At 37.7% G+C, this 72,089-nt stretch overlaps 1 long non-coding RNA gene across 1 annotated transcript, besides 2 other annotated features; it reads left to right on the top strand.

Annotated features, from left to right (window-relative positions):
- Positions 6,667-6,726: an enhancer, noted in NCBI's record as "active region_27599". NCBI's record gives its function as "activates an Ori minimal core promoter by ATAC-STARR-seq in GM12878 lymphoblastoid cells {active_cell/tissue: GM12878}" and the evidence as "EXISTENCE:reporter gene assay evidence [ECO:0000049][PMID:35858748]".
- Positions 32,254-32,805: an enhancer, noted in NCBI's record as "H3K27ac-H3K4me1 hESC enhancer chr8:90547639-90548190 (GRCh37/hg19 assembly coordinates)". NCBI's record gives its function as "activates a minimal SCP1, AML or CMV promoter by ChIP-STARR-seq in naive H9 embryonic stem cells {active_cell/tissue: H9 hESC(naive)}" and the evidence as "EXISTENCE:reporter gene assay evidence [ECO:0000049][PMID:30033119]".
- LOC105375631 (LINE-1 retrotransposable element ORF2 protein-like) lies at positions 32,496-63,400 on the top strand. The gene is made up of 2 exons (XR_002956667.2): positions 32,496-32,996; positions 34,582-63,400. It is a non-coding gene; the product is annotated as an LINE-1 retrotransposable element ORF2 protein-like (long non-coding RNA).
- The last annotated feature ends 8,689 nt before the right edge of the window (positions 63,401-72,089 follow it).

Genomic DNA, 72,089 nt, shown 5'->3' with positions numbered 1-72,089 from the left:
TTGCTGCTTTTTCTTCAACCCTATGATATCATGGGGAGCAAATAATGTACCAAAAGTGATACATTATTCTGTCCTGACTCAGAGATAGCCCTGAAGGATAGTGGGTAAAGAAAAATCCTCCTAGAAGGCAGAAGTGTAAACACAAATCTGGATTTTCACTTTGCCTAGAAGAAGAGATGGTCTGAGGTAATATATATCTCTATATTATGTCATTGGTAGGTAGTAGCTGAAATTTTGGTTAAGTGATTAGGGACTTGGAAGGAATAAAACTGAAAGATTGTTGATTAGAAGATCTCAAGAAGACGTATGTGAAGATGAACCACTCAGAATAGCCACAGAATGGATTATTTTTGTATCTCATGATCATAAGGATCTACTGCATATAAGTCTGTCAGTAATCATATAGACCAGAAGATCCAGTTTATGGGCATAAGTTAGCTTCTCTCTCCAGTCACCCCAGTGCTTACTCAATAATTGTGTGTTAAAACTGACCATTATGTCAGGGATGTAAGCTATGCAAAGACGGAATATGTAGACTTTCCCTTATCAAGCCTGATCTTGCTGCCACCACTGGTGACTAATCAGCTTATTAACAGCAACGGACAATACTGGGCTTCCAATACAACACTGTTCCCTAGTGGCATCTGCTAGTCACCTAGTCTTTCCTGAAATAGACATATATTTTGGATACAGATTTGTCTTTCTTGTGCACATTGCTTTCGTCCTCACCATCATCCAATGTTTTATTCACCACCTTGCTTTTGCACGCAAGATTTCCTCTGACTAAAGAACCGCAAAAGAAATGATGTATAGGTGTATGTCCATGGAATTCACTTGTGTTTCCATATGCTCAATTCCCAGAAACAACTGGCCTGATAGAATGATGAAATTTCCTACTGATGACTGGGATGATGAAATGATCTATTAAAGCCTCAATTACAGTGTTGTATAGGTCATAGCACCTTATGGAACCAGGTTCTGGAACTAAAGAATAGAAATGGAAGTGGCTCCTCTAATCCTTAGTGATCACTTGTAAAATTTTGCTTTCTATCTTGAGCTCTGCTAGTTTGTGGTCTTAATTACCAAGGGAAAAATATTTCTACCAAGGGACTCAATAGCGACTCCATCAAACTGGAGGTTGAGACTATCACTTGGCCACTTTGGGCTTCTTATACCATTGAACCAAGAAACAAATAAAGGGGTTAATAAAGTTGTTAATGTGGCTGATCTTGTCTATCAAGGGGAACGAGGGTGCTACTTCTTAATGGAGACAGAGAGGAGTATGTTGAGAATCCAAAAGATTTATTGGGTTGTCTTTTAATAGTTCCACATTTTGTGATAAAAGTTAATGGGAGACTAGCTATAGCAACCCAAAAACACAAGACCGCACATCGCTTCAGGAATAAAGGGCTCTTCAGGAATAAAAGTTGAGGTCACTAGTATAGAGTCTTGAATGTCAAGAGTTGGAGAAGCTGAGACTTTACTGCAAGTTAACAAGTTAGCCTGTCACAGTTTAATGAATGTTGCCAAATGGCATGAGATTCTTGGGATAGGCAAAAAAAAAAAAAAAAGAGACTTTACTTTTTACCAATAGTAATAGGCAGAGTGTCAGCATCTGTGCTAGTTCTCAAGTACCAATTCCCACATGGTGGTAGAGAATGTATACACACACACTGAGTTGCATTACAGAAGAAGGACTCTGAGCTTAGGAAACCTCAGTCCTTTATAAAGGGCTGTAAGCCTGCCTGGCCATGTGTCAGTGAGAGATACTGTCTTTATTATACTGGACAATAAATAAATCTACCTTTTGCTCTGCAGGGATACCCTATCTCTGTCTTCAAAGGTGATTCGCTATGCAACTATCCTTTAAAAGAATCCTGGAACAACTACTTTCAGTGTCCGTTCTCAAAAGATGTATAGCAAAGTGAGAGATCCATGAACTGCCTTCTGACAATGACAAATTTCAGTACTGGTTAAGGCAAAAGGCAAAATGGAATGTAGTAGAAGAAAATTTAACAATTCTGACTTTGGGAACAGTTTCAGAATCAAGGGCAACTATGTATATTTTTTAAATCCTCACTTTGTTTTATATATATATACACTTCTATATATTAACTGTTTGTCTTTCTCCCCCTTTCTCTACTGTTTTATATGATATGTGTTGGTTGGAATTAACATTATCATTTATTGTTTACATTATAAATTATCTATCAAAGAGGGGTCATGCCTGAGCTACAAAATAAATGAATATTACTCAGACATTGATACAGCAATTTATGGGAATTTTTGTCTTTCTTTTTTGGGAGAGAATTTGCATGTGTCTTTGTTAGTATAAGATATAGTTTTATTATGTTATTTGGAAGTGCATTTTTGATATTATTATTGTTTGGAAGGTTAATGATGGGCCAAAGATTGTGAATGGACACTGAATATCCAAAGAGTAGAAATTACCAGATATTGTTACAGTTCCATCCCTGACATTTTAAACTTTCTCTATACTACAGCAGCACTGAGCCTGGAAACTGCTTTTTCCCTTGCCAGCAGAGTGCCAGCTAGATTCTGTCAATGGAAGTCTCAAGCACACAGTTTAGAAGGCAGCAGAAGCCTGCTTTAGAAGAGCTGCTACTGTTCTTGCTTGCAGCTGTGGGCACTTCCTGAGAATCTCTCACTTTGGCATTGCAGGCAGTTGAGACCATTGGTGGAAGCTTTTCCCTGCATTTGGCCTCTGTTCTTTTGAATTTCCCCAAAGAGTTCTTCCTAACATTTGCCCCTCCCACTTCCTGATGGTTCTGTAATAATTTTTTTTGTGTGTTAAACCTCTTCCTATACAAAATAGCTGGAGTGGCTTTAAAAAAATTAATTTATTTTAATAATTATTATTTTTTAGAGATGGGTCTCGATATGTTGCCCAGGCTGGACTTGAACTGAATTTGAGTAAGCCTCCTACCTTGGCTTCCCAAGAAGCTGGGATTACAGGTGCCTGCCACTGTGCCTGGCTTGGAGTTGACTTTTATTTTCCTGGCTATACTCTGACTTATACAGAGAATGATTCTCTAGAAAATAGACACTGACTTTCTTTGAAGAGCAGTGTTAGAAGGATTAAAATGAATAATCAATCTGTGCAATATTCTTAGAGGTAAACAAATGCTTAAAAATTTCTTTTTCTTGTACCTATGAGACATATACATGGAAGATAACATAATTTTAAGTGATATCTAGTATCCATTTTAGAATTAACCTCAAATCTGCTTTTAGGTGGTTGTTTACTTTTCACAACCTGTGCATCAGTTTCTTGGTAGTATGGTTATGAAGAGTAAGTGTAAATAATTCATATAAAGTACTAGGTGCGTAGTTAAGTACTCAATAAATACTACATACGATAGGAGTTCAGAACAATTATCCTGTAAGGTGTAGTGTGTTATATCCTGAAAGATGTTGCAGAAAATAATATTGATCTTAGATTTCATCTCTCATTTTTCCCCATTCAACCCTCAGAATTTGAGTGAACATTGAGGCGGGGGAAGCCGTCCTTCATCTATTGCAGCAAATCAATTGAACTTTCTTGAGGGCTCATTATGGTCAACGTACTTATTTGACAAAGTGGTGGCAGGGCCTGTATCTATGTTGTCTCGGTCTGTGTCCCAGCATCTAACAAGCAGCCTGATACATAGCCAACTGTCAGCAAAAATTTGATAAGTGAATGGAAAAAGACATTGCATTGAATACTGTATTGGGAAGGAACCATGTAGTTCAATGCACACAAACAGGAGTAAAATATAGTCCTTATATACAAAGAGTTTATAATCTCATATGGGTGACAGATGCAGTCACAGTTTACCATCACTCAGGCAGACTATACACAGAGGAGGATGGCTCATTTTATTTTGGGGGTGATCAGGGAAGATTTCAACAAAAACTAAATAAGTGAGCTGTGAAAGGTGAGTTGAATGTGTCAGGCTGAGAATGGCAAATGGAGAAAAAATTGAGAGGAGCAAAAGTTTGAAGCACGAGGGCCTGTTGGGGTTTAGGGGGTGCAATAAATGATCCCCTCATCCCCTCTCCTGAATTTCAGAGTCAGTTGAGAAGTAGAGCAGGGATCTCTCAGACACCAACATGTTCAGCTTTATTATAGATAAGGCTGAATTGATTTCCTGGAATTGACCTTACTTCCCCACCTCCAAACTGCAGGCCTTCCCCTTGCAGGTTCAGAACATGTTAAGGTAAGTTCACTGCAGAGATAAACAGGGTGAGGACAGGCCAGTCCTAAAGAAAGAAAAGAAAAAAAAGTCCACATACACTCCCTTTCTTTTCAAACTCATTAGTCGCTGAGGAGAAGTAAGCTAGGGAGCCAGAGAAAAAGAGGCTTAGAACTCCTCCCAGATTTTTCCGTCCTGGAGGTAAAAATTCCTGTACTGTATTATGGACACATGAGAGTTGAGAGTTAAGCATTTCCCAAGCATAGTCATATAGCATAGATTTACATAGCTTAATTTTAAATACATTTATCTCTTCCTCCATTTACAGAAATCTGTAATGTGGCTTTGATTCACTGAAATGCAAAGAACAGTAGTATGACTTTGGTAAACAGGATGTGACTGTTAAGCCTTTGCATCAGTCTTCAAATATGAACTTCTGGAAAATGGAAATGGGAGTATTAGTTCATTGAGCAACTCACTTCCTTTAATTTAATTTTTTTTCCTTGGGGTCTGTCAAAGGTATGTCTCAGGGGCCCTCACAAGCTTCTCTACAGAGGAGGTTCCTAATATCTTGCAAGGCAATTGAAACCTCCCAGGTACCCTTTAAGCCATTTTCTCAATCAGCAATTCCAACTTGGTTGTATTCAAGACCTCAGTAAGTGTTGACATAGAAGCAGGTGCATGTGTGTGATGGGGATGAAGGATCTAGGAAGAAAGGGAAGATGGGAAAAGGGAAGAGGTGACAGAATTCAACCTCTGTCACATTCAGTTCTATTCCACTCATTTGTGGATTTTTCAACTACAGGTTAATGCCAAGGCCCCCCAGTAACAATATTTTTGGTCCTAGAATGGCTGCATTTTCACTGCCTTTCAGGGTTTTTAGAACTAGAGTAGTTTCTTTCCTTTCCATATTCTTCCTTCTTGCCTCTATCTTTAGTGGTTTTGTGACCTTGGGGAAATTACTTTACGTGTCTGAACTCCATATTCCTCAACCCCAAAGTGGGTACTTGTTTTTAAAAAAATTATTTGTTGTTGAGTACTTTACAGGTACTTATAGGATTTACTCTTTTGCTGGAAATAATGTGTTTAAATATTTAATTATAATAAAGTGTGATGCATACTTTGCAGTTACAGTTAACCATAATTCAAGGCAAACCATACAGAGGAGGATGATTCATTGTTGGGAATGATCAGGGAAGATTTCAACAGCAGTGAAATAAAAGTGGGCTGTGAAAGGTGAGCTGGATGTGTCAGGCAGAGAACCTAGTGCTTCTCAATGCGTAGGCCTTAGACAATCATTATCAGACTCACCTGTGAGCTTTTTGAACCACAAATTTACTAACTCCATCAGATGGACTCAATCAGAGTCTGGAAATGGAGCTCAGGGAACACGCCTAACAAAGCCTCCAGGTGATTAAAGTTTGAGAAACAATGCATTAGGTGGCCCTAATCTAGGCCAATGAGTCAGAGGCCGCTGAAGGAGGTGGTATTTAATCTGAGGAGTGAGGGATAAATTGGGGTAATGGGTAGAGGCTGGGAGATTCTCAGGCAAAGGAAACAGCTAATATGGAGGCCCAGAGAAGAGCTTGGCATATTCAGGTACTAAAATTTTCTGTATTAGCTGAATTAAAATGTGTTTTCTGGGGACCACATGTGAAGCCCATTTGTAAGAGAGTCAGTCTTGGACTCTGTCTAACAGAAATGCCTCAAGGGCTAGAGGGATGGCTATGCTGGTGAAGAGACCCAGTAGAAAAGTGGGTTTGGGAATGAAGGATAAGCAGCATCATGGAGTTTCAGTCCCAGGCCTGGGACAGATCACCCATGAAAGTGCTCCATGTGAGAAAGCCAGGGACTCTTCACTTATCTGATAAATACTTATGGAAGACTCACATTGTGTTAGATGTTCTAGGTGCTGGGAATAGAACAGTGAAAAAATGGGGAGAACAACAATGAAAATACACATGATGTTGGGTGACGACAAGTGCCCTCAAGAAAACTAAAGCAGGGTAAGGGGGTAGAGGGTAAGGGGTGCTGTTACATATGAAAGTTGTCATAGAAGGCCTAAGTCTGTAAGCAGAAACTTGAACGGAGATCTGAAGAAACTGAGGGGCTGTTTTGTAGATATCATTTCCTTCCAATTTGGTCTCAAGGTCTCATTTGAGAGTGGCTATAAATTCTAGCCCTGAACAGAAAAGAAGTTAGATTTGGGTGTATCAGTCAGGTGAGACACAGAGGAAGCAGCACAACAAAACCCATGAAATGGCAGAAGCATTTTGATCACTTACAGCCCCCAAAGAGAAGAAAGCAGCAGGCTTCACAGGGCCAGAGGGAAGGTGAGGGAGTGAGGAAGTTGTCCCCTACAAGCCTGCTCAACCAGTGAGTTGGGAGCAAGAGAGGATCTGTGGGACCAAAGTCTTTACTGGAGTTCAGGGTGTTACCCAAGCAGGCTTCCTATAGGGACCTTCTAATTGGTGGGTTTAAAGGCAACAGGCATGAATTCCAAGGGGTCACACAGTGACTGAGAGGTGATTATTGCAGCACTTCTATGCAGTGCCTGTAGAGTGTGGGGAATAAGAGGGGCGAATCAAGTAGGAGTATCTAGCTGAGCCATAGGGAGGTTGGAGAGTTGGTCACCAAAAGGCAGTGGTAAAAGGTGATATCTGGCCTGACCACATAGAGGAACTGGGAGGGGGGGGTGTAACTGGAAACTGTGTCAAGGACAAATGAGTCCTGCTTCTGGTATGAGAAAGTGAAACTTATATTCAAAATACATATCAAAGCAACATAAAATTTGTAAACCAAGAATAAAATTCTAGTCCCTACCCAACTGAATGGACCCCTACTCTAAGCCCAGGGCATTTCAAAGTTAACCTGAAAAGCTAGTTCAGGCCATGATGGGAAGAAGGGATTGGACATGCCTCATTATACCCTGCTCCCTTTAGTATTTAGGCACAACTGACCAGCATTAACATTACAACAGGTTATTTGTAGCAATAAGATACCAACACCACAGATTGCAGGCCCTGAAAGAAGTCAAAGAAAGTATTTTACCCCAAAATATATTTCTTTGACATATTTTGAAATGTCTTTGCAAAACTGTCTATTATGGGGAAAATGTACATTCTGTAGAGCATCCCTTTCCTTTCCAGGTCTTTTCCCTGATCCAGGAGACAATTAACTAAGAATCTGGCACCTTTTTAAGTTGATAAGAAACATTTACAGCCTATTCTCTCTGAAGCCTGCTACCTGGAGGCTTCATCTGCATAAGAAGCTTGTTCTCCATAATGCCTTCTTCTAACCCAGACACTCCCTTCTGTTGATTCCAGGTCTTGAAATAATAACTTTCAACCAATTGCCAATCAGAAAATCTTTGCATCCACTTATAACCTGGCAAGGCTCCTCCTCCACCCATTTAGAGTTGTTCCACCTTTCCGGACCAAATTGATATACACCTTACGTGTAGTAATTGATGCCTATGTCTCCCTAAAACGTATAAAACCAAGCTGTAGCCTGACCACCTTGGGCACATGTTCTTAGAACCTCTTGAGACTCTGCCTCAGGTCATGATCACTCATACTTGGCTCAGAATAAATCTCTCCAAATATTTCATAGAGTTTGACTCTTTTTGTCGACAAATTATAGGAATTCACTATAGTGAGAGCCATATGAACAATCTTGCAAGTAGAAACACAAGTTCAAAGGCTGCCAGGTAAGACGTGTTTGTCTAGAATGGAGTGAGGGAGGGCAGAGAGTGATAGGAAATGGAACCACTAAGATCAAAGGGGACCTTGTGTAGCAATGGCCAGGACTTTGGCTTTCATTTCAGAAGAGATTGAAAGGCACTGGAGGGCTTTGAATAGAGCAGTGTCATGATCTTGGTTTGAGTTTAAAAACACAGGGGAATTTTAGACCCTTGGAGGAAACATTAGATGCTGGGAGGCTGGTAAGGAGACCAGTGTGAGTGAAGAGGTGATCATGGTTTGGACAGGGGTAGTAGTGGTGATGGTGGTGAGAAGTGGTCAGATTCTGGATATACTGTACATCCTTATTAGCAGATTCTGTATTTGCAAACCAGCCTCCTTGCTAAAGTTTATTTGTAACCCCAAAATCAATACTCAATGTCTCTTACAGTCATTCACAGACCAGCATATGCACAAAGTAGCGAAAAATCTGCCTGCTGTGCATGTTCCCTGCTGAGTTCTAATAAGATGATGCTCTGCCTTCTCATTTCAGGTCTCATGTTGTAAACAAGTTTCCTTTTCGTGGTATATTTAGTGCCCATTTTTCTTCATTTTTGTCCCTTTTGTTGGTAATAATTGCTATTTAAAATAGCCCCAAATGTAGTCCTGAAGTATTATATAGTGTTCCTAAGAACAAGAAGGCTGTGATGTTCCTTACAGAGAAAATACTAAAGCCAGATCAGCCTTGTTCAGGTGTGAGTTATAGTGCTGCTGCTGGCCGTGAGTTCTTTGCTAATGAATCTACAAAATAGATCACTGTGTCTTTAAACAGAAACACACATTAAACAAGGTATACGTGGATCAGTTGATGAAAATTTTGTGAACAAATACGTGTCAGAACATAACCCTGTATTTCCCCTAGGGGCAATGATTCCATATTAGCTAATTCAGTATTTATAGTGACTTTATAGAACATAAGTACTGTTAACAATGAGAATCACTTAATTTTAAAGACAGTGACAGGATATGTTAATGGCTTGAAAATGGGTTATGAGAGAAAGAGGACTTTAAGGTATTTGGCCCAAACGACAGAATGGAGTTGCCATTTGCTTATGTGGGAGGAGCATTTTTAGTGGGTGAGAGGAAATCATGTTTGATCTAAGTCACACTAAGTAAGAAATGTCTTTAGACATCCGAGTAGAGGTCATAAGTAATCAGCAAGACATATGGGTCTCTACAAGAGGGTATTGATCCCACATTTCAACTCTATCAGCTACTTCAACTGTATGCTCTTTCTTTACTAATCCTCTGGGTTCTCACCAGGAGGAATCAACCACAACAGCCAGTGAGTGGATAGAGAAGGAAGTGGGGTGAGGAAGAGAAAAGAAACCAACTGTATCCCTCTTTATCCTGGCAGGCCAGAGTTGAGGAGTTTGGAGTTTTGGTCATTACAATGGATTTGACTATTTAAGCTTATAAGCAACTTTTTATTACTCATGACTGATAGAAAAGCTGTGGGATCTGCCTGAGTTTTTATCACAAGGTTGGGGAAGAATGGGCCCAAAGTGTGAGTTTCACAGGAAAAGATAATGCATCCTAGTAAGTACAACTATGTCTATAACTTTAATTATCTTTCATATGCTTTAGGCTTTCAGATTTACATCTTCAAACAAGACCTTTTTTACAGTCTTTAGACCCATATATCTATCTGCCTACTTAATATTTCTATTTGGGTGTCTCAGAGGTTACTCAAATTCAACATGTGTGGCATTGAACTCAGAGTCTCCTTACCATACCCACCTTCCCTTTACCTCTCAAAAAAAAAAAAAAAAAAAAGCTGGTCTCTTTTCACTTTCCTATTTTGGTGAAAGACACCATCATCCATCCACCTGGATATGTCAGACCCTTGGACATTATCCTTGATGTCTCCTCACTCTAATTGATATTACTTCCTCATTCTCGATAACCAATTCATCATTACACCCTGGGATTTCAACTTCCAGATTATCTTTTGAATCTGTATACTTCTTCTCAACTCTGCTGCCATCACTTTCTGGGCAGCGTTAGAGAACATGGGATATGAGCTAGACTGCCTGGCTTGGATTTCTTTCCCATTGCTTGTTATTTTTATGACCTTGTCAAGTCACTCAACAGCTCCAAAGTTCATTTTCCACGTTGTAAAGATATTTACAATCTCTAATACATAGTATTATTGTAAGTATTACATGGGATATAGTATATCTGGTGGATGAATTCTAAATGAGCTACTGTTTCAGATCGGCTTAAAAAACGGTGCACCACGAGACTATATCCCACACCTGGCTCAGAGGGTCCTACGCCCACGGAATCTCGCTGATTGCTAGCACAGCAGTCTGAGATCAAACTGCAAGGCGGCAACGAGGCTGTGGGAGGGGCGCCCGCCATTGCCCAGGCTTGCTTAGGTAAACAAAGCAGCCAGGAAGCTCGAACTGGGTGGACCCCACCACAGCTCAAGGAGGCCTGCCTGCCTCTGTAGGCTCCACCTCTGGGGGCAGGGCACAGACAAACAAAAAGACAGCAGTAACCTCTGCAGACTTAAGTGTCCCTGTCTGACAGCTTTGAAGAGAGCAGTGGTTCTCCCAGCATGCAGCTGGAGATCTGAGAACTGGCAGACTGCCTCCTCAAGTGGGTCCCTGACACCTGACCCCCCAGCAGCCTAACTGGGAGGCACCCCCTAGCAGGGGCACACTGACACCTCACACGGCAGGGTATTCCAACAGACCTGCAGCTGAGGGTCCTGTCTGTTAGAAGGAAAACTAACAACCAGAAAGGACATCTACACCGAAAACCCATCTGTACATCACCATCATCAAAGACCAAAAGTAGATAAAACCACAAAGATGGGGAAAAAACAGAACAGAAAAACTGGAAACTCTAAAATGCAGAGCGCCTCTCCTCCTCCAAAGGAACACAGTTCCTCACCAGCAACGGAACAAAGCTGGATGGAGAATGATTTTGACGAGCTGAGAGAAGTCTTCAGACGATGAAATTATTCTGAGCTACGGGAGGACATTCAAACCAAAGGCAAAGAAGTTGAAAACTTTGAAAAAAATTTAGAAGAATGTATAACTAGAATAACCAATACAGAAAAGTGCTTAAAGGAGCTGATGGAGCTGAAAACCAAGGCTCGAGAACTACGTGAAGAATGCAGAAGCCTCAGGAGCCGATGCGATCAACTGGAAGAAAGGGTATCAGCGATGGAAGATGAAATGAATGAAATGAAGCGAGAAGGGAAGTTTAGAGAAAAAAGAATAAAAAGAAATGAGCAAAGCCTCCAAGAAATATGGGACTATGTGAAAAGACCAAATCTACGTCTGATTGGTGTACCTGAAAGTGATGTGGAGAATGGAACCAAGTTGGAAAACACTCTGCAGGATATTATCCAGGAGAACTTCCCCAATCTAGCAAGGCAGGCCAACGTTCAGATTCAGGAAATACAGAGAATGCCACAAAGATACTCCTCGAGAAGACCAACTCCAAGAAACATAATTATCAGATTCACCAAAGTTGAAATGAAGGAAAAAATGTAAAGGGCAGCCAGAGAGAAAGGTTGGGTTACCCTCAAAGGAAAGCCCATCAGACTAAAAGCGGATCTCTCAGCAGAAACCCTACAAGCCAGAAGAGAGTGGGGGCCAATATTCAACATTCTTAAAGAAAAGAATTTTCCACCCAGAATTTCATATCCAGCCAAACTAAGCTTCATAAGTGAAGGAGAAATAAAATACTTTATAGACAAGCAAATGCTGAGAGATTTTGTCACCACCAGGCCTGCCCTAAAAGAGCTCCTGAAGGAAGCACTAAACATGGAAAGGAACAACCGGTACCAGCCCCTGCAAAATCATGCCAAAATGTAAAGACCATTGAGACTAGGAAGAAACTGCATCAACTAACGAGCAAAATCACCAGCTAACATCATAATGACAGGATCAAATTCACACATAACAATATTAACTTTAAATATAAATGGACTAAATTCTGCAATTAAAAGACACAGACTGGCAAGTTGGATAAAGAGTCAAGACCCATCAGTGTGCTGTATTCAGGAAACCCATCTCACGTGCAGAGACACACATAGGCTCAAAATAAAAGGATGGAGGAAGATCTACCAAGCCAATGGAAAACAAAAAAAGGCAGGGGTTGCAATCCTAGTCTCTGATAAAACAGACTTTAAACCAACAAAGATCAAAAGAGACAAAGAAGGCCATTACATAATGGTAAAGGGATCAATTCAACAAGAGGAGCTAACTATCCTAAATATTTATGCACCCAATACAGGAGCACCCAGATTCATAAAGCAAGTCCTGAGTGACCTACAAAGAGACTTAGACTCCCACACATTAATAATGGGAGACTTTAACACCCCACTGTCAACTTTAGACAGATCAACGAGACAGAAAGTCAACAAGGATACCCAGGAATTGAACTCAGCTCTGCACCAAGCAGACCTAATAGACATCTACAGAACTCTCCACCCCAAATCAACAGAATATACATTTTTTTCAGCACCACACCACACCTATTCCAAAATTGACCACATACTTGGAAGTAAAGCTCTCCTCAGCAAATGTAAAAGAACAGAAATTATAACAAACTATCTCTCAGACCACAGTGAAATCAAACTAGAACTCAGGATTAAGAATCTCACTCAAAGCCGCTCAACTACATGGAAACTGAACAACCTGCTCCTGAATGACTACTGGGTACATAACGAAATGAAGGCAGAAATAAAGATGTTCTTTGAAACCAACGAGAACAAAGATACAACATACCAGAATCTCTGGGACTCATTCAAAGCAGTGTGTAGAGGGAAATTTATAGCACTAAATGCCTACAAGAGAAAGCAGGAAAGATCCAAAATTGACACCCTAACATCACAATTAAAAGAACTAGAAAAGCAAGAGCAAACACATTCAAAAGCTAGCAGAAGGCAAGAAATAACTAAAATCAGAGCAGAACTGAAGGAAATGGAAACACGAAAAACCCTTCAAAAAATCAGTGAATCCAGGAGCTGGTTTTTTGAAAGGATCAACAAAATTGATAGACTGCTAGCAAGACTAATAAAGAAAAAAAGAGAGAAGAATCAAATAGCCACAATAAAAAATGATAAAGGGGATATCACCACCGATCCCACAGAAATACAAACTACCATCAGAGAATACTACGAACACCTCTACGCAAATAAACTAGAAAATCTAGAAGAAATGGATAAATTCCTGAACACATACACTCTCCCAAGACTAAACCAGGAAGAAGTTGAATCTCTGAATAGACCAATAACAGGCTCTGAAATTGTGGCAGTAATCAATAGTTTACCAACCAAAAAGAGTCCAGGACCAGATGGATTCACAGCCGAATTCTACCAGAGGTACAAGAAGGAACTGGTACCATTCCTTCTGAAACTATTCCAATCAACAGAAAAAGAGGGAATCCTCCCTAACTCATTTTATGAGGCCAGCATCATTCTGATACCAAAGCCGGGCAGAGACACAACCAAAAAAGAGAATTTTAGACCAATATCCTTGATGAACATTGATGCAAAAATCCTCAATAAAATACTGGCAAACTGAATCCAGCAGCACATCAAAAATCTTATCCACTATGATCAAGTGGGCTTCATCCCTGGGATGCAAGGCTGGTTCAATATATGCAAATCAATAAATGTAATCCAGCATATAAACAGAGCCAAAGACAAAAACCACATGATTATCTCAATCGATGCAGAAAAAGCCTTTGACAAAATTCAACAACCCTTCATGCTAAAAACTCTCAATAAATTAGGTATTGATGGGACATATTTCAAAATAATAAGAGCTATCTATGACAAACCCACAGCCAGTATCATACTGAATGGGCAAAAACTGGAAGCATTCCCTTTGAAATCTGGCACAAGACAGGGATGCCCTCTCTCACCGCTCCTATTCAACATAGTGTTGGAAGTTCTGGCCAGGGCAATGAGGCAGGAGAAGGAAATAAAGGGTATTCAATTAGGAAAAGAGGAAGTCAAATTGTCCCTGTTTGCAGACGACATGATTGTTTATCTAGAAAACCCCATCGTCTCAGCCCAAAATCTCCTTAAGCTGATAAGCAACTTCAGCAAAGTCTCAGGATACAAAATCAATGTACAAAAATCACAAGCATTCTTATACACCAACAACAGACAAACAGAGAGCCAAATCATGAGTGAACTCCCATTCACAATTGCTTCAAAGAGAATAAAATACCTAGGAATCCAACTTACAAGGGATGTGAAGGACCTCTTCAAGGAGAACTACAAACCACTGCTCAAGGAAATAAAAGAGGACACAAACAAATGGAAGAACATTCCATGCTCATGGGTAGGAAGAATCAATAGTGTGAAAATGGCCATACTGCCCAAGGTAATTTACAGATTCAATGCCATCCCCATCAAGCTACCAATGACTTTCTTCACAGAATTGGAAAAAACTACTTTAAAGTTCATATGGAACCAAAAAAGAGCCCGCATCGCCAAGTCAATCCTAAGCCAAAAGAACAAAGCTGGAGGCATCACACTACCTGACTTCAAACTATACTACAAGGCTACAGTAACCAAAACAGCATGGTACTGGTACCAAAACAGAGATATAGATCAATGGAACAGAACAGAGCCCTCAGAAATAATACCGCATATCTACAACTATCTGATCTTTGACAAACCTGAGAAAAACAAGCAATGGGGAAAGGATTCCCTATTGAATAAATGGTGCTGGGAAAACTGGCTAGCCATATGTAGAAAGCTGAAACTGGATCCCTTCCTTACACCTTATACAAAAATCAATTCAAGATGGATTAAAGACTTAAACGTTAGACCTAAAACCATAAAAACCCTAGAAGAAAACCTAGGCATTACCATTCAGGACATAGGCATGGGCAAGGACTTCATGTCTAAAACACCAAAAGCAATGGCAACAAAAGACAAAATTGATAAATGGGATCTAATTAAACTAAAGAGCTTCTGCACAGCAAAAGAAACTACCATCAGAGTGAACAGGCAACCTACAGCATGGGAGAAAATTTTCGCAACCTACTCATCTGACAAAGGGCTAATATCCAGAATCTACAATGAACTCCAACAAATTTACAAGAAAAAAACAACCCCATCAAAAAGTGGGCGAAGGACATGAACAGACACTTCTCAAAGGAAGACATTTATGCAGCCAAAAAACACATGAAAAAATGCTCATCATCACTGGCCATCAGAGAAATGCAAATTAAAACCACTATGAGATATCATCTCACACCAGTTAGAATGGCAATCATTAAAAAGTCAGGAAACAACAGGTGCTGGAGAGGATGTGGAGAAATAGGAACACTTTTACACTGTTGGTGGGACTGTGAACTAGTTCAACCATTGTGGAAGTCAGTGTGGCGATTCCTCAGGGATCTAGAACTAGAAATACCATTTGACCCAGCAATCCCATTACTGGGTATATACCCAAAGGACTATAAATCATGCTGCTATAAAGACACATGCACACGTATGTTTATTGCGGCATTATTCACAATAGCAAAGACTTGGAACCAACCCAAATGTCCAACAATGATAGACTGGATTTAGAGAATGTGGCACATATACACCATGGAATACTATGCAGCCATAAAAAATGATGAGTTCATGTCCTTTGTAGGGACATGGATGAAATTGGAAACCATCATTCTCAGTAAACTATCGCAAGAACAAAAAACCAAACACCGTATATTCTCACTCATAGGTGGGAATTGAACAATGAGATCACATGGACACAGGAAGGGGAATATCACACTCTGGGGACTGTTGTGGGGTGGGGGGAGGGGGGAGGGATAGCATTGGGAGATATACCTAATGCTAGATGACGCGTTAGTGGGTGCAGCGCACCAGCATGGCACACGTATACATATGTAACTAACCTGCACAATGTGCGCATGTACCCTAAAACTTAAAGTATAATAAATAAAATAAAATAAAATAAAATAAAATAAAATAAAATAAAAAAAGATACCATTATCTCTTGCCTGGACTATCACAATATCTTTCTGACTGGTCTCTGGGCATCCATTCTGTCCATTTCCACTGCAGCCCTAGTCTGCAGTCCTAACCTTTTGAGGGTTATCTCTGCAAAGTTCACATATACTTGTATCTTTCTTAAAAACTTTTAAGCATCAAGGGAAATACATAATGTAGATGACGGGTTGATGGATGCAGCAAACCACCATGGCACGTGTATACCTATGTAACAAACCTGCATGTTCTGCACATGTACCCCAGAACTTAAAGTATAATACTAAAAAAATTTCCTAAAAAAAAACTTTTAATGACTTCAGCTGCTCTAAGGAAAAAGACCTAATCTTTAACATGACCTACAAGGCCCTGTCTCAGCTGGTGGTTGCCTCTTTCTGCACTCCTGCCATGCTCACTTCTACAGTTTTTCAGGTGGTCTGTGCAACCCTGTCCTTACCACTTCCCTGCTTCTCTGATGTGATAGTCTCCCTGCATAGACTGTTTTCTCTATCTGGAATGTTTTTCCAGTGTGCCTAATTAATTCTTTTTATCTATTATATCTCAGCTTGAACATCACTTTCTTTGGTAAGCCTTCTCTTACTCCTTTAGCGAGGTGAAATCCTTTGATATACTCTCTTAATAAAAAACAGCTTCTTTTTTCACAGCATCTGTATGTGTTTGTATTCATTTATTCTTACTTTGTTTATATTCATGTCTTATTTCTGGTAGGCTGAATGGGAACAAAGAGTTTTGTCTGGATTGAAGCTTTTTTCTTTTATTTTTTTGTTCTTAGCAAATATAATAGTAAGCTTGGTATGTAGTAAACAAAAAATTTTGTTGGATGAATATGCATGTAGAGCACTTATACTCCACAAATATTAGCCATTATTGCTACTGATGCTTAATGAGAAGTGATACAGGGTAACAAGCAGCCCTCACTCACTCACCAGGAGGCAGACTGGAGCCCTGAAGTAGAAACCCAAGCAAAGAAGTGGTAGACTCGTTATTATCACCTAGAAGGTCAGAATCTAATGGCCAGACAAAAGGACAAGCAGGAAAGCTCAGAAGACAGCCTGGACTTGAGAATGAAGCAAGATAAGGAGAACATCTGCTCAGGGGCCTCTTGATTTCTTTTTTTTTTTTTTGAGACGGAGTCTTGCTCTGTCGCCAGGCTGGAGTGCAATGGTGCGATATTGGCTCACTGCAACCTCTGCCTCCCAGGTTCAAGCGATTCTGCTGCTTCAGCCTCCTGAGTGGCTGGGATTACAGGCGTGCGCCAGCATGCCTGGCTAATTTTTATATTTTCAGTAGAGACGGGGTTTCACCATGTTGATCAGGCTGGATAGTTATTACTCTTCATAAAAACAAAAGGAAAAGAAAAACTTCACCTCCCGGATTCAAGTGATTCTCCTGCCTCAGCCTCCCAAGTAGCTGGGACTACAGGTGCACACTACCACGCCCAGCTAATTTTTGTATTTTTAGTAGACACGGGGTTTCACCATGTTGGCCAGGATGGTCTCGATCTCTTGACCTCGTGATCCACCTGCCTCGGCCTCCCACAGTGCTGGGATTACAGGGGTAAGCCACCACCCAGCCTGTCCCCTTGATTTCTTAGAGGTCTTGTCTTGAACATTTTTAAAGGGACAGTAGGTAAATGGCGGAGCTTATGGAAGTGCTTTGCCTAAGACGACAAGCAATAAGAGAGAGCTCTGCATTCCTAAATTTGGAGCCCCAAGGAAAAAGCCCAAATCCTCAAATGATTATTACAGCAAAGTGGAAATGACAGGGAAGACAAGGAGGCTCTATTGCTTCAGATTACATTCTCCATTCCTTCCCTCATGTCTTCTTTCCAGAAGGCATACTGTGAAGAAGGAAAAAAAAAAACTATACATGTAAGCTATGTGTTTAGTTTCAGCCAACCATTTAGTTTCCACTAATCTATACACTCTTCACTATTTTGTTAATAGTAGCAAAAATTGCAAACCTGCATGACATTTTCCGTTAAAAAGCAAGTATAATATTACTAAAATAGCTGACTCATTCTGTTTGAATTTATTACTTATGCTATTATTTTATCGTTGTAATTAATAAGAATGAAACAAAGCCACAAAATAAAAAAATCTCGTACATTAATAAGGACACTATTCAGTTTACTTTCACATTTATTACTTTTTCCTTAAACAAGCCTTTATTAGGTATAATCACTAGGCTTTTTTATTCAAGAAATAGGAGCTTCTGACTAGTTTTTCCAATTACTTCCCAAAGATAGATTGGTCAGCTTTCTCATTTTGGCATAAGTGATGCAGTTTTTTGTTTATTCATGGAGTTATTCTTTTCTCTAAGTTTTTTTTCCTAATACATGATCAGCTGGTCAAGTGATTTATAACAATGATGTTGGCTTTCTGCACTATTAGTAGAATACATTTTCTAAAGTCTAAAATATTTGGTAAAGAATTAACAGTGAAATTAAGACCAAGTGAAACTGACTTTAAAATTTTCAAGTTCTGCTTAAATGATCTTATCTATAAAGAAAATGAGGTGTTTATGTCCACTTGATGTGGCTTTACAAATAAACATATATTAATTTATTTCAAAAGTAGTAGCTCATTATATATGACTTTGGTGGATGTATAGTGTATTGTTCCGTATATTTTAATTTACCAAATATTTTTATGCTTCATTCTCTCCATACAAAATGAGATTAATATGGAAAATAAAGCTGGTAGAAAAATGAAAGCTACCAATACTGTAACCATGAGCTTAGCATCATATTTTTGTAGTTGTACTTCAGGTTTGACTCTGATGTTCCTGGCTATCAGAGCAAAAAGACAGATTACTCTCATCACTGGAAAAGAAGACACATACCTGTTCTTTAGGGGAGAGTTCCCTAATTGAAAATTCTAAAATAAACTTATCATATGGGGCTTTATGTGTAGTATACTTAATAATTTAATGGACAGTATCTTCTAAATGAGAAATCATATAGAATGCAGAACAAAATTTCATATCTGGATTGGTTATTTTATGTATTAATTTGGATTTGGGATCAGAGGTCTTATATTTTTGCAGGATGAAAGTTCATCTGAACATTTTTACGAAAGCATCGCCAAACAAATCAACAAAGTGAATAGCCTTTAGAAAAAACTACCTAATGAGAGAGAAGGTACTGTTTTTAGAACTTGAGAAACATCTTTTTTATAAAGAACTGGAATAATTGCCAGATGATCTGAGCTGGTGCCTTGATATATTGATGAACATTAATTTCTAAGGCTTATTAGAAGAGAATACTTACTAGAAAATACTTAGACTAATTAAAGATACTATATATTTGAAAGCTTAGAGAAATACATTTTTGTTATTCATTAATTTGCTTATGTCAGAATAACATTTGTACACTGTTCCTCCCAAAGTAATCTTGCCAAGTGAAGGCTTACTGCTTATGGAAAGGCATTATCGTGTTTTGTACCTTTCAATATATTCATTCATATGCTATTACACTGACTGGTTCTTTGACACACTAGTGTATCCTTCACAGCACATAGCAAAGTATTTTGTCATAAAATAGAGTAGTAAACTGATAAATAAATAAATGGCATATCTGCCATAAAGGCACCATCATTCTCCTCTGTCTATGGTGGTAATTGTAAGCGTTCTAAGTGCTGGGGTTCAGGAGTGCTTTTTGTTCTTCTTAAGTTTTTTCTGCCGAATTGTGAATACTCTCTGGGAACTAGTTCATTAAAAGCTTTTCTGTCGATCCTCATGCACAAGGTAGCTAATAATTAAGGCAAAGATGTACATGTATAAAAATTAAACTAACTTATGTAAAGCACATCCAGTAGTACTCATGGTAAACTGGCAATAACTATCAGTCCTTTTCCTGTAAAACACATTTTAATTGTGATAGATTCTCTTGAAAACCTGAAGAGCCTTCCTGATCTTAAGGAATTATATTAAGATGAATGAATCTCAGACACTGGCTTCTATATTTTGGGAAAAGCCTTGTGCCTCCTCTAGGTATGTCACGTTAATTGCTACTTTTTTATCTACTCACAATTGTAACCTTGACAAAGTTACCAAGTCAAACAAGTAGACTTTCCTCTCAATTTACAAAGCCTTACTCCTTTTTGATGGGTAGTACAGATGGTCTTTACTCCGGAAAAGATTATTTTTCTCCTCTTATCATGATGTATGAGCATTAAACAGATAAAAGATAATGTAGTCAGATAGAGCCCATATCTGCTATATAAACCTACACAATGAAAAAGCTCATGTCAAGAAATCAGTTCTTTTTTATAGGTCTAATGTATACAATGTTAGTTAGAATTTGTGCGGGGGCATAAGAAAGCTAGATTCAGAATGGGAAAGGTAATAAAATTAATTTTCCCACATTTGTTTCAAAAATAACGAATTCTAAAGCAATTAGAATTCATTATAAATATTGAATTCATTATAAATATAAATATTCAAATATAAAACAATCTCACAAAAATTTCTAAAATTCTGTTTTCATTGAGTTAACAGATGGTGTGTAATAAAACAAATAATTATTTCTGAAAGCTTTCATGGAATTAAAAATATGGCGAGATGGCTTTATTAGCTTTTTTTTGCAATTTAATAAACTTCATTTTGGAATTAACTTTATCATTTTAAGATTTGAATTGATATTGGAAGGCTGACACAGTTTTTCTTTGATCTTGGGCAATTTCCCTCTGCCATTTTTCAAATCAACAGGCTCTTTTACAAATAGCTCTATTCTGCATATAGGTGTATTTGTGGGCTCCTTTGTGTATGAACGTGTATGAGAATGCCAACTGCAAATCACCCTTTAAGGTTCTATCCTGATATAAAACAAAGCATGAAGTTTGGAAATGATTACAATTTTTTTCAGGAACTGTCATTAAGTATGTAGCAAACATAGAGCAATTTAGTACTAGACAAATGGGCTTTTATTGACCAGATTCCACTATAAGGCAGAAACTTATAATCGAAACCAGCTAAAACCTATATGGATAGTCCCAGGGTTAGCACATTGTGTTAGACTGTTATTACAGACTTTTAAACATCCATTGTTTGCTATGATTTTTTGACAGGAATATGTTGAAGATACAAAATCCTAATAACTGAACTCTCTCCCAAGTTGTATAAACAGTATCTACTATTAGCAAAAAATGATTTGCTGTTAAGATAGATAGGTACCCCATTTGCCTGCCTATGTTTATTGCAATTGCCAAAAGCTATTGTGAAGCAAAATTTTGAGTTTATGTAAAGCAAAGCACCTGGCCTAAATCTTAGAGAAAGACATTACAGTTTATTTTGGTTGCCAGCATGTGCCAAATATCTGCAGCACTTTTAAGAAGCAACTTTTTTACTGAGAAAATTAATTCTATGACCTAAACTTAGCAAAATAAAACCTGAGTAGCTTTAAAAATTTTAATGCTTTGCCACTGCTCCTAGGACAACTAAACCTTTTGCCAACTTTTGCTTTTTAACAGTGCACACTGGATATAAAGTGACCAAATTTTCTGTAAACCTTAGTAACTTTCTTAGAATAATTCTGAATAGCAGGTATTATAAAATGTTAAAGATCACCAAGATTTAAAAGTCGCTTTTGTTAAAAATGACTCTTAATAACCTCTGACTCATAGCATTACTCATCTACCCTTTCTTTTAGACTTTATGAAAAACTACAACCAGTGAGCCAAAAGGAGATTTCAAAAGGGTAGTAAGATTCCAGGGTGAAGCATCTTTTGAAAAGTCATTATTTAACACGCTTGCCATTGTTTTTCATAATAATCCATTTTGATTAGTCTACCTTCCTTCCTGTAACCTTGGATTTTGGGGCCATTTCACTAAATCACCAAAGGCTCCCTACTCTCTCTTTGTAAAAGATTTGCTTCCATACTGCAGTCATATTTTCTATATAACTTCTGAGTTTTGCACTCTGTTCTATAACAGATAAATCTTCATTTCTACATATTTTCTTTTTGTCATTCGACGATTCAGATTTAAATACAATTTTTAATATATTATTTTGGCTTTCTTTAAAAATCTGCCTTTTTCTAGTATGCTTAAATTTTAAAATATGTTGTCTCAATGCTCTTGATTTCTTTTCTTTTTAAATTACAGTTTGGTGGGGCACAGTGGCTGAATGCACGTAATCCCAGCATTTTGGGAGGCTGAGGCAGGTGGATCACTTGAGGTCAGGAGTTCGAGACCAGCCTAGCCAACATGGCAAAACCCCGTCTCTACTAAAAATACAAAAATTAGTCGGGCATGATGTTGCACGCCTGTAGTCCCAACTACTTGGAAGGCTGAGGTGGGAGGATAGCTTGAGCCCAGGAGGCGGAGGTTAGAGTTAGCTGAGATCGCGCCACTGTACTCCAGCCTTGGCAACAGAAAATTACAGTTGACTCTTGAATAACACAGGTTTGAACTGCGTGGCACCACTTCCATCTCAGCTACCCCTGAGACAGCAAGACCCTCCTCTCTTCCTCCTCCTCCTCAGCCTATTCAACATGAAAATGAGGATGAAGACATTTATGATGATCCACTTTCACTGAATAAATGATAAATATATATTATCTTCCTTGTGATTTTTGTAATAAAATTTTCTTTTCTTTATCTTATTTAAGAATACAGTGTGTAATATTAATACATATAAAATACAAAGATGTGTTAATCATTTATGTTTTCTGTAAGGGTTTCATCAACAGTAGGATGTTAAGTTAAGTTTTAGGGAAGTCAAAAGTTATGTGAGAATTTTTGATGCACAGGAGTTCAGTGCTCCTAAACCCTATATTGTTCAAGGGTCAACTGTATACACTAATCATTATTTGAAAGCTTAATTTATATGAATCAAAATAAACTATGTTTATGTTGATGTGTTGTCCTTCCATTACTTTGTGTGTGTGTGTGTGTGTGTGTGTGTGTGTGTGTGTGATGGAGTCTTGCTCTGTTGCCAGACTGGAGTGCAGTGGCGCTATCTCGGCTCACTGCAACCTCCACCTCCTGGGTTCAAGCGATTCTCCTGCCTCAACCTCCTGAGTAGCTGGGACTAACTACAGGTGCGTGCCACCATGCCCAGCTAATTTTTCTATTTTTAGTAGAGACGGTGTTTCACCATGTTGGCCAGGATGGTCTCGATCTCTTGACCTCGTGATCCGCCCGCCTCAGCCTCCCAAAGTGCTGGGATTATAGGCATGAGCCACTGTGCCCAGCCCTCCATTACTTTTGTATAAATCTTAAAGTGATCACATTTTAATTCTTCAGTTTTCAAATAAAAAACATTATGTTGCCTTATAACCTTCTCAATCAGAATTGGATATTTCAAATCCTTTTATCCTACTCTGACCTAGAATCTAAAAGAATGTATAAGAAAAATACTTCTACTTTGGGAGGCCAAGGCAGGCGGATCATGAGGTCAGGAGATGGAGACCATCCTGGCTAACATGGTGAAACCCCATCTCTACTAAAAATACAAAAAAATTAGCCGGGTGTGGTAGTGGGTGCCTGTAGTCCCAGCTACTCGGAGGCTGAGGCAGGAGAATGGTGTGAACCCAGGAGGCAGAGCTTGCAGTGAGCCGAGATCACACCACTGCACTCCAGCCTGGGCGACAGAGCAAGACTCCATCTCCAGAAAAAAAAAGAAAAAAAGAAAAATACTTCTATCTTCTTTTTCCTCCTCCTCCTTTTCCTGACATGCATTGAGAATTTATTATGCATCAAGGTCTTCATGTTCATTATCTAATATTCATACCCAATAAGGTAGCTGCTATTGTTCCTCTCTTGCTTGTGAAGTACTTGAGGATTTGGACTTGAAAGGAGTTTACTGGAGATCACAGACCAAGGAGTGAGGGTGCACTCTGCAGAGAGTTCTACCATCACTCGATGCTTTATCTGTGAGAAAGCATGTGTTTTTTTCCCCCAAAGTTCATATTTTAGGTTGAAAGCAATTAATGATAAAAGGAAATTATAAAAGAAAACAATCTATTTAAAGAATTCCTTCAGTGATCTTACCAAATTGATATTTTTAATAGCAAGATACCCTGATTTCAAAGCTTAGACACAACCAACTTGAAAGACTTGGAGTCTGCCTTGAAACATGCTGACTGCATTCCCTACTTAGAGTCCTTTGGATTCTCTTTAGGTACTGCTTTCTGCATTCTTCCTCACTTCCTTCTCCTTCCTCAAATTGTTCATCTTATTTCAGGATGTTCTGGCCACCGCTCCCTCTGTCCACAAAGCTTTTGGTAAAAGGTACAAGAGGAGGAAGGGCAAAGGATGTGCAAAAACAGAATCGCCAGCTGAAGTCAGCACCCACCTGGGAGAGGCTCTCTACCAGGAGGACCATCCTCCAGGCTGAAGGAGGGCGGTAAACAGCCAGTACTTATAATCTCTTGCATCACAGGGCCCATTAAATTCAGCCCCTAGGTCTGTCTCAGATCTCTGGAATTTGTAAAATGAATGTGTCAACAGAGATATATGAAATGAGAAACAACTTACTTACTGCTATTAGCAATAGGGAAGAAAGGATGCTGGAGAGCAGGGCATTAGAAAGATGTTCTGTGTTTCTCTTGCACATTGGCTTTAAAAACTTAATATTGAAAGAAGTTGCTAAAATTTTAGGTATTGACAGTATTCTTTACTTGTTTTGATGCCCTAATTTTGAAAATTCCTGTAGTGAAAACCACTTATATTTGTATTTCAACATCTTATTATATTTTATTTAAATGTGTTTTAAATCTTTGGTTCCGATACTCTTCTATTTTGTAATTTCAGCCTCTGCAGAAAGTAATCTGTATAAGATCACAATTATGTGACACTGTGTAAAATGATTATTGTGGAAACTACTGAATATAGACCATAAGTTATTTTATTTATTAGGTAGGACTAAGAGAAACTTGGATCAATTCATAAAATTACTGTGAGACAAATTTTCTTTTACTGGAAATGAGTCAAGTAATGGTATTATGCCAGAAATGTACAGATAATGCTTGGAGTGTTTTAGCTTATGGGTACTGAGAAAGGAATACAAGAACCTATAGTTTAGCTACAGATCTGGGAGAATAATTCAACATTATGTCCATGTTTGGTTTGCCGAGTAGTCTGTTTACTTCTGATGTAGGATGGAACAAATGCAAGTAGTTGTGGTTAGGCCAGCTTACAGCAGGACTAATTGTAAAGGATATGACCTCTCTAGTCCAGGGGTCTGTATCTGAAACTTGGTATTGCCTATTACTGGTTATGCGACCTGGGGCAATTTATGTAAGCTCTTTGTTCCTCTTTTCGTTTTTACAGAGCATGGGAATAAGTACACTAGCATATACCTCATATGAGTTTTGTGAGGATTAAAATAATATGAGTAAAGCACTTTGAACAATGACACCCCGTGAGAGCTCAGTGAATGTTAGTGATCAGGTGGTGTGGGTTTAAATTCCAGCACGACCTTTTATTTATTAGCCATGCGATTTTGAGCAAATTGCATAATATCTCTGTGTGTCTGTTATTTTTGTTGTTGTTGAGACAGAGTTTCCCTCTTGTTGCCCAGGCTGGAATGCAATGGTATGATCTCGGCTCACTGCAGCCTCCACTTCCCAGATTCAAGCGATTCTCCTGCCCCAGTTTTCTGAGTAGCTGGGATTACAGGCATGTACCATCATGCCCGGCTAATTCTGTATTTTTAGTAGAGATGGGTTTCACCATGTTGGTCAGGCTGGACTTGAACTCCTGACCTCAGGTGATCCACCTGCCTCGGCCTCCCACTGGGATTACAGGCATGAGTCACTGCGCCCAGCCTGAGTGTCTACTTTTTAAAGTTTGTAATGTCTACTTCTGGGGGTGGTAATGATGATTAATTTAGACGATGTTTGGGAAGTGCCTTGGTAAGTGTAAAAGCAAGTGCAAGTGGGCTACGAGCATGACTGTAAAGGTAGGAGAGTCAGTAGAATTTTGCTATTTTCTTTACTGTCTAGTATACAAGCAGCTAACAGGTAATTAAAACATGGGTAGATGAGTTTTAGTCTGAATGAGGTTTGCATATAAGATTAGAGTTGGAATTAGCTTATGAGAGAAAAGTAAAATTTTATGAGAAGGTCATCACATGAATCTTAAATATTTAATAACTTAATTTGGAAGAATTATGCATAAATATAATTATTGTTAATATTAAGCCCATTTGTGTCAATAGAGTCTAATTTTAATGATGATGTAACGATATTACACTTGAGGAATTTATAGGAACCTAATACTCTTAATAAAACAATTCTTAGAAGTTATTCACTGAACATAATTTAAAACTTTTTCTCTTTGTTTTTTATTCTCACTGCTATTACATTTGCTCAGGCCCTTCTCCCTCTCACCTGATGATTACAATAAGTTTCTTAATTGGCCTTTTAATTTAACTTAATTCTTCTTGACCTATAGTCTGTCATTTCCCAGTCCCGCCTCCACATTGTCGTGACGATACTCTCTAATACATAATTCTGGTCATGTAAGCTCAACTGTTTAAAACTCTTCAATATTTCCCATTTTCCCACAGGAGAAAGTCACAAATCCTTATTGAGGCCCTCTGCATTCTGATCCTTGTCTATCTACTGATTCTGCTTCATCAAAGAGCAGTCCCTCTTTCATCTTTCTCTCCTTGCTCACCCAGTCCTATGCTTCTCCAGACTGGCCTCCCTGTTGCACACAATTCTGCCTTTGTTCATTGAGTTTCATGTGCTTGCAAAAGGCATAATTACATTTTAGGCCCTACCTTATGTGTTATATTCCTTATGATCATTGCTCACTGCCCTCCATCAGAGCACCTAGCATAATTGCTGAGCTTACTGATATATAACGTTGTTCTTTTCCCTTTTTAGGCCGGAAGTGATAGGGAGAAGGAATCATATCTTTTTCATCTTTATATCCCTAGTATATTACACAATACTAGGCACATAGTTGAGGATTACATTACTGCATATATTAGTTACTGTATGATGCTTATGTTTCAAGCCAAGCAAAGCTTGGTGGTATTATCTATAAATTCATTTTTCCTTTTTTTTTTTTATTATACTTTAAGTTTTAGGGTACATGTGCACATTGTGCAGGTTAGTTACATATGTATACATGTGCCATGCTGGTGCGCTGCACCCACTAACTCGTCATCTAGCATTAGGTATAGCTCCCGATGCTATCCCTCCCCCCTCCCCCCACCCCACAACAGTCCCCAGAGTGTGATATTCCCCTTCCTGTGTCCATGTGATCTCATTGTTCAATTCCCACCTATGAGTGAGAATATGCGGTGTTTGGTTTTTTGTTCTTGCGATAGTTTGCTGAGAATGATGATTTCCAATTTCATCCATGTCCCTACAAAGGACATGAACTCATCATTTTTTTTTATGGCCGCATAGTATTCCATGGTGTATATGTGCCACATTTTCTTAATCCAGTCTATCATTGTTGGACATTTGGGTTGGTTCCAAGTCTTTGCTATTGTGAATAGTGCCACAATAAATATACGTGTGCATGTGTCTTTATAGCAGCATGATTTATAGTCCTTTGGGTATATACCCAGTAATGGGATTGCTGGGTCAAATGGTATTTCCAGTTCTAGATCCCTGAGGAATCGCCACACTGACTTCCACAATGGTTGAACTAGTTTACAGTCCTACCAACAGTGTAAAAGTGTTCCTATTTCTCCACATCTTCTCCAGCACCTGTTGTTTCCTGACTTTTTAATGATTGCCATTCTAACTGGTGTGAGATGGTATCTCATTGTGGTTTTGATTTGCATTTCTCTGATGGCCAGTGATGATGAGCATTTTTTCATGTGCTTTTTGGCTGCATAAATGTCTTCCTTTGAGAAGTGTCTGTTCATGTCCTTCACCCACTTTTTGATGGGGTTGTTTGTTTTTTTCTTGTAAATTTGTTGGAGTTCATTGTAGATTCTGGATATTAGCCCTTTGTCAGATGAGTAGGTTGTGAAAATTTTCTCCCATTTTGTAGGTTGCCTGTTCACTCTGATGGCAGTTTCTTTTGCTGTGCAGAAGCTCTTTAGGTTAATTAGATCCGATTTGTCAATTTTGTCTTTTGTTGCCATTGCTTTTGGTGTTTTAGACATGAAGTCCTTGCCCATGCCTATGTCCTGAATGGTAATGCCTAGGTTTTCTTCTAGGGTTTTTATGGTTTTAGGTCTAACGTTTAAGTCTTTAATCCATCTTGAATTGATTTTTGTATAAGGTGTAAGGAAGGGATCCAGTTTCAGCTTTCTACATATGGCTAGCCAGTTTTCCCAGCACCATTTATTAAATAGGGAATCCTTTCCCCATTGCTTGTTTTTCTCAGGTTTGTCAAAGATCAGATAGTTGTAGATATGTGGCATTATTTCTGAGGGCTCTGTTCTGTTCCATTGATCTATCTATATCTCTGTTTTGGTACCAGTACCATGCTGTTTTGGTTACCGTAGCCTTGTAGTATAGTTTGAAGTCAGGTAGTGTGATGCCTCCAGCTTTGTTCTTTTGGCTTAGGATTGACTTGGCGATGCGGGCTCTTTTTTGGTTCCATATGAACTTTAAAGTAGTTTTTTCCAATTCTGTGAAGAAAGTCATTGGTAGCTTGATGGGGATGGCATTGAATCTGTAAATTACCTTGGGCATTATGGCCATTTTCACACTATTGATTCTTCCTACCCATGAGCATGGAATGTTCTTCCATTTGTTTGTGTCCTCTTTTATTTCCTGGAGCAGTGGTTTGTAGTTCTCCTTGAAGAGGTCCTTCACATCCCTTGTAAGTTGAATTCCTAGGTATTTTATTCTCTTTGAAGCAATTGTGAATGGGAGTTCACTCATGATTTGGCTCTCTGTCTGTTGTTGGTGTATAAGAATGCTTGTGATTTTTGTACATAGATTTTGTATCCTGAGACTTTGCTGAAGTTGCTTATCAGCTTAAGGAGATTTTGGGCTGAGACAATGGGGTTTTCTAGATATACAATCATGTTGTCTGCAAACAGGGACAATTTGACTTCCTCTTTTCCTAATTGAATACCCTTTATTTCCTTCTCCTGCCTCATTGCCCTGGCCAGAACTTCCAACACTATGTTGAATAGGAGTGGTGAGAGAAGGCATCCCTGTCTTGTGCCAGTTTTCAAAGGGAATGCTTCCAGTTTTTGCCCATTCAGTATGATACTGGCTGTGGGTTTGTCATAGATAGCTCTTATTATTTTGAAATATGTCCCATCAATACCTAATTTATTGAGAGTTTTTAGCATGAAGGGTTGTTGAATTTTGTCAAAGGCTTTTTCTGCATCTATTGAGATAATCATGTGGTTTTTGTCTTTGGCTCTGTTTATATGCTGGATTACATTTATTGATTTGCGTATATTGAACCAGCCTTGCATCCCAGGGATGAAGCCCACTTGATCATGGTGGATAAGCTTTTTGATATGCTGCTGGATTCGTTTTGCCAGTATTTTATTGAGGATTTTTGCATCAATGTTCATCAAGGATATTGGTCTAAAATTCTCTTTTTTTGTTGTATCCCTGCCTGGCTTTGGTATCAGACTGATGCTGGCCTCATAAAATGAGTTAGGGAGGATTCCCTCTTTCTCTATTGATTGGAATAGTTTCAGAAGGAATGGTACCAGTTCCTTCTTGTACCTCTGGTAGAATTCGGCTGTGAATCCATCTGGTCCTGGACTCTTTTTGGTTGGTAGGCTATTGATCATTGCCACAATTTCAGCTCCTGTTATTGGTCTATTCAGAGATTCAACTTCTTCCTTGTTTAGTCTTGGGAGAGTGTATGTGTCCAGGAATTTATCCATTTCTTCTAGATTTTCTAGTTTATTTGCATAGAGGTGTTTGTAGTATTCTCTGATGGTAGTTTGTATTTCTGTGGGATCGATGGTGGTATCCCCTTTATCATTTTTTATTGCGTCTATTTGATTCTTCTCTCTTTTCTTCTTTATTAGTCTTGCTAGCGGTCTATCAATTTTGTTGATCCTTTCAAAAAACCAGCTCCTGGATTCATTAATTTTTTGAATCCAGGTTTTTTGTGTCTGTATTTCCTTCAGTTCTGCTCTGATTTTAGTTATTTCTTACCTTCTGCTAGCTTTTGAATGTGTTTGCTCTTGCTTTTCTAGTTCTTTTAATTGTGATGTTAGGGTGTCAATTTTGGATCTTTCCTGCTTTCTCTTGTGGGCATTTAGTGCTATAAATTTCCCTCTACACACTGCTTTGAATGAGTCCCAGAGATTCTGGTATGTTGTGTCTTTGTTCTCGCTGGTTTCAAAGAACACCTTTATTTCTGCCTTCATTTTGTTATGTATCCAGTAGTCATTCAGGAGCAGGTTGTTCAGTTTCCATGTAGTTGAGCGGTTTTGAGTGAGATTCTTAATCCTGAGTTCTAATTTGATTGCACTGTGGTCTGAGAGATAGTTTGTTATAATTTCTGTTCTTTTACATTTGCTGAGGAGAGCTTTACTTCCAAGTATGTGGTCAATTTTGGAATAGGTGTGGTGTGGTGCTGAAAAAAATGTATATTCTGTTGATTTGGGGTGGAGAGTTCTGTAGATGTCTATTAGGTCTGCTTGGTGCAGAGCTGAGTTCAATTCCTGGGTATCCTTGTTGACTTTCTGTCTCGTTGATCTGTCTAATGTTGACAGTGGGGTGTTAAAGTCTCCCATTATTAATATGTGGGAGTCTAAGTCCCTTTGTAGGTCTCTAAGGACTTGCTTTATGAATCTGGGTGCTCCTGTATTGGGTGCATATATATTTAGGATAGTTAGCTCTTCTTGTTGAATTGATCCCTTTACCATTATGTAATGGCCTTCTTTGTCTCTTTTGATCTTTGTTGGTTTAAAGTCTGTTTTATCAGAGACTAGGATTGTAACCCCTGCCTTTTTTTGTTTTCCATTGGCTTGGTAGATCTTCCTCCATCCTTTTATTTTGAGCCTATGTTTGTCTCTGCCCATGAGATGGGTTTCCTGAATACAGCACACTGATGGGTCTTGACTCTTTATCCAATTTGCCAGTCTGTGTCTTTTAATTGGAGCATTTGGTCCATTTACATTTAAAGTTAATATTGTTATGTTTGAATTTGATCCTGTCATTATGATGTTAGCTGGTCATTTTGCTTGTTAGTTGATGCAGTTTCTTCCTAGTCTCGATGGTCTTTACATTTTGGCATGATTTTGCAGCGGCTGGTACCGGTTGTTCCTTTCCATGTTTAGTGCTTCCTTCAGGAGCTCTTGTAAGGCAGGCCCAGTGGTGACAAAATCTCTCAGCATTTGCTTGTCTGTAAAGTATTTTATTTCTCCTTCACTTATGAAGCTTAGTTTGGCTGGATATGAAATTGTGGGTTGAAAATTCTTTTCTTTAAGAATGTTGAATATTGGCCCCCACTCTCTTCTGGCTTGTAGGGTTTCTGCCGAGAGATCGGCTGTTAGTCTGATGGGCTTCCCTTTGAGGGTAACCCGACCTTTCTCTCTGGCTGCCCTTAACATTTTTTCCTTCATTTCAACTTTGGTGAATCTGACAATTATGTGTCTTGGAGTTGTTGTTCTTGAGGAGTATCTTTGTGGCATTCTCTGTATTTCCTGAATCTGAATGTTGGCCTGCCTTGCTAGATTGGGGAAGTTCTCCTGGATAATATCCAGCAGAGTGTTTTCCAACTTGGTTCCATTCTCCCCATCACTTTCAGGTACACCAATCAGACGTAGATTTAGTCTTTTCACATAGTCCCATATTTCTTGGAGGCTTTGCTCATTTCTTTTTATTCTTTTTTCTCTAAACTTCCCTTCTCGCTTCATTTCATTCATTTCATCTTCCATCGCTGATACCCTTTCTTCCAGTTGATCGCATCGGCTCCTGAGGCTTCTGCATTCTTCACGTAGTTCTTTAGCCTTGGTTTTCAGCTCCATCAGCTCCTTTAAGCACTTCTCTGTATTGGTTATTCTAGTTATACATTCTTCTAAATTTTTTTCAAAGTTTTCAACTTCTTTGCCTTTGGTTTGAATGTCCTCCCGTAGCTCAGAGTAATTTCATCGTCTGAAGCCTTCTTCTCTCAGCTCGTCAAAGTCATTCTCCATCCACCTTTGTTCCGTTGCTGGTGAGGAACTGCGTTCCTTTGGAGGAGGAGAGGCGCTCTGCTTTTTAGAGTTTCTAGTTTTTCTGTTCTGTTTTTTCCCCCATCTTTGTGGTTTTATCTACTTTTGGTCTTTGATGATGGTGATGTACAGATGGGTTTTTGGTGTGGATGTCCTTTCTGTTTGTTAGTTTTCCTTCTAACAGAGAGGACCCTCAGCTGCAGGTCTGTTGGAGTACCCTGCCGTGTGAGGTGTCAGTGTGCCCCTGCTGGGGGGTGCCTCCCAGTTAGGCTGCTCGGGGGTCAGGGGTCAGGGACCCACTTGAGGAGGCTGTCTGCCCATTCTCAGATCTCCAGCTGCGTGCTGGGAGAACTACTGCTCTCTTCAAAGCTGTCAGACAGGGACACTTAAGTCTGCAGAGGTTACTGCTGTCTTTTTGTTTGTCTGTGCCCTGCCCCCAGAGGTGGAGCCTACAGAGGCAGGCAGGCCTCCTTGAGCTGTGGTGGGCTCCACCCAGTTCAAGCTTCCCAGGCTGCTTTGTTTACCTAATCAAGCCTGGGTAATGGCGGGCGCCCCTCCCCCAGCCTGGCTGCCGCCTCGCAGTTTGATCTCAGACTGCTGTGCTAGCAATCAGTGAGACTCCGTGGGCGTAGGACCCTCCGAGCCAGGTGTGGGATATAATCTCGTGGTGCGCGGTTTTTTAAGCCCGTCGGAAAAGCGCAGTATTCAGGTGGGAGTGACCCGATTTTCCAGGTGCCGTCCGTCACCCCTTTCTTTGACTCAGAAAGGGAACTCCCTGACCCCTGGCGCTTCCCAAGTGAGGCAGTGCCTCGCCCTGCTTCGGCTCGCGCACGGTGCGCGCACCCACTGACCTGTGCCCACTGTCTGGCACTCCCTAGTGAGATGAACCCGGTACCTCTGATGGAAATGGAGAAATCACCCGTCTTCTGCGTTGCTCACGCTGGGAGCTGTAGACCGGAGCTGTTCCTATTCGGCCATCTTGCCATTTTTCCTTTTTATTTTGGGTAAGTGGCCTCTTAAAAACTAAGCCACTAGCTAAATATTTAACGTGACCACAAATTTCAGCTTGTGTTTGTTGATTAAACAACTGCTAAGTAGCCTCTCCTTTGCTTCTAGTCACTAGAAAAAGTTAATGCAGCTTTTAAACTGCATAATTTATAACTTGATGTAATAGGTTCAAGCCCATAAATGACATGTTTAATTAGTGTGAATTATGTACAATCTGGTTAAGGATTGTGCTCATTTTTCCAATGGGATATCCTTAGAGAAGGAGGTGCTTCAGAAGAACTAATTTAAAAGAGGCTGCACGTGTATTGTATTTTGTTCAAAAGCTTGCACTTAATGAAGTCACTTTGTTTTTTTAGTAAAACACCCAGCACCTGGCTGTTAATTAGTGATCCAGAGTCACTGAGTCAGAGGGAGACCAAGCTTCTATAAATCCAGAGAGTAAAATATACCTTCCATTTTCCCATGGGTCTATGTAAAGGCAGTGTTATATGAAATAGTAGAAAAGGAAGACTCCAAATTTTAATAATGTCAACAAGACATTTTTGATTCTTATCTGAAGTATGTGAATATATGAACAGTTTTCACAATTATGTGCAGGTTTGGGATTTGGGATACAGCATCACTGAAACATCTCAATCAGTAACATCCAGAATAAACTACAGCACTGCCAAAACTCCAAGCATATTAATCTACATTCTTGTGAACATACTCCTGTGCCAGAAATTCTCCTGAAGGGAACAAAATATACCTGCTGCATGCACTTCAGTAAGGTCTGCAGTGATGTCCTCTCCTATTCAAAACAAACATTTAAGATACATTTGTTCCTTTGTCCTTACCCTTCACTCTACCATTTATTAGAGATTATGATAGGCAGAAAGGTTGTCTTAAATGTGATCAACTAGGAGCAATGTGGAGTTTGTAAAACTCCAGCTGATTCAGCTAAATCAGGTTGGCTTATCTCGTGAACTATGCATTATTAGTTGGAGATATAAGCATTTTCTGCAAACCTCAGTTTCTATTTCCGGGCTGCTGTTTGACCTTGCATATTAGAATTAGATTTGCAACTTTTGCAAATATACAGGCATTTCTCTTACTGTGTGTAGCATGGTGACAAAAAATAGTTTGTGTAGTGCTAGGCACAGAACCCATATGTTCTGCTTATAAAAGCAGGAAGTTTGTATGTGCTTTCTTTTTATTTATAATGGGTCCTTCTACATTTGCTTATAATATACTTCATTTTCCTTCTTTATTTTCACAGTTATTACACACATAGTTTATTAAAGCAGAGTTTTAGCTGTTCTCTGGTGCCTTAAATCTGTATTAGAACCAGGTTGGGTATAAATAATAAAACCCAAAATCGGCTGGTTGCTCTGTTTAAGTGTTTTTTCCCTTCTGATTATTCTGCTTATGGTCTAAAATGTTTCTTTATCTAGGTATTTTTGGTTCTAGAACCACTTATTGATTTATATTGCTTAGAATATGGAGTTGACTTTTCATTTATGCATTCATTCACTCATCCATTTCCTAAAGGTCTAGAGACAGCCCGCTATATACCAGGCACTTTTTTTGGTCCTAAAACAGGTCATGCAAAGCGCCTACTCCCTTCTGAGATGACTCCAGACATTTTCGGGATTCGTTGAGGGTATGTAATATTCCATTTTATGTCAACTTGGATTGCTGGCTGTATAGCTCTTTTTCTGGTGTGATTGCTGTAGGGTTTCCAATATGCACACTTAACTTAATCACAAATAGTATTAAGTTACCTTTAAATAATCTTATTTAGTGGATAATGAAAGAACTTTACAAAGTATACTTCTATATTAGTTTTCTATTTCTGCTTAAGAAATTACAATGAACTTAATGGTTTTAAAGAACACCCATTCATTAGCTTACAGTCATGAAAGACGTGCAACTGGGTCCTATACTCAGATTATCATATAGCTGAAATCAAGGTGTTGGCAGCTGAGCTTTTATCTAGAAGGTTTGGCAAAGAATCTGCTTCCAAGTTCATTCAGGTTGTTGGCAGAATTCAGTTCTGTGTCCTGGTAGCCCTGGTGGTGGGTTGCGCTCAGTGTCGAGTGGCCTCCTATATTACTCGTCACCCCGACCCCCATTTTATAGCCCCAATACTTCACCTAATGCAGATGGTTCGTGAATTATGATGGCTCGACTTAAAAGTTTGCAACCCTAGAATGGTGTGAAAGTGATATTCATTCAGTGCACTCCACGATTTACATGGGATTACATCCACATAAACCCATACTAAATTGAAAATACTACCATCTCACACCAGTTAGAATGGCAATCATTAAAAAGTCAGGAAACAACAGGTGCTGGAGAGGATGTGGAGAAATAGGAACACTTTTACACTGTTGGTGGGACTGTAAACTAGTTCAACCCCTGTGGAAGTCAGTGTGGCGATTCCTCAGGGATCTAGAACTAGAAATACCATTTAACCCAGCCATCCCATTACTGGGTATATACCCAAAGGATTATAAATCATGCTATAAAGACACATGCACACGTATGTTTATTGCGGCTCTATTCACACTAGCAAAGACTTGGAACCAACCCAAATGTCCAACAATGATAGACTGGATTAAGAAAATGTGGCACATATACACCATGGAATACTATGCAGCCATAAAAAATGATGAGTTCATGTCCTTTGTAGGGACATGGATGAAACTGGAAATCATCATTCTCAGCAAACTATCGCAAGGACAAAAAACCAAACACCACATGTTCTCACTCATAGGTGGGAATTGAACAATGAGAACACATGGACACAGGAAGGGGAACATCACACTCTGGGGACTGTTGTGGGGTGGGGGGAGGGGGGAGGGGATAGCATTAGGAGATATACCTAATGCTAAATGATGAGTTAATGGGTGCAGCACACCAACATGGCACATGTATACATATGTAACAAAGCTGCACCTTGTGCACATGTACCCTAAAACTTAAAGTATAATAATAATAACAAAAAGAAAATACTGTAACTCTAAAATGCACTCTAAACTTACAGTGTTTTCAATTTAGGATGGGTTTAGAGAGAGGTTACCCTGTTGTGAGTCAAGAAGCATCTATGTTTTTCATGCTTCAAATGTCTTTGGATTCCTCTACTGAGAAAGTCTGAGAAAATTCTGCTTTTATGGGGCTAATGTAATTATATTAAACATATCCAGATAATCTCGCTATTTGAAGGTCAATGAATTTAGTACACTTAACTACACCTAAAAAATATCTTTTGCCAGGTAACATAGATAATCATGGCTGTGATAGCTTATCATTTTAACAATCCTGTTTGGGGATTAGGGCAGGAAATCTTCGGGTCCATTTTTGTAATTAGGCCTACCACAATTTCCACTTCACTTCAATTATTCATTGTGCTATTGTTACTATACATTTTCTACATCTGTTACAACTCTCAAGATACATTGTTATTCATTTTTTAAGTTAGTAATTGATTAGCCAAATTTTATTTAAGAAAATTTTAAAATGAAAAAGACATCTATATATGCCCACGTACTTAGAATTTCTAGTACTCTTCATTCTATTGTGTGTATCTGATTTTTCATCTGATGTTATTTTCCTTCTACCTGAGGAACTTCCACTACCATTTCTTTAAGTACAAATGTACTGGCCACAAATTCACTGTTTTATTTGTCCGAAAAATGTCATTATCCTACCTTCATTTTTGAAAAATACTTTTAGTGGATAAAGACGTCTAGGTTGACATTTATTTTCTTTTAGCTCTTCAAATTTGCCATTCCACTGTCTTTTGTTGAACATTGTTTCAGATACGATGTAAACAGATATTCTTATTTTTCCCTTCTATATAATCTGATCCCCACCTCCCACCCCTTGCTACTTTTAAGATTTTTTTCATCACTGGGTTTCAGCAATTTGATTATAATAGGTCTTGTTGCTGTTTTCTTTGTGTTTATCTTACTTGGGGTTTGTTGAGCTTCTCAGATTTGTGCATTTATAGCTTATATCAAATTTGGAATTTTTTCAATACTTAATTTCCCAAATATTTTTTCTGCACCTCTGTCTCACTCTTTCTGGCACTCCAATTACATGTATGGTAGTCCTCTTGTTATTGTCCCAGATGTCACTGGAATTTTGTTTTACTTCTCAATGTTTTCTTTTTTTCTTTTCTATACTTCTGTATAGATAGACTCTATTACTCTGTCTTTTCTTTCATAGTGTCCATTCTGCTATTGAGAAAAATCTAGTCTTTTTCTTTAATTTCAGAAATTTTTAGATATAGAATTTCAATTTTGTTCTTTATAAATTTTTATTTTTCTGCTTAGGTTTCCTATTTGTTCACTTATTTATTATGTCTATATATTTAAGTATTTGAATACATTTCTTATACCTTACTTGTTAATTACAACACTTTTGTCATCATTGGTTGTGTTTTTACATACTTTATTTTTCTTCACTATGTATTACATTTTTCTGCTTCTTTGCATGTCCACTAATTTTGATTACATGCTGAATATTGTGATGTTACATTGTTGAGAGCCATATTTCATGGTCTTTATTAAAGAGTATTGAGTTTTGTTCTAGCAGCTGTCTAATTTACTGGCTGGTAGGTTTTATGCTGTTGAGGCCAAAGTAATACTACTTTTAATGTGGGGCCTTTCTAGACTTGTAACTGAATGCTTGTGGAGTTCAGTGAAGCCACTCATTCTGGATAATCAGAACATTAATATCTGTCAGCACTGTGTAATCTCTGGGGCCTCCATTCAGTACAAGTCCCCAGTAACTCTTCTCTACCATGCCTCATGAAGTCTTGCCCTGTATAGACGCAAGTTAATATTGTACCAAAATCTCAGACATCTCTGCAGATTTCTGGAGATCTTTCTCTGTATAGCTTGCTCTTCTCTGGTTTCAAACCCCAAAAGTTTCTGATGCCTCAGCAGCCATTAACTCTGGTATTTTTTTTTCCCTACCCAGCAAGACTATTGCTTTTTTTCCAGGATACTTTTCTATGCTGCACTTTGCACCTCATTTCATCTGTATCCTTTCTGTAAAAAAATCACAGACCTTGGATTGTCTGGTGTCCAATTTTTAATAATGATTGATTCACATATTTCTAATTGTTCAAAGTGAGATGGTAATCCAATGCCCATTCTTCTGTCATGGCTAGAACTGAAATTTGGCCATTTAAAAATTTTGAAGTTATTTATTTGATAAGAACATACTTTAGGTATTAAACTCATTTGATTACGTGATTACTCAAGTTCCTGTATGTCATAAGAGATTTTATCTGGGATATGCATTTCAGAATACTCTATCGACTCTGTGTGTTAAGGAGACTACAGCATTCTTAAATTGAAATATTTCATGCCATCTTTAGTTTTATTTATTTTGCCTTGGGGAACTCGATTTCCAAGTCTTGCTCTCCACTTGTTTTCCCCTTGTGGCTTAATGTTGAAATTTAGATTAGGTTTCCTAGTAACATCTTAAAAATGCTTCATTTTACTCACCATTATTTTTATCTTTTGTGACCTTTCACTTGCTTGTAATTCTCCACAACTCTTCTCTAGTTAGCTTATTGCTAATTGCTAAAGTGGACCCAGTTGTAGAATGACTAATGTAAAGCTAGTTACCTATGAACATTCTTCTACCAATTTTAGGGTGTCTAGAGATTATTGTTCTATATCTGTATTCTCTAATGTATTGATTAGCCAAGTCCTTTTAGTAAGTGGTACCTATAGTAACTCTAATGGAGTTTTGTGTCTCGTGATGCACTCATTCAATTGATTAAACTCATAGCCAGTCACTTAAATCTGTCTTTCGTTTCCAGAATGATTTCATTTCTGTGTCATTAGAGTGGATGTGTTAGCTATGGACATACTATTTGCCAGGCTGCAAGTACACAACACAGTTATGAGGCTTCCCCTCGTTTAACCAGATCTCTAAAATGCCTTAAATACCACTCAAGACTTGTATCATGAGAAATCGCTTTTAGCATTCTAATTTTATCTTTTTATTAATATAACAGTATCTGCTTCTATAGTATAAATTCTGTTTAGTCAAGCAAATCTAACTTTTTTTTCCCTTGTGAACATATTCCTCCTTATGTTTTATAATTTGGACAAGATGTAAATTCTTCCTCTCCTGCATTTTCTTTCTATTTGCTATCTATCATTATATATTATTCTTAGTAGGTGGCTCTCTCTTAGGGTATCAACTTTGCTAAACTCTCCTGGCAATGAGTTGGCAGATGAGGGATCAAAAAGAAGAATTACTGTTTTTCCAACTATTTATCTTTGGGACTTTTTTATTTAGCATGATTATCTTCCCTTCTTTTCTCTTACTGTATTTGACAAATACTTAGGTACTAAACATGAAAGCACTTTTTTTCTGTCCTTTCTCTTAAGATAGTTAAGCTCAGCTGATAATGTCTCAGTAGGGACAGCAGTCTCGCTTCAACTGCATTGGATTTTAATTGCTCCCATCTTATGTTTTCTGTAATAGTAGCCATAGATGTGTTTTTAAATAGATTTATGGCTTTCTTTCTCCTTCACACAATAAAAATTTAGAGAGAGACGAGTTAACAGCTCTCTGCTCCCTTATTGTCTTCCGTGCTCTTCCTCCTACCAAAAAAGGTCTTTTCTATTTCTGTTTAAAATATGGGTAAGTGCAACTATGGTACTAATAAAAATTAAAATTATAGATAAATAAAAATGTGAGTCACTCAAGTCAATTTCTTCATTCAGAGAATGTCAGAATCTTGTTGTTGTTTTAGAGGTGGGGTCTTGCTGTGTTGCTCAGGCCATAGTGCAGTGGCTAATCACAGTTGTTGATTGTAGCCAACTACAGCTTCCAACTGTTGGAGGCTACAGCTCTAGCCTCCAACTTCTGGCCTCAAGCAATCCCCCCACCTCAGCCTCCTCAGCAACTGGGACTATAGGTATGTGCCACCATGCCTGGCTACTTTTTGGTGAATATGCTAGCATCTGGTGTTTATAGACCACAGTAGTGTATAAGTATTTCCACCCTGAAGCCTCACTCTAGATGGTCAGTCACAATGAAAGAAAATCTAACACCAACTGCAGCTTCATATATATTTATTACCAAGCAGGTACAACAGCCATACAACTTATCTATAGTCCTGTCCCAAGTGTACTCAACATCTTTCTTGAAAGACTTGCTCTGTGACTAATGTGATGATATTCTTATAGCATACTGGGCAAGCCTCATGTCAAAGCAGGAAGCAGGATCCTCCAAACTCTGTATGTAAGAAATATCATCTTCCTTTATGTTCCTAAATCGAGGGTATTCTCTTTTGAGTTCCCCTCCTCTTCTTTGTCTTAGCAGGAGATGAGACTGTATTTTGTCTACTCTCTAGATAAAATTAAGATTCCTTGGGTCTTAAGCAGATGGAAATATCTGGGGTTGGAGCTTGGCATTCAGTTCACATTTAATAGGCCTTCTGTCTAAACTTGCTCACAAGGGTTGTGAGAATGGGTTGCTCTCTGTGCCAAATTTTGAACCTAGGAACTTTTCTTTAACATCACCACAGTATTTTATGATTGGTACCAGGCTTCCTTAGATCACTTTATCAGGGGTGTACTTCAATCATTCTTGTATAGGAGCTAGTCTCTATCTTTATCTGGTACTAGGTAAGTCATCAAGTGTTAGTCATCGGAACCCTCCACCCCAACCTGCCTGTTTTCAAGAGCACAAAAATGTGAAAAAAATCGAAACCTTGTTAACTTCTCCAGGATTTTATAATCAATAATTATAATTTCAATGGGCCTGTAAAGTTTGTGTTTTACCATGTTGTTTTATTTTGAATTACGTGAATGGGTGAGCAGGGACACTTAAATCTTTTAAAACCTAGAAAGATCTTCATCTGGCCCTAGTACCCGAGAATAAACACCCCACTCTTCCCAGCTTCTGTAGTGTGATTTCACCCTCATTTCCCATCTCTCACCCACTAGGACCACCTTTCATTCCAAAAGGAATGCTGGCTTTTGGTTCTGGGGCAAAAACTGTCAGTTTTCTTCCAATTAATTAACTGTTAAAAACATGTAAGTTTTTGTGGTTTATTTTCTTGAAGATTTTGACAGCTTTCCAGCTTGTTCTGTGTTGTGAGGTACATTGCATGTATCCTTAAGTGTATTAGCATGGGCATATTTTTATGTAGTTTTAAAATTTGTCAAGTGAAAGTCAACAAATATTTTAATTAACTAAAATTTTAAAAGATCTATGAAAGCTACTGTTTATAATAGCTTTAAAATCATGGAATTTTAACTTTTAAAAAAGTTTAAATCCTACTTTTTTCTTAATTATTGTTTTAACCCAAGTAGTGTACTTAATTCTATTTGTTTTAATTATAAACATATTATGAATAAGAGAAGTTTAAACCCTCAGTACCTTGCCTGATCGCTTATCATTATTTATGTTGATATTTAGATATAAATACTTTGAAAAAAGAAAAATAAGTTGAATTTAAATGCTCTGAGGCTGAAAAGAATGAGTATACTTTAAGTTGCTAAGATTTTTTTGGGCAAGCCATGGTTTTGTTATTTTAACAAAAAGTCCTTAAAGCAAAAGTAGAAGTTCATATATTTTTAAACTGTAATTTATGGAGAACTATTTTGTCTGGAGCTAAAACTAATTAATACTTTAATAACTTTTTCTATGATTTTTTTTTTCAGATAAATCGTAAAGTTAACTCGATCATTTTATATTCTTACGGAAGGAAAAATATCATGTTCATCAGATGTTTTATAAATATTTTTCTATGGAAAGATAGAACTTAATTAAATTTTCTGTTCCATATATGATCCATTTCAGGGTGTCCAATCTTTTGGCTTCCCTGGATCACAATTGGAAGAAGAATTGTCTTGGGCCAAATACAAAATACACTAACACTAACAATAGCTGATGAGCTAAAACACACACACACACACACACACACACACACACACACATCTCATAATGTTTTAAGAAAGTTTGCAAATTTGTGTTGGGCTGCATTCAAAGCTGTTCTGGGCTGTGTGCAGCCTGAGGGCTGCGGTTGGACAAGCTTGGTCTATATCTTGCTGTCAAATATGATAGCCACTAACCACATGTGGCTATTTAAATATAAATTAATTAAAATTAAGTAACTTTTAAAAACCAGTCCTTCATTTGCATTACCTACATTTCAAGTGCTCAATAGTAGCTATGTTTGAATACCACAGATAGTAAATATTTCCACCATCACCTAAGTTCTGTTGGTCAGTGCTGATGGCCAATTATATGAGACTATCAATTTATAATTAAATGCATAATAACATAATTTTTGTTTGTTAGCATCTACTAATACATTACAACATGTTGTATAAGTACAAATATCTGTTTAATTAGATCTCAGATGATGAAAGCAAAACCTTGTAATTGTTTTCTGGAGTTTTTTTGATTATTCATATGTCATTTCTGAGTAGTCTGTATTTATATATTAAAAATGGAAAACATAGGCAGATATCATCAGTGTTTGTTTATGTTTAAAAATAACTTCTAGCATATTTAAAATACGACAAACATAAGTATTTAGAAAGGAAAAGTCATTCATATGAAAATGGGAGAATATAGTGGTTTTGATTGACATTGTTTTAAAAGCCAAAATAGATTCTCCAGTAGAGCCATTTTTTTTTTTTTTTAACCCTGAAAGAGCAGGTTCTACAACACTGGCCAAAATTTTGTTTAGCCATTTTTTGCATAGATTTCATTATGGACTCAACCCTTCCAGCAACCTGTAGAATGGAAACAGTTTTCAAACCAAGGCCAATGAAATTTGAGGAGACCAGCCACTAACACTGCATGTTTAAACTCAACTTGTATTCTAATTTCTAGAATATCAGTATCTGAGCTCTGACTGGATTGAACTTCAGAGGTCATTTAATGTCTCATCCATAGATCTTGAAGTGGACAGTGACTTGCCTAAGTGGACATAAGTGCACAGTGGCAGAGCCAGAGCTGAACTCAGATTTAGTGACCTCTCATCTCAGGCCATTCTCTGATTTGGTACTTGAGGTTGGTATTGCTTCTCTGCACCACACTTGACTCCAGTGTGTGATAATTCTGACTGATTTTGATTTTATAACTGTTAAAAAAGTATGCACTATGGAGTGTAAATGAAGAGGAAAAAGTAGAACCACTTAAGTAATACATTACATTTGAAGGAAAAATTTATGTGAATAAGTTTTAACATAAAATCTTAAAAATTTATGGGTCTTAAGTATATATTTTTGGATATTTATGATAAATTGATACAGAAAACAGGCAAAAATAACATATATAGTATGATTCCTTTTAAATAAAATGAGTATCATATAGAAACTAGACTAGAGAATATATTCCAAATTGTTAATAATGGCTGGGTCTGAGTATTATGGGTAATTACAATTTTTTTCCATTATATCTGCCTTCTATTCTGATAACAAAAATAAATTTTAATTTGTATTGCATTTTTATTCAGGAGTGAATAAATAGTTTAGATAAATTTTTGAGCAAAATTAGAGTATTTTGAAAATAGCTAAAATTTGTTAGATTTTAAAGAGAAGACTAAACTGTGATTAATACCTTATCTCTTACTAATTTAAAATATTCTTATATATTCAGGTTTATAATTTATAAAAATACCTTAAGAAGGTTAATATTCTCTAAGAAATACGAATGAAATTTACCTAATTAGAAATTGTCTTTAGCTGTTTATTTAATCTTCTGGTATTAATAACAACACTCAGAATTTTTATCTTAAACCTTTCTTAACACCATAATTATCTTCTGAATTTAAATAATATCTAATAGCTTCTACCTTTCTTTTTAACTTGGTTTGAAAGTATTTTCTATGTATATTGTACTTGTCATATTCATGTATATTCACTAATTATTTCACATAATTTAACCCTTAAATTGCACCATTATGTATTGAATATATTATCCTGCATGGTTCATTAATTGTTTCTTGTTCACATCTTGTTCTTCTACTTTTTGTAAAGTTTTCAGGGTTTTGATCCTATGTGACAGGTATTTTATGCCACCCAGGATTTTAATATATCATGGTAGGGTCTGGACAAGCACTTGTTGATGTAGTGCTTACCCAGCTCTGAGACGCTGAGGAACTGGATAGTTAGATTGTAGGGAAAGGTTTTCCTCTAGTTGGTACTCTTCCCACTGGATCTGGGAGCTCTGCCACAGTGTCAAATAACACAAAACCTTTGGGGTGTTTGGCTATTGGGTAGGATTTTAAAAGTACCTTTTCTTAAAATTCTTAATGTAAAATTATTTGAAATTTACCTATTCAAGACTTAGGATAAAGTGGACAACTACACAGAATGGTCTCTGCTTTTAGAAGTGATATGGACTGTATTAGTTAAGGTTCTTCAGAGACACAGAACCAATAGACAATACATAGATATATAAAAGAAGATTTATTACAAGAGTTGCCTCGGCTGGGTGCAGTGGCTTATACCTGTAATCCTAGCACTTTGGGAGGCTGAGGCAGGCAGATCACCTGAGGGCAAGAGATCAAGACCAGCCTTGCCAACATGGTGAAACCCTGCCTTTACTAAAAACACAGAAATTTGATGGGCTTGGGGGTGCATGCCTGTAATCCTAGCTACTTGGGAGGCTGAGGCAGGAGAATTGCTGGAACCCGCTGCAGTGAGCCGAGATCACCCCACTGCCCTCCAGTCTGGGTGACAGAGCGAGATTTCATCTCAAAAAAAAAAAAAAAAGTTGGCTCATGTGAATATGGAGGCTGAGAAATCCCATGATACACTGTTTGCAAGCATTCCTTGAGAACAAGGAAAGCCAGTGGTGTGATTCATTTCAAGTCTGTAGTAAGCCTGAGAACTAAAGGAGCCAATGTGTAACTCTCAGTCAGAAACCAAATGCTTATGGGCAGAAGAAGATGACTGTCCCAGCTCAAGAAGAGAGACAGAGAATTTGCCCTTACTTGGACTTCTCGCTCTCACCTGGCCCTCAATGGATTGGAAGACGGTCATTTACATTGGTGGGCATGGGTCTTCTTTACTCAGTCTACCTATTCAAATGATAATCTCTTCTGGAAACATCCTCACAGACACATCCAGAAATAATGTTTTTCTAGTTATGTGAGCATCCCTTAGCCCAGTGAAGTTGACACATAAAATTAGCCAACACAGAGACAAGTGAACAAAAGGTGACCATTTGTGACAGGGAGATAGCGGGTGCCTCCCTGGAGGGTAAGAGAGTCCTCTCTGCTTCTCGTCCCAGTACTTCCTTCCTTCTGCCTTTTCTTTCCAGTCTGACCAGCCTAGCTCCCAATAGGAGAGAATGGAGGAGAATAGGCCAGGAAATAAAAAATATGGGATTAGCCTGAAAATGAAGACAGCGGGTGAACTGGAAGAGGTAATCTGAGATGATTTCTGGTTGCTCTGAAGGGGAATTAGAGCTCTAATAGGACAGGGAAAGGCACTTCCTTGTTTCACTTCATCTCAAGCCCTAAAAATCAAAACTCCCTGGAAACATGAAAACCAGTAGATTCAACGTGTAATCATTCTCACAGAAGAGTCAGTGCATACCTCCTATCTTTTTTATAGGTTGCTTTTTTCTTTTCAATATCTGGTTTGATTGAGCCTTCCCTACTTTGCTGCCACTTCCCAAATTGGCCTCTTTGGATTGGTATAGATTCTCTGACAAGGTGTTTATTTATGGCTACATAGATTTTCTGTCTCTTGCCCCTCTGGGTGTGCAGTTGTGTTTTATTTTCCCTTTTTCTTCTTTTGTTTGCTTGCTTGTTTCACTCCTTGATATTTCCTCATAAAGAAAAAAAATGTTTTCTCTTTTGCTAGCTTACTTTTTTCCCCCAAACATTTCGGAGCAACTTTTTTTTTCAATATTTTACCTCTCATATGTTTACCCTCTGTGATAAAATACACTGCCTGCATGGGGAAATTCCTATATGCAAAGTAAACAGTTGTCTTTATTTTTAAGTCATGAAAATAATCAACGTGTTTTAGAATTCTGTTACAATATACCTCACTTACCAAATTTGGTAAGAAACAAATGTGTGCTTATTTTGGGGTATTTCCAATTTTAGATGTAACACTTTATGTTGAGGAATATTAGTAAGTTAAAGTTTCAGATGTCTCATGCAACAGAGGCTTAATAATAAGCATAAAGAGAGATATTATTTAAATAAAACTGGAGTGAATTGAGATGGAAAGAGCAGGTTTTTTTTTTTTTTTTTTTTTTTTTTTTTTTGTCCCTGTCCAATACCCCCTTCTCCGGCAGGTTTTTTTTTTGTCCCTGTCCAATACCCCCTTCTCCAGCAGGTATCTTTCATTATTTCTCAAGGCACAATAGCTATGGATGACTAGAATTTCTGTAATTGTTCTTCTCTTATTTCTTTTATTCTTATAGTTTCCAACTAATTGCCTTATAACAGTTGTTTCCAAACATGGAAATCCTGATTTACTTGATCTTCTAGGCAAACAAACAAACAAACAAACAAAAAAGTCTAGTTCTTGGATAACTGACTCATTAACAATGAACAGTGTCTCAAGTCAGCCCTCTCAACCTCCCATCTTCACAGCTGTGTCCTTGCTGTTAAGCCAGGCTTATTGCCCAAAATAGGAATTGTCTGTTTGCCAATAAATAAATAACTGTGGTATTAACAAGTATGCTATAAACTCTAATGCAATGGTCTATGAACTGGAGTTTGAGAACCAGTGCTTTAGGTGAATTTTTAAAAACTTTTCTCATAGAGACCTTTCCTCACTGATATATAGAATTTAGCTAGCAGGGTCTTCATCAGCCAATGCTGAATGCATTAGAGCTTTTAACTTAGAAAATGGAGGAAAAATATTCCAGAATAAGATAATATAAGAAACCTTTTACTTGGGCCGTCTTGTCATGAGAATGCCATGGTGGTGGGTGTGGGCATAGCTTGAAGGGGGATATAGAAGAAATTAGAGTCTTACAGAACTGTGGCTTATAATTGTGGAAGTTTTCCTCTTTGAGTTCAGCTCTGACTGAGACATTGCCTAACTCCCAAGGCATGCTGACTTCCACATAGTCAATGACATTGTGTGGGTGTGTGATTTTGAAAGCTAGTGTTTTCCTCAGTATCTACAAAGATGATGGCTACTAAAACAGAAAAAGTGACCTAGAATAAAGAACATCGCAGATAGCATGTAGGGCCATCATAGGGGCCCTCTAAATTTGGAGATAAAAATCAGTGACTGATAATAAAAATGGAAAAATGACAAAGATATGATCTCTGTACAAAAGAATAATTTTTAAGTGTATTGCTTAGGAGACTAGAATAGTCTGATGCTATCTAGGATTTATTCTCAGGACCGGGACACAATGAAGAGGGAAGTACCAAAATCACTTGTGCTATATGATTATATAAGGCTGTGTTAAATGGAGCATTGTTCTTACGTGGAGCATAGGAAAATTTGAATCTTGAAGTATACAAATATTTCTCTTTGTCCCTGTCATATGCAGGGGTATGGTTCCTAAAAAGACAGCATGGTGAGTCCAGTGGCTTCCTTGTCAATTTTACCCCATGGTAGAGATGGGTACATTAGGCTATCAGAGCTTAATAGCTCCATACAATAGAAAATTCCCAGATAACTCAATTTTCTCTGATTCAGGGTCTACCAAATGACCTACTTAAAGTAATTGTCATTCCACTTACATTTTCTGATAGGAGATGAAAGGTTCTGATCAGATGAAAAGGATCATTTGGCCCACTTGGCTGTTATCATCACAAGTATTGAGAAATAACTTTCTACTCAAGTTTATCAGTCTTTTGTGACTTTTGGTTATCGTGAATTAGTCTTCAGTTGCACTGAAAACAAACAAACAAACAAACAAACAAAAAAACCAAAATGTTGCTGAACCAAAAAACAGAACCATGTCTTGACGTTTGCTGAAACTCTTAAGGTATGCTCCCTGTCGGTTTTTGTCCTGAACAGTTGAGAAGCCTAGACTTTTGATTTGAGAGTGCATCCTGGGTTTGCTATAATCTAATAATAATTATATTACTGATGCAAATAATAATAATACCAATAAATATTATCTTACAACTACCTCACACTTAAAACTGATCAATCCTGGACTGAGTGCCTTGTACACATTTTCTTACTTAGTCCTCATGAGACTCTATGAACTAGACACTGTAGAAATCCAATATTCAGATGAGGAAAGGGAAGCTTAGTGAGATTAAGTAACTTGCCTTAATGCCATATAGCTAGAGAGTGATGGAACTCTGACTTGCTTATTTCACCTAGAAAAAGTTATATCAACTTAACTAAAAATCTAAAACTTAGTACTCAGCATCAATTTATCTATAATGCTCATGGATTTTCCCAACTTTGTGTTAGTTTAGTCCTCAGGCTGGCTTCTATCACAACAGTAAAATAATTGTCAGGAGCTTCAAGGGGCTACAAGTCTGGGTCACTTCCAATGAGAATGGAGACTCTCTTCCGGGAGTTCTTTTAGACTAGTGAAGAAGCTTCTTTTCCAGATATCCTCAGCAAATGTCTCATTGCCCCCAGTTGAGTGATGTGTCAAGGCCTGAATACATTTCTATAACCACGGAGATTAACTCAATCAGGGTTAAGCCAGAGGTACAGTTAGCATCTCTTAAGCCACAAGAATTCTAGCTACATGCTAGAAAGACAACAATAGTTATATACCACACACATTTATAGGTATAAAATCTTGTTTCAACAGTGTTATTTAATGAATATTTAGGCTGGAGTCCTTCCCTCAATAGAACAATGTAATTTATGAAAAAATCAATTATTTAAAGAAGGACATTTTATGAGGTTGAATAGCATCCTCCCTTTTCTCCCCAAATTTATGTCCACTCAGAACCTGAGAATGTAACATTATTTGGAAATAGAGTCTTGGCAGATGTAATTAGTTAAGATGAGGCCATTCTGGGTTAGGGTGGCTCCAAATCCAATGAGTGGTGCCCTTGTAAGCAGGCCATGTGAACACACAGATACACAGAGAAACACAGAGGGAAGAAGGCTTGTGAAGATGGTGGCAGAGATTGGACTTATACTGCCTCAAGCCAAGGAACATCAGAAGCCACCAGAATCTTGAAGAGGCAAGGAATAATCTTCCCCTGAAGACTTAGATGAGAGCATGACCCTGTCAGAACTTGATTTTTGTAACCTTCAAAGCTACAAAGAATACATTTCTATTTTTTATAGTCCACCCAGTTTGTGGTACTTTGTTATAACAGCTCTAGGAACCTAATACAGATACCATGGACAGATCTATCTGACAGATATGCAATGGGAGAATATATCTGAAGTTTAAAACTGACAAACACAACAAATCAATAAGAAAAAACTAAATAAGCAAAAAAAATGGATAAAAGATTTAAAACAGGCAATTTATATAAAATGAAACTAAATCAAATACCTGGAGATGCTCAAAATAATTATCAATCAGAAGTGCAAGTTAAAATATCACTTTTCACTGATTAGCCTAGCCATAATTTAAAAAGATAGATGTGTCAACTCTTGATTGATATTTGAGGATACAAGAACCCATATGTCTTGTGGAGGGAGTGTAGACTGAGCCAGCCATTCAGAGAGCAATGTGGCAATCTTCACTGAAATTAAGTATATGCATACACTTTGACCTATCGATTCTGCCACCGAATGTATAAGCCAAAGAAGTTCTTACATAAGATCATAAGGGGACATCTGTGAATGGAAATGTTATTGCAATATTATTGTTGTTGGTCAGAGTTGGAAGCAACCTGGGTGTCTATCATGGAGAGAGTAGATAGGTGCTATGGACTGAATGTTTGTGTCCCTCCAAAATTTATGTCTTAAAATCTTAACCAGCAATATGGTGGTATTAGAAGGTGGGGCTTTTGTGAGATAATTAGGTCAGGAGGGTACTAGTGACTTCATTAAGCAGACTTCAGAGAGCTTTCTGGCTCACCTTCCACCATATAAAAACACAAAGAGAAATTGGAGGTCTGCAACATGAACGAGAACTTCACCAGAACCTAACCATGCTACCACCCTAATCTCTCACTTCCAGCTTCCAGACCTAGGAGAAATCAGTGTTTTTTGTTCAAGTCATCCAGTCTATGGTACTTTATTATAGTGACCTGGACTAACTAAAACAATGGATAAAGTGTGATGATTGTACATCATGGTAACTTACCATGTAGCAATTAGAAACAATGAATTAGAAACACAACAATGAATGGATATTAAAAAGATGCCTGTGAAAAAGAAAGGAACATAATGAAATATATCACACAGTATTACTTATTTAATTAATAATAGCTTTCCACTAATCAGAGCACATTTTACAAGAACACATAAAAAAGGATTCACTAAACACAACAGAATGATCACCTATTAAAATGGTGGGTATAGCTAAGAAGGAAATAAGAAAAGGCCTTACATGGATCAATAGTAATGTATAATAAAATAAGAAGCAAGATTTACTTAACTCTATTTACTTAAGATATAAAAACACAAAGTTCACTTTATAAAAATTGGTCACCAAATTATAATTGACTTTTGAATAGCATGGAGAATAGGGGCACTGACACCTCGAGCAGTTGCAAATCCATGTATAAATTGACACCCACCAAACTTAACTACCAATTGCCTACTGTTGACTTGAAGCCTTACCAGTACCATAAAGAGTTAACACACAATTTTGTGTGATATATGTATTATGTACTGTATTCATACAGTAAAACAAGGTAGAAAAAGGAAAATGTTATTAAGAAAATTACAAGGAACAGAACGTATTTTACTATTCATTTAGTGGAAGTGAATAATCATAAAGGTCTTCATTGTCATTGTCTTCGTGTTGAGTAGGCTGAGGAGGAAGCAGAGGAGGGTTGGTCTGGCTGTCTCAGGGGTAGCAGAGGCAGAATAAAATCTGCATATAAATGGACCCACAGAGTTCAAACCTTTGGTGTTCAAGGATCAACTCTACTAGGCATTTTTATTTTTATTTTATTGCCATTGTTCATTTTTTTTGAAAAGATATTTAGAACTGAGCTCAGTGTATAATAAAAAGCAATGCACATTTTTACCTTATTCCAGGGTTCAAATATCGTTTTTGGTTTTCCCTTTTCTCTGTTGTTCTCAGTCTCCTTTACTTTTCATCTTCTGTCACCCCTACTTCTTAAATGTTAATATTCCTCAGGATTCCATTCTTGGTCCTTATTTCTTTGTTCTACAAATATTTCCTGGGAATTTGAGTCGTGTCTATGACATCTATCTACCTCTAGCTTCCATCTTTCCCAGGATTACTGATCTGCAATATCTCTTATGTACTCTAATCTCAGCAGGTGTGATATTGAACCCATTTTCTCTTTGTCTTTGCCCCACAAATGTGGTCTTTTAAAATGATATTATCTCAATATCTCAAGCTAATTTGAAAAACGTCTTAGAGTTGCCTCTTTTTCGCACTCCATATATCAAATCCTATTTATTGTACTTCAGAAATACCACTAAACCCAGCTTCTCTTAGTATCTTTATAGCCACAGAAGGTCACTGAAAGGCTTTAAGCACAAAAGTGGTACAGGTAGAATTGTTTCAAGAATGATTACTATGCTTGCAGCAAGAGGAATCTGTTGAAAAGTTGGAAGTACAGAGACAGGCTGGGAGTTATTAATGAAATCCAGGAAAGAGACTATGGATGCTTGAACTAAGGTGATGGCAGTGGAGACACAGGAAAATTAATTCATTTCATAGATAAGTTAGTAATGGACTTGATATGAGTGGTGCTGAAGCTAGGAAGAGCTGTGAAGGGTGAGTCTCAAGTTTCTGTCATAGCAACTGGGAGATTATTGTGCAATTTTCTAAAGAGAATCGGGAAGGAGTAATGGTTGCTTGAGGGAAAGATTGTATGCCTGCAGTCATGGATATGTTATATTGAAGGAATTTTGGCATAAAACTAAAAGTGTTTATAAATAAATTGTATAAATAGATCCAATTAGAAGAACTGAGGTCCAGGCTATTGATGCAAATTTGAAAGTGGTTAGAGTATTGACGCAATTGATGCCATGGGGGATGGAGCACCCATGAAGAAAGTGGAGTGTAGGGCACAGTTCTGAACAACACTTGCATTTAATGATTGGTAGAGGAGAAGTCATTCGCAAAAGAGACAGTGAATGAAATACATTACAGAGCAAAGCCAGAGGAAAGAGAGGAAATAGTGCTTCAAGTCTGCAAGCATGTCCAGGAATGTCAAATGTTGTTGAAGGGTAGCAGGATGAGTGCTGAAATGAGGTCCATGGGATTTGCCACTTATGGGTCACTTGAGTGAAGCTGGATGGATAGAATTTGGGTATAGGACTGAGAGGGAGGTGAGATAATGGTGGCAGCAAGTGTAGACAACATTCAGGAAGTTTGGATAAGGAAAGGGGGGAATATATATAAAAGGTAGTTGGAAGGTTATGTAGGATCCAAGGAGTGTTTTTGTTTCATTTTGTTTTGTTTTAAAGATGTGAAGCGAGCTGTTTAAAATGCTTATGGGTAGAATAACCTAGGGACTTTTTTTTTTTAATCTAAGAATTTGATTGCTACTTACGTTTCCATGTAGTATGATAATAATACACTTACAAGTAAAACTCTGCCAGTAGATGTTGATTCCCTTGAAAGGAGGGATGATGTCTTCTTTGCTTTTTGTTATTCTCATTGCTTAGCACCAATTCATACCCATTATATACAGTCAATAAATATTATTAAAAAATAATCCTTGAGTCTAACCAGTTCCAATTAGTGATCAGCTCATCACTTTTCCAATGAGCCTCTAATGTGAATGAAAACAAGTGAGACACACTGGTAATTATTACATTAAATTAACTGATATCACAGTTGTTAGTTTAAAATAAAGCATACTTCTTTTAAGGTATTAGTTTCTTCGAATGTGAGAGAACCTTTTCATTATACCGGTAGAGTTCCTTCTTTTACCTGTGAAAATAAGTAAACTAAAAAAAAAAAAAAAAAAAAAAAATCTAACAATGGGAACTGTAGGCTGGTAAAAAAAGAATGAGAGAGAGACAGAGAGTAGGAATTTAAAAACCTGAACAAAAATTAAACAGTTAAAGAATAAGAAAAAAGAAAAACATATATCTCTTTGTCTGGAAAGAGATTCCTTAAAAATAGCCATCAACAATATTTAAAAGATAATTATTCTTCATAGAGTCATTTTATAAAATGTTAATTACTTCTTTCCAGCTATCTTTGTGACTTACTATCTTAGTTATACATCTTCCTTGTTATGTTTTTCTCTCCGTTTAACCATTTTTTTGTATCTTATGTAAACATTCTAAAATATTATATGCCTCTTTTATAATTTGATTGCATTTTTTATGTAGTGACTGCTTCATGATATTTAAAGGTTACTATGTGATTTAAACAAGACAAATGTTTCCTAGCTTCTGCTGATTGCCATTTTGAGTTTAACTTAGTCATTAACATGCAATTAACTTAAAAACTTTTATCACTATTATTGCTCAGTGCAATGCTGTAACATGCTGGGCATCTTCCTTATTTAAAAACAATCATTTCTGTGTTCTCTTAAGAATGAAATATAGTCTTTGTAATTTAACCAGATGTGAAATGACATTTCCTCCCTTCCTAAAAACTTTCTGATTCTTGCAAATGAACTCTTCATTACTCAGGTAATTTCTTACAATCTTGACTTTAAGAAATTAAAGTTAGTTTTACTGAATTATTCTAAGTACCACAATTTCAGCATGCAGAATTTACAAGTATTACAAAATGGTCAAACAGCTTAAAATGCTTTTCTTTAAGAATTTCCACCTATATTGATTTTTTGTACCTTGTGAGTATGATATTCAAATATGAAATATGTCTTTTTTCCTTTTGTTGACCATTTAAAATTCTGTTTTCCTCTGTAATGTTTTGGAGCCTGGTTCTGAAAGATGGCATTTCCTTGTGAGGTACAAAGGATGCATTAGCTCTTTGGCTCTATTTCTAACTGCTTTTCCTTCTGGGTCTTAAAAAAGACATTTAAAAAGTTTCTCATAACATTTATTTGAAATATAAATCATAATTATTTCAGCTTGTAGTTAACATGTAGTAATAACTGATAGATTGCAGTCTGAATTGTGTTAATAAATTTCATTTTTCCTGAGAAATTTCCTAAGAACAGCTTTTATTCCTAAATTATATATGTATAGAATTGTAATAATATATATTAAATATATATTGTGGCAATAAAATGAAATGCATAGTAAAATTCTTATTGCCTCGACTGAATCATTTGTCCAACAAATACTTATTAAACATTTACTATTTGCCAGGCATTCTACATGCTGATGAAATGGTGGTGAACAATATAGATATAGACAGATATTCTACCCTCTTCGAGACTTTGCTGTTAGTGAAGAGAGTAAGACAATAAATAGGTGAAAAAAAGGAAATGTAATTTCAAATAGTAATTGGTGAAGAATTTATCGATTTCTTCTAGATTTTCTAGTTTATTTGCATAGAGATGTTTGTAGTAATCTCTGATGGTAGTTTGTATTTCTGTGGGACCGGTGGTGATATCCCCTTTATCATTTTTTATTGCGTCTATTTGATTCTTCTCTCTTTTTTTCTTTATTCGTCTTGCCAGTGGTCTATCAATTTTGTTGATCCTTTCAAAAAATCAGCTCCTGGATTCATTAATTTTTTGAAGGGTTTTTTGTGTCTCTATTTCCTTCAGTTCTGCTCTGATTTTAGTTATTTCTTGCCTTCTGCTAGCTTTTGAGTGTGTTTGCTCTTGGTTTTCTAGTTCTTTTAATTGTGATGTTAGGGTGTCAGTTTTGGATCTTTCCTGCTTTCTCTTGTGGGCATTTAGTGCTATAAATTTCCCTCTACACACTGCTTTGAATGAGTCCCAGAGATTCTGGTATGTTGTGTCTTTGTTCTCGTTGGTTTCAAAGAACATCTTTATTTCTGCCTTCATTTCGTTATGTATCCAGTAGTCATTCAGGAGCAGGTTGTTCAGTTTCCATGTAGTTGAGCAGTTTTGAGTGAGTTTCTTAATCCTGAGTTCTAGTTTGATTGCACTGTGGTCTGAGAGACAGTTTGTTATAATTTCTGTTCTTTTACATTTGCTGAGGAGAGCTTTACTTCCAAGTATGTGGTCAATTTTGGAATAGGTGTGGTGTGGTGCTGAAAAAAATGTATATTCTGTTGATTTGGGGTGGAGAGTTCTGTAGATGTCTATTAGGTCTGCTTGGTGCAGAGCTGAGTTCAATTCCTGGGTATCCATGTTAACTTTGTGTCTCGTTGATCTGTCTAATGTTGACAGTGGGGTGTTAAAGTCTCCCATTATTAATGTGTGGGAGTCTAAGTCTCTTTGTAGGTCACTCAGGACTTGCTTTGTGAATCTGGGTGCTCCTGTATTGGGTGCATATATATTTAGGATAGTTAGCTCTTCTTGTTGAATTGATCCCTTTACCATTATGTAATGGCCTTCTTTGTCTCTTTTGATCTTTGTTGGTTTAAAGTCTGTTTTATCAGAGACTAGGATTGCAACCCCTGCCTTTTTTTGTTTTCCATTGGCTTGGTAGATCTTCCTCCATCCTTTTATTTTGAGCCTATGTGTGTCTCTGCATGTGAGATGGGTTTCCTGAATACAGCACACTGATGGGTCTTGACTCTTTATCCAATTTGCCAGTGTGTGTGTTTTAATTGGAGCATTTAGTCCATTTACATTTAAAGTTAATATTGTTATGTGTGAATTTGATCCTGTCATTATGATGTTAGCTGGTTATTTTGCTCGTTAGTTGATGCAGTTTCTTCCTAGTCTCGATGGTCTTTACATTTTGGCATGATTTTGCAGTGGCTCGTACAATTTGTGCCTTTCCATGTTGAGTGCTTCCTTCAGGAGCTCTTTTAGAGCAGGTCTGGTGGTGACAAAATCTCTCAGCATTTGCTTGTCTGTAAAGTATTTTATTTCTCCTTCACTTATGAAGCTTAGTTTGGCTGGATATGAAATTCTGGGATGAAAATTCTTTTCTTTAAGAATGTTGAATGTTGGCCCCAACTCTCTTCTGGCTTGTAGAGTTTCTGCCAAGAGATCCTCTGTTAGTCTGATGGGCTTCCCTTTGAGGGTAACCCGACCTTTCTCTCTGGCTGCCCTTAACATTTTTTCCTTCATTTCACCTTTGGTGAATCTGACAATTATGTGTCTTGGAGTTGCTCTTCTTGAGGAGTATCTTTGTGGCATTCTCTGTATTTCCTGAATCTGAATGTTGGCCTGCCTTGCTAGATTGGGGAAGTTCTCCTGGATTATATCCTGCAGAGTGTTTTCCAACTTGGTTCCATTCTCCCCGTCACTTTCAGGTACACCAATCAGACGTAGATTTGGTCTTTTCACATAGTCCCATATTTCTTGGAGGCTTTGCTCATTTCTTTTTATTCTTTTTTCTCTAAACTTCCCTTCTCGCTTCATTTCATTCATTTCATCTTCCATCGCTGATACCCTTTCTTCCAGTTGATCGCATCAGCTCCTGAGGCTTCTGCATTCTTCATGTAGTTCTCGAGCCTTGGCTTTCAGCTCCATCAGCTCAGGCCAGGGCAATTAGGCAGGAGAAGGAAATAAAGGGTATTCAATTAGGAAAAGAGGAAGTCAAATTGTCCCTGTTTGCAGATGACATGATTGTATATCTAAAAAACCCCATTGTCTCAACCCAAAATCTCCTTAAGCTGATAAGCAACTTCAGCAAAATCTCAGGATACAAAATCAGTGTACAAAAATCACAAGCATTCTTATACACCAATAACAGACAAACAGAATGGGAGTGAACTCCCATTCACAATTGCTTCAAAGAGAATAAAATACCTAGGAATCCACCTTACAAGGGATGTGAAGGACCTCTTCAAGGAGAACTACAAACCACTGCTCAATGAACTAAAAGAGGATACAAACAAATGGAAGAACATTCCATGCTCATGGGTAGGAAGAATGAATATCGTGAAAATGGCCATACTGCCCAAGGTAATTTATAGATTCAATGCCATCCCCATCAAGCTACCAATGACTTTCTTCACAGAATTGGAAAAAACTACTTTAAAGTTCATATGGAACCAAAAAAGAGCCCGCATCACCAAGCTAATCCTAAGCCAAAAGAACAAAGCTGGAGGCATCACACTACCTGACTTCAAACTATACTACAAGGCAACAGTAACCAAAACAGCATGGTACTGGTACCAAAACAGAGATCTAGATCAATGGAACAGAACGGAGCCCTCAGAAATAATGCCGCATATCTACAACTATCTGATCTTTGACAAACCTGAGAAAAACAAGCAATGGGGAAAGGATTCCCTATTTAATAAATGGTGCTGGGAAAACTGGCTAGCCATATGTAGAAAGCTGAAACTGGATCCCTTCCTTACACCTTATACAAAAATCAATTCAAGATGGATTAAAGACTTAAATGTTAGACCTAAAGCCATAAAAACCCTAGAAGAAAACCTAGGCATTACCATTCAGGACATAGGCATGGGCAAGGACTTCAGGTCTAAAACACCAAAAGCAATGGCAACAAAAGACAAAATTGACAAAGGGGATCTAATTAAACTAAAGAGCTTCTGCACAGCAAAAGAAACTACCATCAGAGTGAACAGGCAACCTACAAAATGGGAGAAAATTTTCGCAACCTTCTCATCTGACAAAGGACTAATATCCAGAATCTACAATGAACTCAAACAAATTTACAAGAAAAAAACAAACAACCCCATCAAAAAGTGGGCGAAGGACATGAACAGACACTTCTCAAAGGAAGACATTTATGCAGCCGAAAAACACATGAAGAAATGCTCACCATCACTGGCCATCAGAGAAATGCAAATCAAAACCACAATGAGATATCATCTCACACCAGTTAGAATGGCGATCATTAAAAAGTCAGGAAACAACAGGTGCTGGAGAGGATGTGGAGAAATAGGAACACTTTTACACTGTTGGTGGGACTGTAAACTAGTTCAACCCCTGTGGAAGTCAGTGTGGCGATTCCTCAGGGATCTAGAACTAGAAATACCATTTGACCCAGCCATCCCATTACTGGGTATATACCCAAAGGACTATAAATCATGCTGCTATAAAGACACATGCACACGTATGTTTATTGCGGCACTATTCACAATAGCAAAGACTTGGAACCAACCCAAATGTCCAACAATGATAGACTGGATTAAGAAAATGTGGCACATATACACCATGGAATACTATGCAGCCATAAAAAATGATGAGTTCATGTCCTTTGTAGGGACATGGATGAAACTGGAAATCATCATTCTCAGTAAACTATTGCAAGAACAAAAAACCAAACACCGCATATTCTCACTCATAGTTGGGAATTGAACAATGAGAACATATGGACACAGGAAGGGGAACATCACACTCTGGGGACTGTTGTGGGGTGGGGGGAGAGGGGAGGGATAGCATTGGGAGAGATACCTAATGCTAGATGACGAGTTAGTGGGTGCAGCGCACCAGCATGGCACATGTATACATATGTAACTAACCTGCACATTGTGCGCATGTACCCTAAAACTTAAAGTATAATAAAAAAAAAAAACCAGTAATTGGTGAAGAAAGTAAAAAGGGTATATAACAGAACTTGCCTATTTGGGTGGGGAATGGTGTATACTACAATCAAGCAAGCTCTCTTCTGTAAAGAAGGGACTTTTAAAGTGAGACCTAATTAATGAAAAGCAAGCAGTCATGCAAAAAGCTGAGGAGGAGCATCCTACGAAGAGAAAACAGCACGTTCCAAGGCCAGCTTGACTGGATCCTGTTTGGTAGGAGGAATAAGGCCAGTGGTGTTGGCAAGACACAGAGTTAAATTAAGAATATTTTTTCTTCTTTTTTTTTTTTTTTTTTTTTTTGAGACGGAGTCTCGCTCTGTCGCCCAGGCTGGAGTGCAGTGGCGGGATCTCAGCTCACTGCAAGCTCCGCCTCCTGGGTTCACGCCATTCTCCTGCCTCAGCCTCCCAAGTAGCTGGGACTACAGGCGCCCGCCACTACGCCCGGCTAATTTTTTATATTTTTAGTAGAGACGGGGTTTCACCGTTTTAGCCGGGATGGTCTCGATCTCCTGACCTCGTGATCCACCCGCCTCGGCCTCCCAAAGTCCTGGGATTACAGGCGTGAGCCACCGTGCCCGGCCTATTTTTTCTTCTTAACTGAAATAAATCACAAATCAATTCCTCAACCAATGTGCAATTATTTATTTTAAACTCCCTATGCATTGAGTGAGTCCCTTGGGAGACAGAAAATAGTAAGTTTCTTTTAAAAATAATTTTCAAATATTTCAAATCTATAGAATGTACAGAAACTAATAATATAATTAATGTTCACCAGATTTAAGAGACATAACCTGTTCATATTTGACATTACTTCTTCAGATTCCTTTTCAGAAATAAAATGTTACAGATATACTTGAACTTTTTTGTATGCCCTTACACTATTCCCTTTCCTTTTAAGAGGTAATTACCATTGAGAAGTTTATATTTTTATAAACTATCCCTTCATAATTTTATAAACCTTTCTTTGTGGTAAGATATAGACATAGAGAAATGGCAAAACCCAAAAATATATGAATCATATTCCAAAGTGCCATTTAATCATCATTCAAGCAAAGAAAGAAGAATGTCAAGACAGAGAAGAACCCACCATATACTTCCTGAACATCATTCCCTCCTTTCACCCAGAAGTACATTATCCTGACTTTAATAATCCTTGCTTTCAAGCTTCTGTAAAGTATTCTCACCAGTAAGTTACCTTTTCCTGTTTCATGTAAATGTAATTGTATAGTTTGTAGAGATTTTGTCTGGCTTATTTTCTTCAACATATTTGTGAAATTCGTCTGTGTTGTTACATTACATGTCATTGCAGTTTGTTAATCTTCATTGCTGTAAATATTTGTTTGTATGCAATAACACTAACCTTTCTAATGTTGATTGACATTTGGATTTCTTTCAGTTTTTTGACTATTACAAAGAACACAGCTATACATATTCTTGTACATAACTCTTGGTTGCATAGGTGCTCTCATTATTGTTGGATATACACCTAGGAGTGAAATTGTTAATTTATAGGATATGTCTATCCTGAAATTTAGTAGAACCTTCTGAATTGTTCTACAAAGTGGTTGTGCACATTTATATTTCCACCAGCAGTGTAAGTAATTTTATTGTTCCATGTCCTTACCAACTCTTGATATTTCAGTTCTTTCAATTTCAGCCATTCTGGGGGGTGTTTTTTTTTTATCTCTCTCTGGTTTTAATTTGTATTTCTTTGGGACTAATGATCTTAAAGTCATTTTCATATGCTTATTGACTATTTGGACATCCTCTTTTGTAAAGTGTCTGATTGAGTCTTATTATTTTATTGTATTTATGTTATGTTATTTTATTATTTTTTGAGACAGGGTCTCACATTGTTACCCAGGGTAGAGTGCAGTCATGCAATTATTGCTCACTGTAACCTCAGATGCCTGGGCTTAAGTGATCCTCCTGCCTCAGCCTCCCAAGTGGCTAGGAGTACAGGTGTGCACCACCACACCTGACTAACTTTTTAATTTTTTGTAGAGACGGGGGTCTCACTATTTTGCGCAGGCTGGTCTTGAACTCCTGGCCTCGAGTATCCTCGTGCTTTAGCCTCCCAAAGTGCTGAGTTTGTAGGCAGGAGCCACCATGCTTGGTCTGTTTTCTTATTGATGTGTAGGATTCTTCACATTTTGTAGAAAAATTTTAGGTTACTAGATATTGAAACTATTTCCTTCTACTCTGTAGCTTGTCATTTTACTCTCTTAATGGCATCTTTTGATGTTGCCCAAATTATCAGTCTTTCCCTTTATGATTAGTACTTTCATGTTCTGTTTAAGAAGAGTTTTCTTATTCCCAAATTATGAAGATATGCTCCTATGTTATCTTCTATACATTTTTATTGCTCTGTCTTTCACATATAGAACTATAATCCACCTGGAATTGATTTTATAAAATGTTTATTTTTGTGAACAGTGTAAGGTGGGTGTTACGTTTTACTTTTTTCCTTGTGTGGGTAGCCATTGTCGCAGCATTAGATATTGAAAAGACTTCCTTCACTGCTCTGCCTTTACCTGTATTGTAAATCAAATATCCTTATATATGTGTGTTAGTTTCTGTTCGTTCTGTCCCATTGGTCTGTGTATTCTTATGCCCATATCACATTATCTTATTGCAGCTCTATCATTTTTGATATTTGGCAAAGCAGATTCTCTCTTCTTGCTCTTCTTTTTTTAAGATTGTTGTGATTGTTCTCAGTGTATACACCCATACACCAGTACCTCTGCACACACAGATTTTAATTGAGAGACTGCTCTAAAATTATAGGCACATTTAGGGACATCTGATATCTATATAATAATTAATTTTGAAGTTCACAAACATGGTATATTCTTTGATTTATTTAAGCCCTCTTTAAAATTAAAGAATTTCTAAATGTGCCATTATTCTTTTAGAGTTTTCTAGATAGAGGTCTTTTGCCTCCTTTGTTAGAGCTATTCATTCCTAGGTATTTGATATTTTTGATGTTATTGGAAGTGTTCTTTTTTCAGTTCATTTTCTAACTGTTTGTTACTAATAAATAGAAATGTATTCGATGCTACATTGACCTTGTATTCACAAATCTTAGTACTCTTGTTTATTAATTGTAATAGTTTTTTAATATAATCTTTGGGATTATTGACAGATAATATCAGTATATCTTCTTCAGTTCTAATCTTTGAGTGGAGGTTGTCATATCAGATATCCTTGTATTATTTCTGACCTCAAAAAGGAAGTTTGTAACATTTTACTATTTTCATTAATATGAGTTTATCAGAGAAACATTTTCTGAGTTCTTATTTTTCTTCACACATCATTAATATACTTCCATTTTGAAAAACATTTTCACTGGATATAGATTTCTATGTTGGAAGGTATTTTCTTTTCTGTCATTTTCATTTGAACGTAGCATTCAATTGTCTTCTGGGCCCCATTGTTTTTATTGAAAAGTCCACTGTTATTCCTTTGAGGGAAACATTCTTTCCACCTTATCTCCTAGCTTTGGCTACTTAAGATTTCTACTTATGTTTTCAGCACTTATACTATTATGTTATTGGGTACAGGCTTTTTTTTTTTTTTTTCAATTGTGTGCTTGGGATTTATATGGCTTTTTTGATCTCTGGATTAAGGTCTTCAGTTTTGGAATCATTTATATTAAACAGTTCTCCTTTTTTTTCTTCTTTATCTCACTGACTCCAATTACATGTATTTTAGATCATATCACTGTTTTCTCTCTGTCTCAACTCCTATTCTTTATCTTCCTCTCTCTTTTCTTCATGCCTGATAACTCCAACAGCTGTAGTATAATTTGACCTGTTTTCACTACCTGTTTCTACTAGTTTTCATTCAGGCAGTTTTGTTCCCTTTGGTGCCTGGTTACTTTTTATTATATACTACTGTACTCAAAATTGTTTATAGATTTTATCTTTATTCAGAGAGAACTTGTGTTTGTACCTATAGGTGCCTTGGAGACACTAGCAATCATGGATCAACCTAAACAATTTCCAGAATTGACACAATTCAAGCAAAACTGCCGATTTCTACAAGGACCTGTGTACTTTTAGTTTATCTGTACTTTAAGGGTAAAGCACCTGGGGGATCCAGTCCAAACCTAGATAGATCCACCAGCTTTCCTGACCTGCTCTCTAATGGGGGATCCTTGGACCCCAATTTTTGTTTCACTAGCACAGCAAATCTGTTAAGAACAATCTTCTATAATCAGCAAATGCCCTTGACATAAAGAAGCTGAAATTCTGCTTTTTTTTTCCAGACCTCCTTCTTCTTTGGTTCTTGGTCCAGTAACTTTGTAATATTTTCTTATCGTCTCTATTACCATACACATATTTTAAAAATATTTTCTACAGTTTTTCCTGGTTTCCTCAGTGGGATAATTGGTTTGAGGAAGTTAAAGTTTGCTCTATTCACAGTTCATGCCACGTACCATATGCTTCAAAACTTGAATGTCTACTACTTACCAGAACCTAATCTGGAAATTTGGGTTATATCATTGAAAAACTAATTCTTTGTGATTGAAATTTTACAATCTGTTTAACTATTGAAATTATATATTTAAATCATTTGAAATATTACTAAGTGTTATGGATAAATAGAGGAAAATAAGGGAATTTGGGAATAGGCCACTACTTTCACAACTGTTCTTTGAATTTTATGAAAATCCTGGAATATAGGTGAGCATTTGTAGATAGAAACTGATTATCAGAGATCATAAATACTTTAACTAAAGTGACAGATTTAGTGGCTAGTTAGGAATTGGCAGGAATTAGAACTCAAGTCCATTTTTGTCCTTAACATTTCATTGTCTCTCCTGACTTTGAAGATAATTACTGAGCATGCTAAATATCTTTCATATAAATATTCATTCTTCTGCTGAAACCATGACCAGGTAACTGTACTATGGGAGATGAAAAATTATTATTAATTTTTCTAATAAAATTGAACTTGAGGCATAATTAGGTTGTATATTAGAAAATTTTAGAAAGGAAATATAAAAAGAAAGACATGGTTTCAAATCTGGCATTGCCACTCATTAGCTGCATGACCTTGGAAAATTTATTTAAGTTCCCTGAACTTGTATTCCTAAGCTCTGGAGTAACACCACCCAACTCTGCAGGTGAACATATGAATCATAGGAATTATATTAGATAATACATGAAAAGCACTGCAGTGTAATGGAGAGTCTGGCTGATCTTTGTCCACTGTTTCTGAGAGGTGGCCTCTCAATCCTTGGGATTGTTCAAGTGAGAGGAGCATATTTGTTATTCTTGGTAGGTTCTGATAGTTTATACTAACAAGGTGGCTTACGGTAGGCCCCTAGATATTTAAAGCTAATGAGATGACTCAGGATAGGGGCCGATCACACAGAAATACCAACCATGTGATTAAAGCATTGGGGCTTTGAGACAACAAACATACGTGAAAATGTTCACCATCACTAATCATCAGAGAAATGCAAATCAAAGCCACAATGAGAAACCACTTCACACCAGACAGAAGGGTTTTTGTGTCAGCAAGGCTACACTGTTGGTGGGAACGTAAATTAGTTCAGTCACTGTGAAAAGCAGTTAGGAGATTCCTCAAGGAACTGAGAGTTGAACTACTCTTCAACCTAGCAATCTCACTACTGGGTATATAGCCAATGGAAAATAAATTATTCTACCAAAAAGACACGTGCACCCGTATTTTCATCACAGCATTATTCACAATAGAATATTACATGGGTTGACATGAAATTAACCCAGTTTCCCATCAGTAGTAGTGGATAAAGAAAATATGGTACATATACACTGTAGAACACTATGTAGCCATAAAAGGGAAAAAAATCATGTCCTTTGTGGCAACATAAATGCAGCTGGAAACTATTATCCTAAGTAAACTAACACGGAAACAGAAAAGTGAATACCCCATGTTCTCACTTATAAGTGAAAGTTAAACATTGGGTACTCATGGGCATAAAAATGGGAATAATAGCCACTGGAGAATATAAGGAGGGGACTGGAAAGGAAGGGGATAAGAATTGAAAAAAACTACCTATTGGGTACCTATGCCGGCTACATGGGTGGCAGTTTCATTTGCACTACCAACTTCAGCATCACACAAGGTACTTTGGTTATAAACCTGCACATGTACTTAACCCCCTTATTCTAAAATAAAAGTTGAAAAAAATAAAAACAAAAACAATTGGGATTTTGAGTCACATAATGTTAGCCTAATCTCCAGGGAGAATTCAGACTGGAGACTGAATTCAACCTCATGGTCAATGATTCAGCCAATCCTACCTACATAATAAAGCCCCAATACAATCTCTAGAATCTGAAGCTCAGGTGTATTAGTCTGTTCTCACGCTGCTAATAAAGACATACCTGAGACTGGGTAATTTATAAAGGAAGGAGGTTTAATGGACTCATGACCGGGGAGGCCTCACAATCATGGCAGAAGACAAAGAAAGAGCAAAGGGATGTCTTACCTGGCGGTGGGCAAGAGAGAGCTTGTGTAGGGGAACTCCCATTTATAAAACCATCAGATCTCATGAGACTTACTCATTACCATGAGAACAGCATGGGAAAGACCTGCCCCTTGATTCAATTACCTCCCACCAGCTCCTTCCTACAACAAGTGGGAATTATGGGAGCTACAATTCAAGATGAGATTTGGGTGGGGTCACAGACAAACCATATCATCAGGTGAGATTTCTGTGCTCTGTATTGTATTGTACGGTGCTTTTGGTGGATTGCCACACATTGATGTGTTGGGATGTGTCCTGACACCAAAAGGAAAGACAATGGACACTTTGCATTTAGGATACCCCAAACTTTGCCCGTCTCTCGTGTTGGCTGGTTCTGATTTGGCTGGTTCAGTTTTGCTACAATAAAACTGTAATTGTAAGAATAGTACTTTCCTAAATTCTATAAATTATGCCAGCAAATTGTTGAAACTGAAAGGGTAGTGAGAACCCCTGAATTAATAGCCATCTGGTCAGAAGTGAGGGTGGCATATGGACCTTTGAACTTGTGCTGGTGTCTGAAGTGGGGATAGTCTCATGTAGGACTGTTCTCTTAACCTGTGAAGTTTGGCCTAACTCTGGGTAATCTGTGTCAGAAGTCATTTCAATCACTTATTATAGTGTTCAGAAAATAATAGGTGGTAACTTAGTAGGTACTATAATTGGTAATCAGAAATTAATATAAGAATAGATGCACAGTCACTGCCACATAAGGGACATTTAAGTTTATAAATGCATTTAAGTTAGTGAATAATTAATGAATTTACTGAAAATAAATTTCATAAAGTTAAAACATATAATCACTGAATATTTTAAAACCTGTACTCTTGGGTGGTTTGAGTGACAGAAGTTTGAAAACTGATCTTCCATTATGTGATATCATATTTATTACAAGAGCAATTCTTCTGGGATTGCCTTCTTGTAAACTATACTTTTAAAGTCTTTATTTGAATTCTTGTCAGGTCCTTAACATTCATGGAGAAACTTCTCTGTGTTAAGCATAATGCTTAGACAGAGATGTAAAGTCAAATAAGACAAGATCTCTTCACTCCAAGGCTCATTATTTAGTGGGAGAAGCAGGCATATTAATTTGCAACTCTAATAGGGTGGACTGTAATAAGTGTTTTAGCAGTTACAAGCAAAATGCTATGGGAGTACAGGGGAAGAAAATAATGTCAGATAATAAGACTCTACTAAAACAGGCTTATATTTTTGACGCAAGGCAAACATTGCAAATGAAATTCTTCTTCTTCTTCTTTCTTTTTGAGACGAAGTCTCACTCTGTTGCCCAGGCTGGAGCGCAGTGGCATGGTCTCAGCCAACCTCCACCTCCCGGATTCAAGCGATTCTCCTGCCTCAGCCTCCCGAGTAGCTGGGATTACAGGTGCCTGCCACCACGCCCGTCTAATTTTTTGTGTTTTTAGTAGAGACGGGGTTTCACCATGTTGGCCAGGCTGGTCTCGAACTCCTGACCTCATGATCCACCTACCGCAGCCTCCCGAAGTGCTGGGATTACAGGCATGAGCCACCATGCCCGGCCCAAAATTCTTCTTTAACATGCTTTTGAGATTTTCTTCCCTTTTCTACTGTGCTACACATGTTCAAGTACATCATGGATTCTTAATCTGTGGTTCTCAGGTAATCTGTGGTCCTTTTTCCTTCTATTTCTTTTCTCTTACTTTGAAAGTCGAGGTGGAAAGATCCTTATTTATTCTAAATTATATATATATATATATTTATTTATTATACTTTAAGTTTTAGGGTACGTGTGCATAACGTGCAGGTTTTTTACATATGTATACATGTGCCATGTTGGTAGGCCGCACCCATTAACTGGTCATTTACATTAGGTATATCTCCTAGTGCTATCTCTCCCCCCTCCCCCCACCCCACAACAGGCCCCGGTGTGTGATGTTCCCCTTCCTGTGTCCAAGTGTTCTCACTAAATTATATTTTACAACTATAATTTAACTTTCAACAAATGATAGGAGAAAGGAATATAGGAATGATGCAATGGATACTAGTTATCCATTCCATGATTTGTGTCTGAAACACTTTGTTGTTGAGGAAAATTGAACATATTTGACCCCATCATTATAATTGGGAACATAGATCTTTGTTTACAACAGGCTAGTTTAAGATGGAATATGTCAAACTTGAGAGAATGGTGGTCAAAAGCTGCAGTGCTTCTGGTGTGACCATATTCCTCCAAATAAAAATAGGAAGCCACAAAAGCTAGAAAAATGTCTTACATTGACCATCTGAAAATAAACTCAACTATACTAATCAGTTTTGTAAAAAATGCTGTCAATTCAGTGCATCCAAGCATAAGGATCAGACGGTATCATATTATGTTGTTACGAACTGAATGTTTATATCCTCCTTAATTCCTAATGTGATGGTATTTGGAGATGGTGCTTTTGGGAGGCAACTATGTCATCAGGTGGAACTCTTGTGATGAAATTAGTGCCCTTATAAGAAGAGACATGAGAGGGTTTGCTTCCCCTCTCTCTCTCCACCACGTGAGGATATAAAAAGAGAACCATATGCAAACCAGGAAGAGTGGCTTCACCAGACACTGGATCTGACAGTGCCTTGATCTTGTAAATCCCAGTTTTTAGAACTGTGAAAAATAAAATTCTATTGTATAAGCCCCACAGTCCATGGAATTTTTTATATAGGAGCCAAAACTGACTAAGGCACAGGCCTATAATTGGACTTTTCTCTACATCTCCAGATTTGTCTTTCAGGAGCGTTCTAATCATGGCCTTCACTTTCTAGTCCTGCTTTTCCCAGAAGGGAAGAGGTGTTTCCAAGGGTGTTCTGCATTCTTTGTCTAGAATGTCCTTTACATGTTGGTCTTCCTGACGAACACCTACACATGTTTCAAGACCCATAGATGTTGGCTCCTCTTTGAATCTTTCCTGTTACCTCTTAGAATGAACTCTGCAGTAGGCAGCTTATGAAATGGCTCTCAATGGTACCCACCTTCTGGCATGCACACTCTTGTACAATCCCCTCTCCTTGAGGCTGGATTAGTAACTTGCTTCCAACAAATAGAATACAGGAGAAATGTTGGGATGACATATTCGACATTAAGTTTATAAAACTTGGACTCTCCTATCCTACTTAATTCTGATCCTACTCCTAGCAGTTTCTCTGGAGTATGGAGATTTTCTCTGGGAGAAAACCCTAGAAAATCCATTTTGAAAGTTCACATGTGCTAGAATATTTCATTTCCTTTAAACTTTTCTTGAATTCATTTATTTTATTCATTTTCTGTTGTTCTCAATTAGTCCTGTGTTGCTTTCCAGACTTTTGACTATTTGGGAGTTCTCTTGTTCTTGGATTCATCAGGCATCCTTTTGTTTCCTGCTTTCTCCTGCAAGACCAATATCATGCAGGACTTCTGGCTATTGAAGGTTTGTCTCCACTTACTTTCATTTTGACAATGGATACCTCATCCTTTAGATTTTTTTTTGTAATTATTGTCCAGTAGTTTTTGGTTTTGCTATCTAGCTCCCTGCGGATCTTGGCAGATCCAAAAATGACAATGCTTCCACTGCTGCCAGCAATCCAGAATTTCCCACTGGCTTTATCTTTTGATATAAGTACCTCAGTTTTATTCTAGGTAACTAAAACTCTTCCTTACTCTCAGTCCACCTGCTTCTGAAGGTATTGGCTCCATTCCCAGTCTCTAGAGCTGGGTATATATTTCAAGCCTGGCAAATTAAAACAAAATTGTATTTTCTAACAGTGACTGGTTCAATCGCAAACAGGTAAACCCAAAAGGCATAGGACTTTTATTCAAACTATTGAGAAACACATATATTCTATTTGATTTTTACAAATTTGAATTAGTTGGCAACCACGTGCAGTCCAAGAACGATGTAGAGTAGTGCAAAACTAGGGGCAAAGAAAGACCAACTCCTGGCAATATCCTTAGGACCTCTTGATCAAGCTGTCACTGAAGAAATTATGCCCCTATGTTTTCAATTATCTAAGCCAATATATACCTTCCAAAAGTAAATTTGATTGTGGTTTTCTTTCACTTATAACTAAAATGGTCCTGAATGACATGAGCTTATATCATTCTATACCTCAGAATTTGGAATTTTTCCTGTGGTTTATGGGATGGCATGTAAAGATTTTCCCATAGGGAAGGAGCCAGATTACATTTAAACTTTAGAAAACCACATTAATAGTAGTGCAAAAGTTCTACGACAGTAAAATAGCTACATACAGAGAAACTAGTAAGGATGTTAATTCAGTCATCTAAAAAGCAGAAGATGAAGATTCAAAGGAAGGCCCTGACAATAGGAAGGAAGAAAAAAGCAGAGGTGAAACATTTCTGGAGACAAAATTCACAGGACTTAATGAGCAATTGGATGATGAAAAAAGCAAAAAGGAGGCATTGAAATTGAAAAATACTTGGCAATGTTTAAATGGGGGATGGGATAAATACCCGTTTTTAACTAATCATGAAATTGTTGAGTACTAAGAGAAACAGAAAAGGGAGGGATAACTTAAGATTTTTCTTCTTCATAGGTGAAGCAATATTTAGCTGACAATTTATTTATTTCTATATAAATTTATTGTAATTATTATTTTTGAGATGGATTCTTGCTCTGTCACCCAGGCTGAAATGCAGTGGTGCAATATTGGCTCACTGCAACCTCCGCCTCCTGGGTTCAAGCGATTCTCCTGCCTCAGCCTCCTGAGTAGCTGGGATTGCAGATGCGTGTCACCGTGCCTGGCTAATTTTTGTATTTTTAGTAGAGACAGGGTTTCACCATGTTGGCCAGGCTGATCTCAAAGTCCTGACCTCAAGTGATCTGCCCGCCTTGGCTTCCTAAAGTGCTGAGATTACAGGTGTGAGCTACCACACCTGGCCTTATTTCTATAGAAATATATTATTATATACATTCTACATTGCAGAAAACTGGTTCTTAGAGAACTGTAGTATCCCAAGCTATTATTATATAAATGTCATTATTATAAATGACATTTAAGGATTCAATATAAATGGAAGAAAACTATGTATAACATGCACGACAGAATCCGGTGCAACCCAGTAAATGATCCAGATAGAGGAAAATCATCATATAAAGAATAGTTGGGAAAAGTTGACGCAGAGGTAGAATTGAATTGACTCAGAAGAACTAGCAGGAATTGGTTGAATGGAGAGCAGTCAAGAGGAGCTTTCAGATTGGAGAGGCCATAATAAAGTGATTATATAATGTATGATTCAATTCAGGCTTCAGGCCACTCTTAAGAGTGAAAGTGGTGCTATTAGTAATTATACTTGGACATGAGGCATAAAATGAGACTGTCACAGGCAAACAGAGACACTGGTTGCCCCATCCCTGAGAAGATGATGTAGGCAATGCATGGAGGCAGAACTGAATCTCCAGTCCTCAAGGCACAGAGAAAGTGGAGTCCATCTGCTTCAAGGGGTCCCAGAAGATGTCATGGTTAACAACATTTCTGATGAGCAAGTTCATGGGCCAGTGGTAACAGGCCTTAACTTCCAGTTAAGGAGTTCTATTTCTCTTTCTGTAGGGTGAAGAACAGATTGGAGGCAGGAGAAATGACTAAGCACACAGTCTGCTTGTTTGATTGAGCCTGAGTGACAAAAAGCATAAACGAACCAAGTATCCCTTCTAGGTATAATCAATTAGGTTGGTAAAGCCTGAAGGAGGCTCTCCAGTGATGCTGCCACCTCCCAGGAGGGATACCATGTTGATGTCTCAGAAGTAATGTGAGCTGGTGGAGAGATCCCTGATGCTATTACTAACCAGCCACACTATCTTGAACAAGTCACTTCATCTTTTTGTGCTTTACCTAATGCTAGCAAGAGCTTGTACTTATTGAATTCTTATTATGATCTAGCCTCTGGATTATTACATTTGTTACTTGCATGAGCTGACTTTCATGAGCTCATGGCAATACTCCTATAAATGCACGTGCTATGATATTTTGCCTATTTTTTTACAGATGGGGAAAGGGTGGCTTAGAGAAACCAAATATGACTTGCTCAACAAATAACTTCTAAGGAATAACATGGAATCAGGTTCAAATCTTCTTGGCCCCCAAGTCCATGCTCCTAACCACATGTGAAGATTTCATCTTCATCTGTGGAAATGGGGATAACAAAGACATGCGCAACCCCCATAGCTGGGCTCTTGGGGGCTCAGTGAGATAATTTATGGTCAACATAGTGTCCAAAATCCAGGATTCCTGTCCCAGAACAAGGGTCTGGGGCTTATTCTTATTCAGTTTAGCCACCGAGTACTGGTAAGGGGATCCTCACTGCCTTTCCCCTGCCGGTCCCGGGGATCCCTCTTTAGGTTTGTAAGTGTTCTGGGGTACTAGGCTTGGAAATGTTCTAGTTGCCGTGTAAAGTCATCACTCCTGGTGGGCAGTCAATAGACAAATCACTTCATACACCTGAAAAATACTTAGGCTTTTTCTCAGGCCAGAGCCTTTCCTTCTCCCCAGACTCCCAGAGCCCCAGCTGATCATCAAATAAACTTGCTCCTCCTCAGTAATTCCCTCACCAAACTCTATTTTTTCACATGAATTTTCTCCACCTCTAAAACCGTCTATTTTCATTTGCTTTTATAAAAGGCCTTGTTTTGCCATTAAACTCAGAGTTAGAACTAGTATCAGGCTAAAAACTGGTTTTATTTCTTTGAAGTTAAGAAAAGCTTAAGCTTCAAACATTCTTAGGAAGTGTGGGGAAAATATATATGTATACATTCTAACTTTCTAATGCAGCACAGAATAGATATATGAGCAAAAGTGTTGTTTTCATAATAAAGAAGGTTGAATGCTCATACCCTGTCACATAAATAACAGTGCTTTGAAAACTGCAAAGTCATCCAGAAATGTAAAGAAATATAAGAACAGTTGAATCACCCCCCCAAGACTTGGTGAATGTTACTGA

The sequence above is a fragment of the Homo sapiens genome, chromosome 8 (genome assembly GCF_000001405.40).
Source record: "Homo sapiens chromosome 8, GRCh38.p14 Primary Assembly".
NCBI lineage: Eukaryota > Metazoa > Chordata > Mammalia > Primates > Hominidae > Homo > Homo sapiens.
The sequence above is the reverse complement of the archived record's forward strand: the minus strand, read 5'-3'. Positions and strand labels throughout refer to the sequence as shown.